Source organism: Zingiber officinale, chromosome 9A, assembly GCF_018446385.1.
Source record: "Zingiber officinale cultivar Zhangliang chromosome 9A, Zo_v1.1, whole genome shotgun sequence".
NCBI classification, from domain to species: domain Eukaryota; kingdom Viridiplantae; phylum Streptophyta; class Magnoliopsida; order Zingiberales; family Zingiberaceae; genus Zingiber; species Zingiber officinale.
Genome location: NC_056002.1, coordinates 99,097,550 through 99,169,179, shown reverse-complemented (window position 1 = coordinate 99,169,179; position 71,630 = coordinate 99,097,550). Strand labels below are relative to the sequence as shown.

General features: G+C 38.0%; 5 protein-coding genes and 1 non-coding gene across 8 annotated transcripts; 4 read left to right on the top strand and 2 right to left on the bottom strand.

Moving 5' to 3' along the window:
* Nucleotides 1-32,045: 32,045 nt before the first annotated feature.
* On the bottom strand, nt 32,046-37,276 carry LOC122021099 (developmentally-regulated G-protein 3-like). The gene is made up of 10 exons (XM_042579181.1): nt 37,139-37,276; nt 36,710-36,763; nt 35,368-35,541; nt 34,753-34,824; nt 34,172-34,231; nt 33,895-34,004; nt 32,922-33,221; nt 32,586-32,777; nt 32,437-32,488; nt 32,046-32,355 (listed from the first exon to the last, which is right to left on the bottom strand). The coding sequence occupies exons 1-10, from the start codon at nt 37,178-37,180 to the stop codon at nt 32,305-32,307; spliced, it is 1,107 nt and encodes a 368-aa protein (XP_042435115.1). The 5' UTR covers nt 37,181-37,276; the 3' UTR covers nt 32,046-32,304.
* Nucleotides 37,277-37,347: 71 nt separating this feature from the next.
* On the top strand, nt 37,348-37,419 carry TRNAW-CCA. The gene has a single exon. It is a non-coding gene; the product is annotated as a tRNA-Trp (tRNA).
* Nucleotides 37,420-37,777: 358 nt separating this feature from the next.
* LOC122018906 (putative MYST-like histone acetyltransferase 1) lies at nt 37,778-45,434 on the top strand. Of its 3 annotated transcripts, none has more exons than XR_006121946.1 (10): nt 37,778-38,131; nt 39,391-39,479; nt 39,812-39,871; nt 40,427-40,639; nt 42,159-42,227; nt 42,646-42,807; nt 43,837-43,930; nt 44,608-44,750; nt 44,946-45,196; nt 45,292-45,434. XR_006121946.1 is itself a non-coding variant. In XM_042576371.1 (10 exons), the coding sequence occupies exons 1-10, from the start codon at nt 37,858-37,860 to the stop codon at nt 45,297-45,299; spliced, it is 1,311 nt and encodes a 436-aa protein (XP_042432305.1). In that variant the 5' UTR covers nt 37,778-37,857; the 3' UTR covers nt 45,300-45,434. The 3 variants fall into 3 exon arrangements, 2 of the variants coding, with proteins under 2 accessions (XP_042432305.1, XP_042432307.1); XM_042576371.1 differs by having other exon boundaries at nt 44,998-45,196; XM_042576373.1 differs by having other exon boundaries at nt 44,946-45,434.
* A 5,170-nt stretch (nt 45,435-50,604) lies between these two features.
* Nucleotides 50,605-54,041, top strand: LOC122021226 (putative pumilio homolog 8, chloroplastic). Its single transcript, XM_042579318.1, has 5 exons — nt 50,605-51,690; nt 51,794-51,956; nt 53,033-53,196; nt 53,328-53,586; nt 53,667-54,041. The coding sequence occupies exons 1-5, from the start codon at nt 50,696-50,698 to the stop codon at nt 53,778-53,780; spliced, it is 1,695 nt and encodes a 564-aa protein (XP_042435252.1). The 5' UTR covers nt 50,605-50,695; the 3' UTR covers nt 53,781-54,041.
* Nucleotides 54,042-54,673: 632 nt separating this feature from the next.
* On the top strand, nt 54,674-55,069 carry LOC122019373 (arabinogalactan protein 1-like). Its single transcript, XM_042576848.1, has one exon. It carries the CDS (start codon nt 54,674-54,676, stop codon nt 55,067-55,069), a length of 396 nt encoding a protein of 131 aa, XP_042432782.1.
* Nucleotides 55,070-56,065: 996 nt separating this feature from the next.
* LOC122021182 (SEC12-like protein 2) lies at nt 56,066-61,341 on the bottom strand. Its single transcript, XM_042579260.1, has 10 exons — nt 60,964-61,341; nt 60,780-60,874; nt 59,892-60,042; nt 58,082-58,173; nt 57,887-57,986; nt 57,730-57,805; nt 57,521-57,641; nt 57,050-57,166; nt 56,451-56,518; nt 56,066-56,380 (listed from the first exon to the last, which is right to left on the bottom strand). Exons 1-10 carry the CDS (start codon nt 61,276-61,278, stop codon nt 56,301-56,303), a joined length of 1,215 nt encoding a protein of 404 aa, XP_042435194.1. The 5' UTR covers nt 61,279-61,341; the 3' UTR covers nt 56,066-56,300.
* Nucleotides 61,342-71,630: the final 10,289 nt, after the last annotated feature.

Here is a 71,630-nt window from a genome sequence, read left to right as displayed (position 1 = left end):
AACCCTTTGCTATAATCAAAACATAGGTTCGATCGTCTGGTACTCCTTGCACCAACAATTATGTGTTCATCTATCTATCTTGATTATAACCATGCCCGTAAATGTCAATTTGACGTTTGGTACATCAACCGATTTTGCCTAAAACTAGCTGATGTACCAAATGATCTCAGATTGGCATGAAACTAGTTCCTATGTGTTCTTCTACCTCTTCTGATTATATCCATGCCCTCAACGTCAATTTGACTCAATATATTAAGAGTAATAATTTGTTGAACATGAATATGTTTAAAAATTATAATTCATGTTCAAAAAATTATTGCTCTCAATATATTATGTCAAATTGATGTTTGAGGGCATGGATATAATCAAGAGAGGTAGATGAACATATAAAAACTTATTTCATGTCAATCCTCGGATTTACATGAAATAAGTTTTACATGTTCGTCTACCTGTCCTGATCATATTCATGCCCTCAAACTTTAATTTGACCCAATATATTGAGAGCAATAATTTGTTGAACACAAATATATTTAAAAAATTTAATTCATGTTCAAAAAATCATTGTTATCAATATATTAGATCAAATTAAAATTTGAGGGCATGGATATAATCAGGAGAACTAGCTGAATATATAGGATCTAGTTTCATGTCAATCCGAGGTCGTTTAATCCATTAGTCGATTTTGAACACAAATTAAAGTTTCAAAATATTTTTAATTTAAAAAAATTATTACTCTCAATATATTGGGTTAAATTAATATTTGAGGGCATGAATATAATCAGGAGAACTAGTTGAACATATAGAATTTAGTTTTATATCAATTCGGGGGCATTTGGTCCATCATCCAGTTTTGCCCAATATCGACTGATGGATCAAATGACCTCGAATTGACATGAAACATGTTTTTCTCCTGATTATATTAATGCCTTCAAATATCAATTTAACCCAATATATTATGAGCAAGAATGATATGGGTTAGGTTTCGTAAGTTCCCGATAAGAAGGGAAAAGGATATAACCAAACGAAGAAGGTAAGCTAATATCAGCCAGGATATACCTCTAAAGGAGGTAGGTTGGTATCGACCGAAATATGCCTCCAAGAAGGAAGACCCATATTAATTGGCATATACCTCAAAGGAGGTAGGCTAATATCGGCCGGGATATACCTCCAAAGGAGGTAGGTTGGTATCGACCGAAATATGCCTCCAAGGAGGAAGACCCATATTAATTGCCATATACCTCAAAGGAGGTAGGCTAATATCGGCCGGGATATACCTCCAAAGGAGGTAGGTTGGCATCAACCGAAATATGCCTCCAAGGAGGAAGACTCATATTAATTGGCATATACCTCAAAGGAGGTAGGCTAATATCGGCCGGGATATACCTCCAAAGGAGGTAGGTTGGTATCGACCGAAATATGCCTCCAAGGAGGAAGACCCATATTAATTGGCATATACCTCAAAGGAGGTAGACTAATATCGGCTGAGATATACCTCCAAAGGAGGTAGGTTGGTATCGACCGAAATATGCCTCCAAGGAGGAAGACCCATATTATTTGGCATATACCTCAAAGGAGGTAGGTTAATATCGGCCGGGATATACCTCCAAAGGAGGTAGGTTGGCATCGACCGAAATATGCTTCCAAAAAGGAAGACCCATATCAATTGGCATATACCTCAAAGGAGGTAGGCTAATATCGGTCGGGATATACCTCCAAAGGAGGTAGGTTTGTATCGACCGAAATATGCTTCCAAGGAGGAAGTGTTGGTTGCTACTCGGAAAGCCTAGAGGTTCCACTGTACAAAAATTTTGTACAAAGGTCTGAACATTTTCCTAGCTACCATGTGTTCTTTTAAATTAAATTTTGGATCGCCTGCGGAACTTAACACGTTTGATCCAAAACTTAATCTATTTGTTCTTTTAGGTTTTGACTTGGATCTCCTGCGGAACTTAACACGTTCGACCCAAGTCATCTTAAGTTATTAATTCCATTAAATATTAATTTCCATAATCGGTTCCCAGTACTGACGTGGCGAGGCACATGGCCTTCTTGGATATGGGAGCAACCACCACCGACTAGACAAAACCTTTTATAAAAAGCTAATATTTAATTTCCTAAAATAACTTTAGGTTAACCGAAAAGAACAATTAAATCACAAGGAAAAGAAAAGCAAAAGAACACTATATCGAAAACAAATTCGAAACTCTAGAATCGTATGCCTCTTGTATTTAGTATTATTTCCAAAAATAACTAGTATGATGCGGAAAGAAAAATTACTAGTTATACCTTTTAGAAAAACCTCTTGATCTTCTACCGTATTCCTCTTCTAACCTCGGACGTTGTGTGGGCAACGATCTTCCGAGATGAGAACCACCAAGCACCTTCTTCTTCCTTGCAAGTTTCGGCCATCAAAACTTCTTCTAGGATGAAGATGTTCGGCCACCACCACCATGCTCCAAGGGATGCTAGAAACAAAGCTTTCTTTCTCTCCTTCTTCTTCTTCTCTAAACTTGATCCGGCCACCATATGAGTCTCCACAAGAAGGATGAGGTTCGGCCATCAAAGAGAAGAAAGGAGGAGAGGATGGCCGGCCACACCAAGGAAGAAAAAGAGAGAGGAAAAATAATAGAGTTGTTAGTCATGAAGGCACCTCTACCCTCTCTTTTATAATCCTTGGCCTTGGCAAATAAGGAAATTTAAATAAAAATTTCCTTAATTCTTTTGCCATTGATAAGGAAAATTTATTTAATTAAAAATAATTTTTTTCTCATCAACAATGGCGACCACTTTAAACCAAGCAAAGGAAATTTAATTCAATCAAGAATTAAAACTTTCCTAATTTGTTTCTGGAAATTTTATAAAAAATTTCTCTAATAATTTTCCCTTCATGATGGTCAATAAAAAGGAAATTTTATAAATTAAAATATTTCTTTTAAACATGTGGATAAAAAGAAAGTTATCTTTAAAAAATTAAAATCTCTTCCAATCTACAAATAAGGAAAGATATCTAATCTTTTCTTAATCGTTGTAGAAGCTTTATAAAAGAGATATTTAATTTTTAAACTCTCTTTTAAATCATGAACATGATTAAAAGGAAAGTTTTTACCAAAATTAAAATCAACCTTTTAATCTACAAATAAGAAAAAAAGATTTAACTCTTCTCTTAATCTTTTGTAGAATCTTATAAAAGGAAAGATTTAAATTTTTAAACTCTCTTTTAAATCATGTTATCCACATGAGAAAATTTTAAAAAATAAAATTCCTTTTTATTTTAATAGGGCCGGCCACCTAAGCTTGAGTTCAAGCTATGGTCGGCCACATGAATTCACCCATGAACCAAAACATGGCCGACCCTAGCTTGGTCTCCAAGCTAGCTTGGCCGGCCCCCTATAGGATGGGTAAGAAGGTGGGTATAGGTGGGTAAAGTACTCTATAATTAAGAGACTACGATAGGGACCGAGAGGAGGAATTGGTTTTGGTCTCCCGATAAAATTAAGTATCCCGTGTTCGCCCCGAACACACAACTTAATTTTATCAATAATAATTCATTCCACTAGAGAATTATTATTGAACTACCGCACCAATCCCAAATTACATTTTTTGGGCTCCTTCTTATTATGAGTGTGTTAGTCTCCCTGTGTTTAAGATAACAAATGTCCACTAATTAAGTAAGTTACTGACAACTCACTTAATTAATATCTAGTTCCAAGAGTAGTACCACTCAACTTCATCGTCATGTCGGACTAAGTCCACCTGCAGGGTTTAACATGACAATCCTTTTGAGCTCCTCTTGGGGACATTCTCAACCTAGTATCTCTAGGACACAGTTTCCTTCTATAATCAACAACACACACTATAAGTGATATCATTTCCCAACTTATCGGGCTTATTGATTCATCGAACTAAATCTCACCCATTGACAATTTAAAGAAATAAATATCAAATATATGTGCTTGTTATTATATTAGGATTAAGAGCACACACTTCCATAATAACTGAGGTATTTGTTTCTTTATAAAGTCAGTATAAAAGAAACGACCTCTAATGGTCCTACTCAATACACTCTAAGTGTACTAGTGTAATTATATAGTTAAGATAAACTAATACCTAATTACACTACGACCTTCAAATGGTTTGTTCCTTTCCATCTTGGTCGTGAGCTACTGTTTATAATTTATAAGGTACTGATAACATGATCCTCTGTGTGTGACACCACACACCATGTTATCTACAATATAAATTAATTGAACAACTACATTTATCACAAATGTAGACATTTGACCAATGTGATTCTTATTTCTATATAAATGTTTATACCAAAAGCTAGGCTTTTAGTATATACTCTAACAGGAAGACCCATATCAATTGGCATATACCTCAAAGGAAGTAGGCTAATATCGGTCGGGATATACCTCAAAAGGAGGTAGGTTTGTATCGACCGAAATATGTTTCCAAGAAGGAAGGCCAATATCGGCCGGGATATGTCTTTAAGGAGGCAGGCCAATATCGATCGAAACATGCCTTTAAGAAGGAAAGCCCAGACCGGTCGGTTGACCAACACCTTGGAAAGATACTTAATAAAATATAGCCTAGTGCTAGTTAGGATAAGTATCATAGAAGGGTGTCGATAGAAGCCTCATGAGGAATGATAATCATTAACTAAACCTAGTCATGATTAACTTTGACTGATACAAGGAACATTGGTACATTGAGCTATCCATGATATAATAGAAGTAGGAGGGGCGGGAAGAAACGATAGAAACACTTTGAAGGGACTCATGAGGTAGGATAGAGGTAAATATTTCAAATAAGATAATTAATGAAGAGATCTGCAATATGTGACTCTATGATAGGTATTATATATTTTGACGGGAAATATGTTTTTAGATGGTTTTGCAGGTGCTAAACGACAAAGAAGGTACATCTGGGGTACAAGAAAGATTCCTTAAAAGTCATTCACCACAAGTACGCAGCTTACGTCATCTCATAACAAACTCTAACAAACCGGGGTCCACTTCATGACTACGGAGGTTATATGAAGTGGTATAAAAAGGGGAATCCTCTCCGTTAGCTAGAGAGGTACACATCATTGCGCACATTCATAATCCTAATTTCTCAACTACTGTTCATCTTCTTTCTCCTTCTTCCACATCAAGAGAGATCACTGACTTGAGCGTCGGAGGGCCTAGCCAGGGATTCCCACCCCGGTCTTAGGTCACTGACGGTAGTGTTGGTTGGTCTCTTGTGCGCAGGAAGTCTTGGTAACTCCGAATCTGGGTGTTCTTCGATCGGATCTCCTCATCGCCATTGGTATCTTACATCGAGAGGACACTTTGGTGGCTTCATCTTCTTGGATCCGTTTTGGGTTTCTCAGATCGGCGTTCTCTAGGCTTTCTTCTCCATCAACAGTGGGTTTCTTCTTCCGGATCTCCGTCTTGTCCAGCTTCTCAGACAGGATCAAATTTGGTGTCGTCTGTGGGAATTTCACCTGAATTTGAGACAACAAGATGGAAGAGGCCGAAAAATCAAACCTACTCACCATTAGTTGAGAGGATCTGGATTTCCTCATCAATTCTCATGTACAAAAAGCCTTACAACAACAACAACAACAACTTCAAGCTCACACTGGAGCTACTCTACCAACAGCTCATAATCCGACGATCTCAACTACTGAGCATCGAAAAGGAAAGGAACTGGAGGAGGAGGAACAAGCGTATTTTCCCCCAGCTGTTGTTTCTCCCACAAGACGTCCACGAGCCTTTCTTCGCACTCCCATGGAGCAGGGGGGTAGGAGGCCTGTGTTTCAGGAATCCTCTAGCGAAACACCAGACAGAGAAAAGCGTAAGATCAAAATGATAACTAGTGATAGCTCACCAGAGAAAGTCATCTTTCCATTCTCTCAGAGTGTACTGGATGATCCGCTTCCTAAGTGGTATCAAAATCTTCAGATCAGTGAGTACACTGGAACGACAGACCCAGAAGATCATTTATTGAAATTTGATAATGTAGCATTATTACAACAATTCTCGGATGGGGTGAAATGTCGGATGTTCCTTACTACCCTCGGAGGAGCTGCACAACGCTGGTTCAAAAGATTGCCAGAGAAGTCAATTCGAAAATTCAAAGACTTCAAGAAAGTTTTTCTACACCATTTCTCCAGCAATAAGAGTATCATAAGACTCCTTGGAGTCTATTTTCAATTAAACAAGCATCCAAAGAATCCATCCGAGCCTACATCAAAAGGTTCAATCAGGTAGCTATCGATGTACCTAATGCTACCACTGAAATTCTAGTAAGCGCTTTCTCTCAGGGTTTAAATGATAATGATTTCTTTAAAGACTTAGTGAGAAATCCTCCTGTTAATTTTGATTCCTTGATTGAGCGTGCCACTGAATTCATTAATGTGGAAGAAGCTCAAGCCGCCCGTAGAAAGGAGGGTGTTACCTCTTCTCCTATCCAGGTTAAGGAGAAAGCTCTGGCCCCTGTTCCTCCACCAAGAGGGCCTAGAGCAACTCATACACCTCACCGACAACCAGAATATCGTCCACAAGCCGTACAACACGTGGAGATACAGCCAGAGGCACCAAGGAGATGGTGCACTTATCATAAAACTAGCAGTCATCATACTGAAGATTGTTTTGTTTTAAGAAATAAACGAGCTAATAGGGAGCGTTATCAGAGGCAAAATTATTATCGACAACAGTACCCTAGGCAGCAAAGCCCGCTCAAACTGGAATATCGCCCGGTTGAGCCTCGTCAGGACACATTGCCGACCCCGACCGGTACAAGCCAAGTATCGGAAAAAGCTCCTTTTGAAGCCATGACGACTCGACAGGAAGAAAACAAGAGTAATGCTGCTCGGGGCAATATCAATATGATTACGGGCGGACCCACAGATGGGGATTCTAATAGGGCCAGGAAAGCACATGCCTGAAGATTGGAAATTCATGTCGTGGGATGCAGCATGGAGCGAGCGGCCGGTCCTGAGATAAGTTTTGGGCCTAGAGATCTCGAGGGGGTAGAGATACCCCATGATGATGCCCTAATCATTAAAGCAGTAATAGCCAACTATGCTATTTCTCGTACCTTCATAGACACGGGCAGTTCTGTTAATATTATATTCAAGAAGGCTTTCGATCAATTACAGATTGACCCGAGTGAACTTCAACAGATAGTCACTCCTCTATATGGATTCACAGGCAATGAAGTGCAACCGCTGGGACAAATAAAGTTGGCCATATCTCTGGGAGAGGAGCCTCTAATGAGAACAAGAAGATCCTATTTCATGGTGGTAGACGCCCCATCCTCTTATAATGTGATACTGGGTCGACCTGCCTTAAACGAGTTTAGGGCGGTCGTTTCTACTTTTTGTCAGAAAATTAAATTTCCTGTGGATGACCAAGTCGGGGAGGTGCGAGGTGATCAGAAGACAGCCCGAAAATGTTATGTAGAAATAGTTCGGGCTGAAGCTAACACTGCCCGGAAGATTCAAAGAATGGAAGTTAATGCCATTCAGGAGAAGCAACCTGTTCTGGTTTGTGAAGAAAAGGAAGAAGTTCAAATCTAGACCGGTTGGCCTGAAGCTACTACGTATATTGCGGCTGATCTTGATTCCACTCTGAAAGCCGAACTGGTACAGTGCCTGAAGAAGAATAATGATGTGTTTTCCTGGACGCCCAAAGAAGTCTTGGGCGTTTCTCCTGTAGTCATGGAGCATGCCTTACATGTCTTCCCAGATGCCCGCCCGGTCATGCAAAGAAAGAGGAATTTTAGCGCAGAACAGAACCAAATCATCAAGGAAGAAATAACTAAACTTATAGAGGCTGGTTACATTAGGGAGGTACAATTCCCTAGCTGGTTAGCTAATGTGGTGTTAGTCTCTAAGCCGGGAAACAAATGGCGAGTGTGTATTGATTTCCGGGATCTCAACAAGGCTTGCCCAAAATATTATTATCCATTACCCAGGATCGATCAATTGGTAGACTCCACTGCTGGATGCGAGTACATCTCTATGCTAGACGCTTATCAAGGCTATCATCAAGTTCCCTTAGCTAAAGAAGATCAAGAAAAAGTCAGTTTTATAACATCTGAAGGTACTTATTGTTATAATGTTATGCCCTTTAGACTAAAAAATGCAGGAGCAACTTATCAAAGGCTTATGAATAAGGTCTTCCAGAAGTAGATTGGTAGAAATATGGAAGTATATGTTGATGATATCTTAATTAAGTCTCTTCAAGCTGCTGATCTGTGCAGGGACGTAGAGGAGACCTGCAAGACATTGAGACAATATGGGCTCAAGTTAAATCCGAGCAAATGTTTATTCGGCGCGAAAGGGGGAAAATTCCTGGGATATATGGTGTCCGAACGGGGAATAGAAGTCAACCCGAGCAAAGTCAAGGCACTTCAGAACATGGAGTCACCGCGCAACATGAGAGAAGCTCAAAGACTGACTGGCCGGATTACAGCCTTGTCTAGGTTCATTTCTAGGTCTGCTGATCGTAGTTTCCATTTCTTTAAAATACTCAGAAAGGCCAATAAATTTCAGTGGAATGAGGAATGTGATAAGGCTTTCCAAGAATTAAAAGATTATTTGTCTACTCTCCCTGTATTAGCTAAGCCTATAGTAGGAGAGACTCTTTGGGTTTATTTGTCAGCTAATGAAAACGCTGTAGGCTCTGTATTAGTCAGACAAGAAGGAAAGGAACAACAACCTGTATATTTTTCTAGCCATTTATTAAAAGGAGTTGAGTGTAGATATACTACACTAGAGAAATTGGCCTATGCACTAGTCTTGACCGCTCGGAGGTTGCGCCCATATTTCTTAGCACATGAAATTATTGTATTAACCAACAGTACTCTCGGACGGGTGTTACTCAACCCAGAGGCATCAGGTCGGCTGATCAAATGGACAACTGAGCTTGGAGAATATGACATTCAATATCAACCTCACTCGGCCATCAAAGCACAAGCTCTAGCAGACTTCATTATAGAAGTTCAAAGCCCCGAGGAAGAAAATATTTGGAAAGTTTATGTAGATGGCTCCTCAACTAGACAAGGCAGCGGAATTGGTGTTCTTCTTATATCTCCAAGGGAAGACAGACTTCAACTCTCTATTAGATTAAATTATAGAGCTACTAACAATGAAGCAGAGTATGAAGCCTTGATAGCAGGATTGCAGGCTGCTCGACATATAGGGGCAGCTCGAGTCCTCATCTATTCTGATTCTCAATTGGCAGCCCAACAACTATCAGGTACTTTTGAAATTAATAATGACAGACTCAGGTTATATACTGAGGCGTTTGATAAGTTGAAGTCTCAGTTTCAAGAAGTAAATATACAAAAGGTTCCTCGATTTGAGAATCAGGTAGCAGATGAATTGGCTAAGTTGGCCTCTGCTATAGTACCATGGAGTCTAGATCGGCCCGTAGAACAAACTCTGTTAATATCCTGTATCGAAAGACAAGCTGAAGCAGAAATTCAAGGTGACTGGAGGGCTCAAATTATATTGTATTTACAGCAAGGTATTCTTCCAAGTAATACAGAACAGGCAAGAGTATTTAAGAAGAGAGCTGCTCAGTATACTATGGTAGGAAAGCAGTTATATAAAAGAGCTTTTTCTAGACCTTTGCTCAAGTGTATTGGTACAGAAGATATACAATTTATTTTACAGGAAGTTCATCAAGGTTCATGTGGTAGTCATATAAGAGGGAGATCCTTGGCCCGTAAAATCTTATTAGCAGGATATTTCTGGCCTACTCTACACGAAGACGCCAACAAATTGGTAAGAACTTGTATGTCTTGCCAGAAACATCAAAATATTTGGCATCATCCCACACAGTTTTTGAAAACCTCTATAGTCTCATGTCCCTTTGATCAATGGGGCATGGACATAGTAGGCCCATTTCCTATGGCGACTGCACAAAGAAGGTTTTTATTGGAGGCAGTAGATTATTTTTCCAAATGGGTAGAAGCAGAACCACTTGCCCGGATTACTAAAGATGCAGTTATTAAATTTCTGTGGAAAAATATCATAAGCAGATTTGACATTCCTCATAAATTAGTCTCTGATAATGGAAGGCAATTTCAAGGGGATAGAATTCTAGCTTGGTGCAAAAGTTATGGTATTACTCAAGCCTTTACCTTTGTGGCTTATCCGCAAAGTAATGGTCAAGCGGAAGTAACCAATAGAGAAATTATAAAAGGTTTAAAAATCAAACTGGATTATGTCGGAGGTAGTTGGGTAGATGAATTACCTAGCGTTCTTTGGGCATATCGTACTACACCTCGAGAAGCTATAGGAATCACACCCTTTCAATTAGTCTATGGGGGAGAGGCAATAGTTCCCATTGAGGTGGGGATAGAATCTGATAGAAGACAATTATATGATGCAGACAATGAGGGTCGGTGACTCATGGAGCTGGATTTGATAGAGGAAATTAGAGATAAAGCTGCTGCTCGTCTAGTATCATACCGGCAACGAATGAGACAAAATTACAACAAAAGGGTCATCCCCAGATTTTTCTAAGTAGAAGATTTAGTATGGAAGCGTGTTAAACCTGTCGGAGATGTCAGTAAGTTGGCACCGCAATGGGGAGGACCCTACAAAGTGGTGGAAAAGCTTGCATCAGGTTCCTATTATCTCCAAGATGCTGAAGGAAGAATGCTGGAACGTCCCTGGAGTGCAAATCATTTACAACCTTACCGGATTTAACAAAGATCATGCTACTTATGTCAGAAGGAACAAACCATGATTATCTGAAGTAAGTTTCCAATGAAAAGAAGACAAGTATTCTTACAGTTCATGTACTCCCTTTCTTTCAATAAATGCAACGCAAGGCAAATACCGTCACGAAAATAAATGTGGCTCATACAGATTGACAAGTATCGACAAAACTTTTATAATCTATGTTCGAGCAATCAACAGTGGGGAATCTTAAAGACCTATTCGGCCCACCTCCTTTTTTTTTAGAAATCCAGAAATTTTAATCATCATAAGGTCAGTGCAATCATAATTTTTGAACATGGTCGATCGGGAAATCTCATGAAGTAACTCGGACGGGTCTTCAAGGGAGAAACCAGAGACTTTAAACCTTCACAGAACATGGTCGATCGGGAAATCTTATGAAGTAACTCGGACGAGCCTTCATGGGAGGAACCGGAGACTTTAAACCTTCACAGACATAGTCGATCGGGAAATCTCATGAAGTAACTCGGACGGGTCTTCATGGGAGGAACCGGAGACTTTAAATCATCATAGAACATGGTCGATCAGGAAATCTCATGAAGTAACTCGGACGGGTCTTCATGGGAGGAACCGGAGACTTTAAACCATCACAGAACATAGTCGATCGGGAAATCTCATGAAGTAACTCGGACGGGATTTCATGGGAGGAACCGGAGACTTTAAACCATCACAGAACATAGTCGATCGGGAAATCTCATGAAGTAACTCGAACGGGCCTTCATGGGGGGAACCGGAGACTTTAAACCATCACAGAACATAGTCGATCGGGAAATCTCATGAAGTAACTCGGACGGGTCTTCATGGGAGGAACCGGAGACTTTAAACCATCATAGAACATAGTCGATCGGGAAATCTCATGAAGTAACTCGGACGGGTCTTCATGGGGGGGAACTGGAGACTTTAAACCATCACAGAACATGGTCGATCGGGGAATCTCATGAAGTAACTCGGACGGGTCTTCATGGGAGGAACCGGAGACTTTAAACCATCATAGAACATGGTCGATCGGGAAATCTCATGAAGTAACTCGGACGGGTCTTCATGGGAGGAACCGGAGACTTTAAACCATCATAGAACATGGTCGATCGGGAAATCTCATGAAGTAACTCGGACGGGTCTTCATGGGAGGAACCAGAGACTTTAAACCATCATAGAACAAAGTCAATCGGGAAATCCCATGAAGTAACTTGGACGGGTATTCATGGGAGGAACCGGAAACTTCAGAGCCAAATCAACCGGGATTACTTTGGCATGGTAAATACAAAGTTATATGGATTTATGCACGAAATCGGTTGACATTTTACACTGGATCAGAAACCAGGATTCAAGGGGAATTCTATACATATGGCACATTTTCTATCTGGAGGTCCATTCATATGAAAATCTTTATTTAAAAATCGCCCGGAGTATTATACTCAGCTCGGAACTCAGGAGTTTTATACAGTTCCTTATCTAAAATTACTCGGGATTATTCATTCTTTTGAAATATGGAGCACACTAGATATTATCTGCAGAAGGATTCATCAAGACAAGGTTTAACTTCAAAAGATGAGCAAGAAATTCTCGAATAAAATTTATACCTAATGCTCGGAAGCATTTCAAAAGAGGCATTCTCAAATCAGCACAATAAAAAAATAGGTAAGTATCAAAAATTTCCTATACATCGCAATCACTTAATTACCAAGTTTTGGTTACACTTCTTTTCATTATCAGTTTTTCCATTACAAGTCTTTTATGGACAATCTATTTAGATACATAGACATGATTAATTAAAAGGACCTTTTAAATCTGCGGGCAGTTCCTCGTTAAGCCTGTGACGACTTATGAAAGAAGGGGGAGGTTCCTTGGGTAGATAACCACCCTCTTTTAACTGTCGAAGAACTCCTGATACAGAATGATTTAAAGCACCCACTATCCTACGGACAAATTCTTAGGCAAACGCCGAAGACTTCCAATAAGCCAGACGTCACTCTTCCCATCGACTCTTCTCTTGCTCCTTATAGCTTTGAAAATCAGCTTGCAGTTTTGTGTTTTGATCTTTTAAAACATCATTTTATGTTTTAAGCTGCTCCAATTCCTTCTGAAGCAGTGACAACTCAACATCTTGAGCTTTCCTTTGCTCTTGTTCCTGTAGGATAGTGAAATCATGAGAGGCTAGGTCTTGAGCTTGGTCAGAAAGACAGACATTATAAAGCTTCTCTACTTTCTCTAAAATAAGACTTTTATGAGAAGTATCTAAGAGAGCTTTCTCCTTTAAAGCAATCTCCAGTCGAAGACCAGAATGTAGTCGATCCACCTGTAATTCCAAAGTTCTTCTTGCAAGCTCTTTATCTTTCAATAATTGCTGGGACACCTCCAATTCTTGTTTCAAGGTCCCCAATTGTTGATTTTGTAAAGCCACTTTCTCTTGCAATTGAGTCAGGTCGCTATTAGAAGAAGGTAAAGTAGCCTTCAATGTCTCCAGTTGAGCTTTTAATTTGTGGTTCTCCTGGTCCTTAGCCATAAGTAGCTGGTCGATATATAGACTTGAGGCAAGGAGCTAAACAAAAGGATGATATAGTTAAAGATGAGGATACAAAGTTGACAACATATAACTAGAAATACTTACAGCTACTGCCTGACGACTATGGCGATCGGCCCGATGTGGAAGACTAAGGCCTCTTAGCTGTTCTTGGCCTTGTAGCCAAGATTCGGCCAATAGGCCTTGTAGTTGTAAAGAATCATAGCTACGTGGATCAGAGGGTTATCCCAGTTGAGAGGGCAAACCCATAGCCTATTTAAATAAAGGGCGGGGAATGGATGAAGAAGGAGGTAAAGAAGAAGAAGATGCAATGGAAGGAAAAGAAATAGTAGAAACATGAGAAGCAGAGGAAGAATTAGATGGAATAAAGGGTGGCAATGCTGGAAAGGCTGATTCAGTTATGGAAACACTAATAGCTGAACGACTGGCACTTGGAGAAGATCTCCGGCAAGGTGTCCGTTTTGCCCGGGGCCTAGAAGCCAAAGGAGGCAAGGCCAATGCGAGAGGTGCAGAAGACACAGAAGAGATAATGGCCATCTCAGAAGCAGAAGCAGAATGAGCTGAAATAATAGAAGAAGAGGGGATAAGTAGACCGGGTCTCATCATCCTAAGAGAAGGATTAGAGATAATATGGGTAGGAGTTATTGGTGCTTTACCTCTCTCGAGAGAAATGGGCGCCGGGACAAGAGGAGCTTGCACAAAAGTACCAAAGAAATCGCTAAAGGGAGAATCCTCAGTAAGCTTTGGCTTTTTAACTAAGGCAACAAAAGGCTCTTCTTCTTCCTCTTCCATGGCTGCGACAGCCTCTGCTCGTTGTTCCTCTTCAGATAGCAAACCCAAGGTGGAGAAATTAGGATTAGCCCGGCGGGCGCGCAACCATTCTTCTCCAAGATTATTGACAAAGGACTTTGTCATAGCAGGATTCTTGTACATAATGGCTGGAAGAAGAACATCAGCTGAAATACAAGAATTAAACACTGTTATAAAAAAGATGTATTAATCAGTAAATACGGACCGAAATGTTTATACATACCAAAAGATCCATCCAAAGGGGTGTCAATATTACTTATCCCGAAAGGAAACATTAAACCCTCCACAATTAGATGCGGCAAGCTGAATTTCGCTCCTCTCGGTTTAGGTAGGGCAGAAGCAACAAAGGGATCATTAAGAAGATCATGGGTGCTAGGAAGTGGAGGTAAATCATGTATCCATTGGATGGGAAACGGAGGAGGAGAAGGGAGACGTATATAGAAAAATTTGTGATATCATTCCCCCTGAGGAGGAATTTGGTTGAACAGAATAGCTTAGGACGAGATTGGAATTTGAAAACACCAACATCTCCTCGACGAGGAATGAAGAAGTGATGAAAAAGACGAGGAGACAAAGGAAAATCTAACAGTTTGGATACTCCAATAAAACCCATAAAAATAGAAAAGGATTGAGGGACAAACTGATTGAGTGGAATATTAAAATAGAGGCTAACATTACAGGAAAAAGGGTGAAGAGGAAATCGAAAACCTTGTAGGACTTGATCTCGGAAGATAGATATACACCCTAAAGGAGGAAGATGCGGACCCTCATGAGAAGTGGGACGGATTATATAAGAAGGAAAACCATAGGTCGCCTGTAAGTCCACTTCTTCTATATCTATAAGGCTGGAAACACACGAGAGAAACCATGCAGGAGGGGAAGTTGCCATAGAGAGACAATAGAAGGAAGAGGAATCAAGGAAGATGAAGAGAGATGTGGGAAAGCGGAAGAAAACTTCGTAAAACCCTTGCTTTTCTTTCGGCTCCGTGCTAAAACCCCCCAAACAGAGATACCAGAAGAAAACAAGAAAAGAAAAGGTACTCGGAAGGCTAATCGTCATAAACAGGTAATAACATTAAAAGATAAAATCAAGAAAGAACGGTGAAGTTAAGTAATCTTCCTTGAAAAATGCATAAAATTTTCCTAGATACAATTCTTAAGGAAGTTTGATGGATATAAAGAAAAATTGGGTAGATAATTATAAGTTCAGATTATTTGGCAGGAGTTGGGTACAAGGTATTAGTTAATGGACAAGACTTGGTTAAATATTATCGAACGAGGCTTATAAATATAAATCGGGCGGTCATAATAGATCGGCCGAAATAAATATCATCCAAATGTGTCGACCCAAGGATTATCGCGATAGGTCAAGTAGCATACACTATGATAAAACCATACGAAAATCTATTAATACATGAGATAACATACGTAGATATAAGTGTAAGTCGATCAAGTAAAATAAATCGACCGATATTGAGAATATCATAATAAAACTGCTCCAGATCGGACGAGACATAAGGGGTCTTTGAAATATCGGACAGTACTTATCAACCTTGATATATACCGTCCGGTCGTGAGGAAACAATCTAAAACATAATAATCTGCTGGGTGAGGTTGTATGATGACCAGCCAAGCAACATTTGACATATTTAAACAAAACAGATGATTGTCGTAAGAAAGAGTGAAATTTACAATGAAAAAGGGATAATCAGAGTTATATAAGTTTGCCAGATTGTCATCATAAAGTTTTGATCCTCCTTTTACAAGAATTTGAATTTAAATCATACCAAGGATAGCTGAGGGTATAGATCAGGGGGCTTATTCTCAATAAGTCTGCGACGATTTAGGAAATTAGGAGGAGGGTCGCGAGATAAGTAGTTCTCCTCTCGTAATTGTTGAATCGCCCCTTTAGCTCCCGCAGTAAAGGCTGATAAGATGGACTTCACGATCGACCTATTGAATTCAGGAGATTCAATCATGGCGATGGCCCGTTCCTTGTAACGAGTATCTTCGTTCGCCTTGTAGACCACCAAAGCTGTTTGGGAAGTCTTCAGTTCATTCTCTTTGACAGAAACCTCGGTTTTAACTGAATTAAGGGAGGTGTTCAAGGAAGTTATTTCATCTTCCTTTAGCTGCAGGGCTTTGAGTTTTTCAGCCAATTCTGCTTCATAATTAGCCTTTAGTTCACCAATTTTGGAAGTCAATTCTTGGTTGAGGTCCGTAGCCGATTTGAATTGTGCTTGAAGACTCTCAATTTGGGCTTCAAGTTGCTTCTTGGTAGCATCGAAAAGCGCGACAGAAGATAACTCAGCAATATGTTGTCTTAACTTGTCATTCTCGGACCTTAGTTTCTTATTCTCGTTGTATAAATTGTGCATTAGTCAAGATAAGCCCATGTTTTCCATCCATCGCTAGAAATATAATAAAAGGTCAGGAGATAACCACTAAGAAGTAGAGAGTAGACGTTAGTAAACATACCTGATTCTCCTTATGGGAGAAACGGTCAATTGCTTCAGAAGTATTGAGTTCTTCAAAAATGGGACGAACTTCATCCCAATCACCAGCGAAGGAACCTCCTAGCAATATGGGGAGGACAGGGATAGTAGAAGAACCAGCAGAAAAAGAGGAAGTAGGGACAGAGGGAGGAGCAAAGACTAAATAAGAAGAAGGTGAGGAGGGTAAAGATCCAGAAGTTGGAATAGATAGGGGAAAAGTGAAAGAGACATCACCAGAAGCACTGGTATTAGAGAAGGGTGAGGCAGGAAAACTAATAGAAGGGTATAGTTCGGCCAACGTAGGTTCCTCAGAAGGAGGGTCAGCAGGAACAAAACCTTCTAAAACCTGTTCATTAGCCGGAAGGACAAGCCTCCTTTTTGATGGAGGAATTCTGGTAAGTTTACGCCCTGGGCGTTTGCCGGTAACAAGTTCAGGTATTGATTTATTGGGGCTACCAGAAGATGTGAGTTCAATGATGGGAAGAGGAGCAGATGAGGAAGCAGCAGCAGCTATTGGTGAAGTAACAATGGGTAGAGAAATAGCAAGGATCTCTGTAGAAGGACCTTCAGGAGCCTCAAAAGCTTCAAGAACCCCCAAAGAGCTGGGTGCCTCAGCTAAAGGAGTCGGCTCTTCGATTGAAGGGGGAGGAATAATAGCAGCCAGAAGTTCAGCTTCTTTGGCACGAATTGCATCCTCTTCCAGACGTAGTTCTTCGTCAATCAAAGCGTCATAAAAGCTCTCCACTACATAGAAAAGAAAAATAGTTTAGTTAGTTAAAAGTAAGAAGAAAGAAACAAGGTGTTACCTAAAGGAACTTGAGTATCAGGTTTGACGGGGGCTTAAGCCAAAAAGGTATAGAAGATCAACTCTCAGTCACTTGGGAATAGAAAGTCGGTGGCTTAATAACTTCTCACAATAAACAGGAAAAGAGGGATGAAGATGAAACTCCTTAACGTCGGGCAAGGGGGGCAAGAAAGATTTCCAGGCATGAGACCAAGGAATGGGTCCTGGAAACTTTAGAAAGAAAAAACGGGATTTCCAGGCTTTGAGAGACGAGGGCATGTCCTAAAAAAGAACCATTTTAGTCCGTGAGTGAAATAAGAAAACACCAGGTTCCGAACACTTGGTAAGAGAACATGAAGAAATTTTGAGGAGTAGGAGGAATATCTCGCAAACGAAACAACATGTAAGTACCACATAGATAACGAAATGCGTTGGGAGCAAATTGTTGCAAAAGAATATCAAAATACTGGCTTATTTCAATCAAGAAAGGAGGAATGAGAAACCTTAAATCTCCTATCAACTGATCCTTGAAAAAGGTTACGCAATTAGCAGGGGGACGGTGAGGACGATCATTCGATTTTGGGATTATGATGTCATACTCCCGGGGAATTTCATACTGACGACGGATGGTTAGCCTAGCATTTTTATCAAAAGAAGAAGACATGTGGACGTACCAAGGAGCAATTGCTTCCTCAGCCATGGACAAGAGTACAGGCTAGCAAAACAACAGAATACTTACTGAAAACAAGAAAGAAGATCGTCGAGAAACGGTGAGCACGGAGTTTGGTCGAAGACTGCAGCAAGAAAAGAACGCTAAGGAAGAGAAAAGAAGGGACAAAGTTGAAAAGGAGACGAAGGGTTTAGAGTTTGAAAAATACACAACCGTCGTCAGATCAAAACACTTTTATCTCAGTAGACGCTGAGGATCATAGGAAAAAGGCAAAGGCTTACATGACGTGGCTGCAAGAGAAAGTATGTATCATATCATCATAAAGAAACATTTATACTGGATGCGACAGATCGGATCACGCTGGGGTTGGTAACACCTCGGGGTACATTTCTAACATTCTCTCACCCAAAGAAGAGCCAATCACCAGCTAGGAAGTTTCTAAAGGAGACGTAATTAATTGGACATAATAAAGTGAAAAGGATTGAATTTTGACTAAACCTAGGCTAAGGACAAAAACATTTAAGGATAGAGATTTAGGCGAATAACAGATTTTAAATTGATATCCTTATAAAATGCAGACTAGCACTGATCAAAATAATTTTATACTAGCTGGCATAACTTTGTGTTGGGTTTTTCGGGCCGCGAAAATCGCTTTTTCGCGTCGCGGAAACCCCGAAAGCCCCTAGCCAAAGGATCCGTGCAAAGAAAAATTTGAAAACATATGAATACGAGTTTCTACCTAGATCTACACTTAGATCTACAAAGGAAAAAGGTTATACCTTTGAAGCGAAGCCCATCGCGTTCCCGCTCGTCCAAATGGTGCCGGATCTCGAGAGTATCAAAATAGATACTCCTCTAGAAGTATCCACACGGACACGTAAGTGGAGAAAAATCACACAAAAGGGTGTGCTAGCACCTTGTGTGGTTCGGCCAAGAAGGAGGAGAGGGACAAAGGAGAAGAGCACTTGAGGAAGAAGAAGATGGAGTTACCAAATTGCTTGAATGAAAATGAATCTCATTCAATCCCATAAGTGGCCGGCCACATTTCCAAGATGTAACCCCCATTCTCATTAAATGTAGCTATTAAAGAGAATGGCATTGTAACTCCCATGAGGTGGCACACTTTGATGATGTGGCACATCATCATTAGTCCTTCTAATGCCAAATCACTAATGATATGGCAAATAGTCAAGTCAAACTTGACCAAATCTCTCCCATGGTTGATCTAATCCAACCATTTGATTCAAGCCAACTTAATATAATGGATCTAATCCATTTAATTAAATTGATTCAATGAGTCATAATCTAAATTAGACTCATTAAATACATGAATCAACTTGAGTCTAACTCAATAAGCCCAATTAGGATTACTCTTAATCCAATTTGATTCATCAAATGAATCTAATCCTCTTGGTTCATCATATGAATCTAATCTCCATCTAATTGTCCTTAGTGTGTGACCCTATAGGTTCGTGTAACGTTGGCAATGCCCCTAAACTCATTTAGGAGCATAAGTAATGAGCGGTATCTAGCAACACATCATTACTACCCAATGTTACAAGAATGTTGAGATCCAACATCACCTTGTGACTACTAATTGTGACTCCTCACAATATATGACAAGTGTCCTTCTATCCTAGACATCTAGATTGATTAATGTGAGGCATAGACCGTGTCATCCTCTAATCAATCTAAATCTTGAACTCCAAGTAGACTCACTAAATCAAATGAGCTCAATATCTCATATTGACTCATTTGGGCATGGTCATGCACTTCGTGGTCTCACTCTATCAAGAATACCGATGTCTCTCCCGTCATATAGGAGGGATAGATCCCATCTACATCATTCACATCCCTCCGCATAATTTGTTACATACCCAGTAATCGCCTTTATAGTCCACCCAGTTATGGGTGACGTTTGACGAAACTAAAGTACATAACTCCTTATGTAGGGAACCATGGTGACTTCAGGTCTAAGGACTAGTAGTCATACTAATAGCCACATGAGAAAGTATATGACACTCATATAACGATCCATGATACTTTCTCATAGCGGGTCATTCAGTATACATTCTCTAATGCATACCCATGTGTCAACTTGATATCTCTATATCCATGACTTGTAAGATCAAGTCATCGAATTGACCTACATGTTAGTCTTATTGCATTAACATTGTCCCTGAATGTTAATACTCGACTAGGAATGATTAAGAGTGTTGTTCCCTATATCATCTCACTATCGATTCAACCAATCGATTGATATAGGTAAGAACCTTCTACTCAAGGACGTTATTATACTTAGTTTATTTGGCACCAATACAAGTAAGTATAATAACCAAAAACCAAATGCCTTTATTTATATAGAATATGATACAACAAGTCCAAAAATACAATCATCAAATGATTGGCTCTAGGGCTTTAGCTAACAATCTCCCACTAGCACTAGTGTCAATCAGTGTAGGCTCTAAGCCCCAATGACCTAGTGTGACCATCATGCTTCCTCTGTGCCAAAGACTTGGTCAAGGGATCTGCGATGTTAGCCTCTGTAGGTACTCTGCAAATCTTTACATCTCCTCTCTCGATGATCTCTCGAATGAGATGGAAGCGTCATAGTATGTGTTTGGTCCGCTGGTGTGAGCGAGGTTCCTTCGCCTGTGCTATAGTTCCATTGTTGTCACAATAGAGCTCAATAGGGTCAGCAATGCTAGGAACCACCCCAAGTTCAGTGATGAACTTGCGAATCCAAACTGCCTCCTTTACTGCCTCTGATGCAGCAATGTACTCGGCCTCTATTGTAGAATCAGCTACTGTGTCATGCTTCGAACTCTTCCAGCTGACAACACCACCATTAATGCAAAATACGAACCCTGACTGCGATCGATAATCATCTTGATCGGTCTGGAAGCTGGCATTACTATAACCCTTTACAGCTAGCTCATCATTGCCTCCATATATCAAGAAATATTCTTTAGTCCTTCTTAAGTATTTAAGAATATTCTTGACTGCTATCCAGTGACTTTCACCTGGATCTGACTGGTATCTGCTCGTCATGCTCAAAGCATACGAGACATCAGGTCGAGTACATAGCATGGCGTACATGATAGATCCTATGGATGAAGCATAAATGATCTGATCCATGCGATCTCTCTCCTCTCTAGAAGAGGGACATTGAGTCTTCGAAAGACTCACGCCATGTGACATCGGCAGAAATTCCTTCTTGGAGTTCTGCATGGCAAACCGAAGGAGTACCTTGTCAATGTATGTACTCTGACTTAGGTCAAGCAATCTCTTAGATCTATCTCTATAGATCTGTATCCCTAGAATGCGGGATGCTTCACCTAAGTCCTTCATTGAGAAACAAGTCCCTAGCCAAGTCTTGATAGACTGTAGCAAAGGGATGTCCTTCTCAATGAGAAGTATGTCATCCACATACAATATGAGGAAGACAACTATGTCCCCTACAACCTTCTTGTAGACACAAGGTTCATCTTCGTTCTTGATGAAACCAACTATTTGATTGCATCATCGAATCGAAGATTCCAGCTCCAAGAAGCTTGCTTTAGTCCATAAATGGACCTATGCAGCTTGCATACTCTGCTAGTATGCTGTGGATCTACAAAACCCTCAGGTTGTGTCATGTACACATCCTCGAGTAGGTTTCCATTCAGAAACGCGGTTTTAACATCCATCTGTCAGATCTCATAATCGTGGTAAGCTGCAATAGCAAGCATGATCCGAATGGACTTAAACATCGCTACTGGAGAAAAGATTTCATCATAGTCAATACCATGAATCTGCTTGAAACCTTTAGCTACCAAGCGACCCTTATAGATAAGTCCATCCATGTCAGTCTTTCTCTTAAAGACCCACTTACACCCTATGGGTTTTACCCCTTCAGGTGGATCAACCAAAGTCCATACTTGGTTGGTGTACATGGATTCCATCTCGGATCTCATGGCCTCTAGCCATTTCTCGGAATCTGGCCTCATCACAACTTCCTGATAGGTGGTAGGCTTATCCTCTATGAGCACAACGTCATCATGGTCAGACAAGAGAAATGAGTATCTCTCAGGCTGACGACGTACCCTATCAGACCTGCGAAGAGGTATGTCTACTTGAACTGGTTGTTGTTCCTCAACTCCTTGTGGAAAAACATCATCTACAACACTTTGTGGTTCCAGTTCAACTTCCATCGAGGCATCAGTGCTATTGTTCGCATCTTGAACTTCTTCAAGATCGAACGTGCTCCCACTAGTCTTTCTAGAAACAAAGTCCCTTTCTAGAAAGACCCCAGTCTTTGCCACAACTACCTTGTGCTAACTGGGAATGTAGAAGTAATATCCCTTAATTTCCTTGGGATATCTAATAAAGTAGCACTTGTCAGATTTGGGTCCTAGTTTGTCTGAGACTTGACGTCTAACGTAAGCCTCACAACCCCAAATCCTCATGAAAGACACCTGGGCATCTCTCCCAGTCCATATCCTATATGGTGTCTTTATCACGGCCTTGGATGGAACTCGGTTGAGTATAAAAGCTGTCGTGTCTAGAGCATAACCCCAAAGGTATGTTGGAAGATCTGTGTGACTCATCATAGATCGTAGCATATCTAATAAGGTATGATTCCTCCTTTCGGATACACCATTCCACTGTGGTGTTACAGGAGGAGTGAGTTGGGATAGGATCCCACACTCAGTTAGATAGTCACGAAACTCATGGTTAAGGTATTCTCCACCTCGATCTGATCGAAGTATCTTAAAACTCTTGCCAAGCTGGTTCTGTACTTCATTCTTGAATTCTTTGAACTTTTCAAAGGATTCAGACTTATGTGTCATCAAGTACACATAACCATATCTACTGAAGTCATTAGTAAATGTGATGAAGTATCTATAACCGCCTCTAGCAGCGACATTGAAAGGGCCACATACATCACTATGTATGAGTCCTAACAAATCAGTCGCTCTTTCACTGTGCCCACTAAAGGGAGTCTTGGTCATCTTGCCTAGTAGGCATGACTCGCACGTCTCATAAGATTCAAAATCAAATGAGTCCAGCAAACCATTCTTATGGAGCTGGGATAAGCGCTTGTCATTAATATGACCTAAGCGACAGTGCCAGAGATAGGTTTGGTTCAAGTCATTTGACTTGAACCTCTTGATATTTATGTTATAGATAGGGCTTTCAAGGTCTAGAATATAGAGTCCGTTTATCAGAGGTGCATTACAATAGAAAATATCATTTAAATAGACGGAATAACATTTGTTCTTTATTGTAAACAAGAAACCTTTCTTGTCCAAACAAGAAACTGATATAATGTTCTTAGTTAATGCAGGCACATAACAACAATCGACTAACTCTAGTACAAGCCCAGAGGGCAGAGATAGAAAGTAAGTCCCTACGGCAACAGCAGCAACCCGTGCTCCATTGCCTACTTATAAGTCCACCTCGCCCTTTGTCAATGCCCTGCTATTTCTCAGCGCCTGCACATCAGTACAAATGTGAGAAGCACATCCAGTATCTAATACCCATGATGTAGAAATAGATAGATTGACTTCTATAACATATATACCTGAAGTGGAAGTCTCACTTCGCTTCTTCTTAAGATCCTCCAAGTATACCTTGCAGTTCCTCTTCTAGTGCCCGGTCTGACCGCAGTGGAAGCAGGTAGCATCCTTGGCGACCCCTCCTTTAGGCTTCAGTGCCTTGCCTTTGCCCTTGGCTTGGGAGTTTCCCTTGCCTTTGGGCTTGCCCTTGCCCTTATGTTTCTGAAGCATCAGAACAATGTTGGGCTTAGCCTTCTTAAGGTTTAGCTCAGCAGTTCTTAACATGCTAAGCAGCTCGGGCAGTGGCTTATCAATTTCGTTCATATTGTAGTTTAGAACGAATTGACTGTAGCTATCCGGCAAGGATTGCAAGATCAGGTCAGTGGCCAGCTCTTAGCCAAGTGGGAACCCCAACCTTTGTAGGTTCTCTATGTACCCAATCATTTTGAGTATATATGAGCCTACAGGAGCCCCGTCTGACATCTTGCACTGAAATAGTGCCCTTGAGATCTCAAATCTCTCATACATCGCTTGTCCTTGATACAGTTGACGAAGATGTTCAACCATATCGTAAGCGTCCATTAACTCGTGTTGCTTCTGAAGCTCAGAGTTCATGGTCGCGAGCATTAGACAGGACACATCTAATGCGTCATCTTGATGCTTCTTGTAAGCATCTTTGTCAGCTCACGGGGCATTGGCAGGAGGAGCCTCCGGAATGGGCTGCTCCAGAACGTACAGTTTACGTTCTTGGGTGAGAACTATTCTCAAGTTCCTGTACTAGTCCAGGAAGTTTGCTCCGTTGAGCTTGTCCTTCTCGAGGACAGATCGCAGGGAGAAGGTGTTCGTATTCGACGTCATGGTAATCTACAACAAAAAATAAATGCAGAAATAAATATCATATTCTTAATCATTTAATTAGGCCTTTAACTAAATGATGCTCCCACTGAATTCTATAATTCATGTGGGACAAGATCCACATCATACTAACCCTTGAGTTAGCTTTGGCTAATACGCCCAAGACTTAGTATGATCGGTAGGTAACGATTATCAATTACATCTCTATGCGACTCTTGTTTATAGGATCAAGATCCGCATTGATATTAAAACTCGAGTTAGCTTTGGCTAATACACCCGAGAATTAATATAAACGTGATTTTGTCCTACCTTTCCAACCGTTGGAAGAATGCCTATAGTTGTACTCGATCCAACCGAGTTAACTAGTTACTCAATCTAATTGAGTTGTACTCACCCATGCGTTGATAGGCGGGACCAAGATTGTCCCTCTGTACCCTACCAAGATAGTATGTGTTGCTCTGCTTTAGCAGATTCAACAACAGCATGCGATCGAGGTAGTGGTAGGTATCATGGCACGGTAGGCATTAGAGTTGACGTGATTTAGATCTAATATAAACGTCGATGTTGTATCATATACACGATATAGATCTAATCTAATCGATAGGGTGCATCTTGTACACTATGTAGATCTAATCTAATCGTAAGGGTGCATCTTGTACATGATTTAGATCTAATCTTAATCGTTAAACACTAATTAATTACTTAATTAAACATGCATCACATACACAAGTAATTAACTGAATTTTGTGATTATGTCATGGCCCTACTATGATCTTCTCAAGCCAATGAGAAGATCGTATGGTCAACCAAAGGTCAACAGCTTCTCAAGCGCCTTCCTTTTGACCACCTTGTGTTGCTCGCGCCTTCCTCGTAACTCCGTCTTGAGTGGACCTTCCACCGCTTCAAATTTTGTACATTACATTTTTGAAACTCGAGTTACATTCGAGTCTAAACTAATTTGCAACAAGAATAAAAGAGAAAGGCACAACGAGCAGATCGCGAAAAATAAAAATACAACACGCACATCACATCACTGCACGCAGGCCGTATTATGAATTACAACACAAATTATCCAATCGAATTGGGTCTTTGGGTCATGACTATCACAAAAATAATATATAATTCTAAATTATATATTTCTATAATTTTCTGTAATTTTTCTATAATTTTTATAATTTTTACGAGTACAATTTTCCGACGGTTTCATTTAGCGGTTTTCGGGCGCAATCGCGGAACGAATCCCTTTGCGGGGCCAGGGGCAGCGCCCCTACCCGCGATCTAACCATCGCGAGGGTTCCTTTGCAATCTAACAGTGCCTTAGCCCGCTGTCCCAAAATGTTTTGGGGCGAAACTTAGCCGTTTTGGGAAAAACTTCTCGGTAGTCGAAGCCTACAAGTGCCGAAACACTTGTGCTTCGCTTCTACGAGAAAAATACCCTTAAAAACTATAAAAATCATAAATTTACAGAATATTACAGAACTGAAAAGTTTTCATAAAACACAAAATAAACTCGTATTCGTCTTCGCACGTGGCTCTCATACCACTGTTGGGTTTTTCGGGCCGCGAAAATCGCTTTTTCGCGTCGCGGAAACCCCGAAAGCCCCTAGCCAACGGATCCGTGCAAAGAAAAATTTGAAAACATATGAATACGAGTTTCTACCTAAATCTACACTTAGATCTACAAAGGAAAAAGGTTATACCTTTGAAGCGAAACCCTTCGCGTTCCCGCTCGTCCAAATGGTGTCGGATCTCGAGAGTATCAAAATAGATACTCCTCTAGAAGTATCCACACGGACACGTAGGTGGAGAAAAACCACACAAAAGGGTGTGCTAGCACCTTGTGTGATTCGGCCAAGAAGGAGGAGAGGGAGAAAGGAGAAGAGCACTTGAGGAAGAAGAAGATGGAGTTACCAAATTGCTTGAATGAAAATGAATCACATTCAATCCCATAAGTGGCCGGCCACATTTCCAAGATGTAACCCCCATTCTCATTAAATGTAGTTATTAAAGAGAATGGCATTGTAACTCCCATGAGGTGGCACACTTTGATGATGTGGCACATCATCATTAGTCCTTCTAATGCCAAATCACTAATGATGTGGCAAATAGTCAAGTCAAACTTGACTCTTCCTCTTCTCCTCAAGTCAAGTCAAACTTGACCAAATCTCTCCCATGGTTGATCTAATCCAACCATTTGATTCAAGCCAACTTAATATAATGGATCTAATCCATTTAATTAAATTGATTCAATGAGTCATAATCTAAATTAGACTCATTAAAAACATGAATCAACTTGAGTCTAACTTAATAAGCCCAATTAGGATTATTCTTAATCCAATTTGATTCATCAAATGAATCTAATCCTCTTGGTTCATCATATGAACCTAATCTCCATCTAATTGTCCTTAGTGTGTGACCCTATAGGTTCTTGTAACGTTGGCAATGCCCCTAAACCCATTTAGGAGCATAAGTAATGAGTGGTATCTAGCAACACATCATTACTACCCAATGTTACAAGAATGTTGAGATCCAACATCACCTTGTGACTACTAATTGTGACTCCTCACAATATATGACAAGTGTCCTTCTATCCTAGACATCTAGATTGATTAATGTGAGGCATAGACCGTGTCATCCTCTAATCAATCTAAATCTTGAACTCCAAGTAGACTCACTAAATCAAATGAGCTCAATATCTCATATTGACTCATTTGGGCATGGTCATGCACTTCGTGGTCTCACTCTATCAAGAATACCGATGTCTCTCCCGTCATATAGGAGGGATAGATCCCATCTACATCATTCACATCCCTCCGCATAATTTGTTACATACCCAGTAATCGCCTTTATAGTCCACCCAGTTACGGGTGACATTTGACGAAACTAAAGTACATAACTCCTTATGTAGGGAAGCATGGTGACTTCAGGTCTAAGGACTAGTAGTCATACTAATAGCCACATGAGAAAGTATATGACACTCATATAATGATCCATGATATTTTCTCATGGCGGGTCATTCAGTATACATTCTCTAATGCATACCCATATGTCAACTTGATATCTCTATATCCATGACTTGTAAGATCAAGTCATCGAGTTGACCTACATGCTAGTCTTATTGCATTAACATTGTCCCTGAATGTTAATACTCGACTAGGAATGATTAAGAGTAGTGTTCCCTATATCATCTCACTATCGATTCAACCAATCGATTGATATAGGTAAGAACCTTCTACTCAAGGACGTTATTATACTTAATTTATTTGGCACCAATACAAGTAAGTATAATAACCAAAAACCAAATGTCTTTATTTATATAGAATATGATACAACAAGTCCAAAAATACAATCATCAAATGATTGGTTCTAGGGCTCTAGCTAACACTTTGGTTATGCTAGACAAGTATAATATTAGTTTAAATAGCATTGTTTATGATCGACGAGACAATACTAGTCAGTATAATGTTAGTTACAATAGATAAATATAACACTGACTAAGACAGTTTTGTTTATGATAGATAAAGCTAATATTGGTTGATATAACATTTAGCTATAATATAGAAGTATTCCCACGGTTAAGATAGCCTCGGCCATGATAAATGGCACATAAGATATACGAAGGGGTAATGGGCACAACATCACATTTATTCTTATAAATCAAAAGGATTCAATAGAATCACTTAATTCAATACAAAAGGTTGTTTTTACATTTAGAATCTCGTCAAATATATAACATTACATTTCCCCTCAGAACAGTAAACCTCAGACAGATAACAAAAATTACAAACATAAACTCTTGAGACGCTTAGAAAATTTCAGTTCCACTGGATTCAAACTTACCATGGAGCAGAGATGGAAACATTTTACCTCGTCCATGCTTGTCAAGGCACATAAGTGGCAATATTTTACCCTGGACAAAGAAAACAATGAAGCAGAAACAATGAAGCAGAAAGACTCAAGGGCAAGGGGAAGGGGATGGATCTATTCAGACCATGATGGAAAAGTAAATGAAAAAGTCACTTCCCCCCTCAAGCCCTGGAGTTCTGCAACTAGAGCCACCCGGCTTAGCCCGTCAACAATATGTGTTGTGCCCTTCTCGCAACATCCATGGGCTATTGGGTTGCCCCTCCATGAGTAGTGAAAATCTCTATGAAGTTTCTTGAGTCCTTCAGAGCATTGGCACCTTTGGATGAAAATTCTAGACTTTGAAAAACTTCATCTCTTAAGACAGTTCCTTGAACCCTAGAGTTAGCGGAAGCAAGAACATGAATAAACTCATATATAGATCTCGCCTTGTCCAACAAAAGTCGCTCCCAAAGAGGGGGAGTCGAAGTCATACTCTTAGCCAGGAAAAAGAGCAGTGAAAGTTAATAAGGAAGGAAAAGAACTAAGATAGAAGGTGAACGAAGAGAAGGTTGTAGCCCTATTTAAAGGATCAAAAGACTCAAGGAATCACTGTACTGAGGTTCACGGGATCACTATACTCAGTTTCATCATATAGTTGTACACAAAATCTGTGAGGTCATTTCAATATCTGGGATATATCGGTCGGGATATACCTCAAAGGAGGAAGGCTAATATCGGCCGGGATATACCTCCAAAGGAGGTAGGTTGGCATCGACCGAAATATGCTTCCAAAAAGGAAGACTCATATCAATTGGCATATACCTCAAAGGAGGTAGGCTAATATCGGTCGGGATATACCTCCAAAGGAGGTAGGTTTGTATCGACCGAAATATGCTTCCAAGGAGGAAGACCCATATCAATTGGCATATACCTCAAAGGAAGTAGGCTAATATCGGTCGGGATATATCTCAAAAGGAGGTAGGTTTGTATCGACCGAAATATGCTTCCAAGAAGGAAGGCCAATATCGGCCGGGATATGTCTTTAAGGAGGCAGGCCAATATCGATCTAAACATGCCTTTAAGAAGGAAAGCCCAGACCGGTCGATTAACCAACACCTTGGAAAGATATTTGATAAAATATAGCCTAGTGCTAGTTAGGATAAGTATCATAGAAGGGCGTCGATAGAAGCCTCATGAGGAATGATAATCATTAACTAAACCTAGTCATAATTAACTTTGACTGATACAAGGAACATTGGTACATTGAGCTATCATGATATAATAGAAGTAGGAGGGGCGGGAAGAAACGATAGAAACACTTTGAAGGGACTCATGAGGTAGGATAGAGGTAAATATTTCAAATAAGATAATTAATGAAGAGATCTGCAATATGTGACTCTATGATAGGTATTATATATTTTGGCGGGAAATATGTTTTTAGATGATTTTGCAGGTGCTAAACGACAAAGAAGGTACATCTGGGGTACAAGAAAGATTCCTTAAAAGTCATTCACCACAAGTACGCAGCTTACGTCATCTCATAACAAACTCTAACAAACCGGGGTCCACTTCATGACTACGGAGGTTATATGAAGTGGTATAAAAAGGGGAATCCTCTCCGTTAGCTAGAGAGGTACACATCATTGCGCACATTCATAATCCTAATTTCTCAACTACTGTTCATCTTCTTTCTCCTTCTTCTACATCAAGAGAGATCACTGACTTGAGCGTCGGAGGGTCTAGCCAGGGATTCCCACCCCGGTCTTAGGTCACTGACGGTAGTGTTGGTTGGTCTCTTGTGCGCAGGAAGTCTTGGTAACTCTGAATCTGGGTGTTCTTCGATCGGATCTCCTCATCGCCATTGGTATCTTACATCGAGAGGACACTTTGGTGGCTTCATCTTCTTGGATCCGCTTTGGGTTTCTCGGATCGGCGTTCTCTAGGCTTTCTTCTCCATCAACAGTGGGTTTCTTCTTCCGGATCTCCGTCTTGTCCAGCTTCTCAGACAGGATCAAAGAATTTTTTGAAATAAAAAATAGTTAAAAAATTTTAATTCATGTTCAAAATCGGCTAATGGATCCAATGACCTCGGATTGACATGAAACTAGATCTTATATATTCGGCTAGTTCTCCTGATTATTTTCGTGCCCTTAAATTTCAATTTGATCCAATATATTGAGAACAATGATTTGTTGAACACAAATATATTTGAAAAAATCAATTCATGTTAAAAAAATATTGTTCTCAATATATTATGTCAAATTGAAGTTTGAGGGCATAGATATAATCAGAAGAGGTAGACGAACATATAAGAACATGTTTCATGTCAATCCGAGGTCATTTGGTTCATCAATCAATTTTCGACAAAATCGACTGATGGATCAAATGACCTCGGATTGACATAAAACTATATTCTATGTGTTTGACTAGTTCTCCTGAAGATATCTATACTCTCAAATATCAATTTAACCCAATATATTAACAACAATAATTTTTTGAAATAAAAATAGTTAAAAAATTTAATTCATGTTCAAAATTAGCTGATGGATCAAACGACCTCAGATTGACATGAAACTAGATCCTATATATTCAGCTAGTTCTCTTGATATCTATGCATTCAAATTTCAATTTCATCCAATATATTGAGAATAATGATTTATTGAACACGAATTTGTTTAAAAAATTTAATTCATGTTCAAAAAAATATTATTCTCAATATATTGAGTCAAATTGAAGTTTGAGAGCATGAATATAATCAGGAGAGGTAGATGAACATATAAAAATGTGTTTCAAATCAATCCGAGGTCATTTGGTCTATCAGTCGGTTTTGGACAAAATCGGTTGATGTACTAAATGTCAAATTGACACTTGATGGCATGAATATAATCAAAAGAGATAGACGAACATATAGGAACTAGTTTCATATCAATCCGAGATCGTTTAATCTATCAATCGATTTAATCTAATTTTGATTTTGATTTTAAAAAAATAAAAAACTTAAAAAATAAATCAGTTCAACTGATTTCAAAACTCATTCGACCGATTTGATTAAAAATTCATTATTTAAATACATAATTAAATCGATTCAACTACTCTATATTACCAGGTGATTGATAAGAGTAAAATTAGAAATACTATCATAGAAATTAACAATTAGCTTTTACATATTATAGAAACTAGTGTTTATATGTTATTTTCTATACAATCAATCTTGATAAAATAATGTTCATCTATAATGTAATATATATAATAAAATCCTCATCCATTGTTTTGCTCATTAAATATTATTTTAATTAAAATATCTTTAGAGAAATAAAATTAAAATATATAAAATTATTTTTCTAAAAATTAACGATTAATTTTTACACGTTATAGAAGTTATCAATGTAAAAATTATAAGCTAATTTCCATGATTAAATAATATAAAAATATTTTAAACAGTCTCTTAATGTAAAATGGTGAGCCCATCGATGGACACCATTGTTTCGCTTTTTTATTTGAATCAATAAAAAATGTCTCCACTTAAAAGTGAGATAGGGTAAAAGAAATTAAAATGAGTTATATATTAATTCAAACATAATGGTAAAGTGAGATAGGGCGAAGAAAATCAGAGCGTTATGGTACTTAGAAGTCACTTGATTAAAAAAAAGGCATCGAGAGGACGCTCTTCTGATTTTTATTCTCATATACAATTTACACAAATCACAAAGTTTAAAATATTGACGAAACTTGAAATGTAAATAAGAAACAACAGAAATTACCACAGGTGTAGTAGTCGTGTTGATAATTTAAATGGTAAAACAGTTAATTAAAGCTTGATAATACTCTTCCATACATGAAATTCTAATCCGTATGTCAAAAACAAAAATAAAAAATAAAAACACTGCCAAAAGTAGTTCTCCGAAACCATGCTTGATCCTAGTCAATGGAGAGACTCACAAAAATAATACAACTCTAACTCAAGTTCTAGTCCAGCTTCTGCCTTTTTTTAATCTACCATCGATGATCGGTTTAACTGCGACAGAAATGCTTCGCTTGTCTACACTTTCTTGATGATCTGAACCACATCCTCGTCCTCAAGTTCATGTTCCTGTATCGTTAACATAACAGAGCTTCACAACCGAGTCTTCCCATCCCAGGTCAAGTAAACTTAAGTAAAATAGATCATTACCTTGCCCACTCTTTGCGGCTTATGCTTCACACTCGAGCCCCAAACCAGTGCGCTGCATATTTTGATCATTATGAGTAAATGAACGAGGTCATCTTGGAAGCACGAAGAGCAGAAACGCAGTGGCACAATGTTAAGGCAAGATGACTTACTATTTAAATTGTTTCAGCATGTCTTTATGAATCCGATTACAAAAATCTTCTATGGTTCTCCTCTTGGAAGACAGAATCACAGGGTCCTCATAATCCGGGTTCAAGCCCTTTGGTTTTGTGTAGATCCGAACAAGATCAAGATACTCCCATATCTTTTCTAGAAGGCCGTCGAGGTTCCATTCTAGGTGAGCACTGTCTCGCAATTACCAAATACGATCAGTCACTTTGCGAAAATGTTTTGATAAGAGTCCTTTTGAAAAGGACCAGCTGTGTTGAGGATTCGAGATGAAAACTAAATTACGAGGACTAAGAACAAAATGAAAGATAAGTCAATACCTGACCGGACAGTAGTGTGGAAGCTTGTCTAGGATTTCTAATTCTTCCAATGTTATCTGGTCTATCTTGTTCACTACATAGATGCATGGAATGTAAACTCTGCTTCCTTCAATTACATCAATGAGATCATCTGCCGTTGCATCGTATCTCAGGGAAACATCAGCATTATGTATCCTGTACTCGCTGCATATCGCCTTAACTGTTTCAAGGTCCAACTGTGTATTTGTAACTGTGGAGGTAAAGTTGATGCCACCTTTGTCTTTCTTTCGGAATGTTAGATTTGGGGGTTCCTTATTCAACCTGTCATTTGATGAAAGAATTACAGTTTGCCTTTGCAACCAAAATTAAATTCTGGCAACAGAATCAGTTTGGTCATTGATTGTCTCTGAATGAAAAAATCCACACAAAACTGCAAAGTGATGCATATTGAATAGCAAACTCTCTGGTCATTGATTTGTATTAGGGCTTTCAACGTATGTACTGAAATATTCCACCTTGAACTTATGGAAAAGAAAAACGCAGTTGAATAGAGATATTGTGCCAAGTGGCAGATAAGGCACACAAAAGGGGCAAAATTCAGTGTGTTCAAGGGTACAGGAAATATCTCCACCAGTCTTGCATTTAAGTTGGGCACCAAAATGTAGCACATACTACCACAAATTCAATTCATAAATAATTCTGAGAACTTGCAATTGGCAGAACTGCTATCGTCCATCAGAATTTTCTATTTGAAATTTTGAAGAAAAAAACAAGAAATAAAGCTACAGAAGATAACCTCTAAAGACTAATCCTTGAGGACCCGACCTACATGATCACTAGAAGCCCATTAACCAAAAAAGGCCACCAATAGAGAGTGTAAACCACATAAAGGTGAGAGCTGCTTACCTCACAACTAATTGATATCATCTCTTACCTCATACACTTAACACAATATAGAACCTGTAAGGATAGATAAACTCATCTCCTACTTTACCTTATGCCAAATCCCTCAAGTTCCTTTTCGATAAGCCGCTTATGAGTTATTGGTTTGATAGCATCAAGAACAATCAAGATACAATTGCATGTCCTAGCTGTACTGATAACCTGAAAAGAGAAATATTTGTGCCAGAATTAAAGGATTCAGCATACCATAAGGATGCTACTTATGGTAACCATGCAAAACTATGGATTCTACTTTCGAGAGTTCATTTTCTTCATACTATCAAATTCTTTCATAAAAGACAACCATGCAAGGTAAACCTACTTCTTACCTGCCTTCCTCTACCCTTTCCATCCTTTGCACCCTCAATGATCCCTGGTAGATCCAGTAACTGGAGGAAGCAAAGATGCTAGAATGAGATATTTTATAAAGACAAAGAAAGTGAGATTCATTGACTAGAAAATCAACAGATCCTAGATATTGTGCTGTGTAATTGATAGCAAAAGAAAGTGAGATTCATTGATGGCAAAAGTATCATGTTTGACAAGTGAAATATTTACATCCACAGGTGCTACTTCCCCCTCATAGCCTAGGTATTATGCTGTGTAATTGTTCGTTTAATTAAGCTTTAATGAATTGAGATGGTATCGACAAAAAGGCAAGTGCATTGGGTGCTACTTCCACCTCATTATCTTCTTCAACAAAAAAATATGCAATCTCAGGCTTCAAAATGAACCCAACTTTTAAAGTGGTCAGCACATACAAACACGAAAATGGCCAGGCAAAATTAGTGACATTAATGAAGCGATAGAGGAACTAAGTTATATTATAAGTCCAATAAAAATGAGAGATAACTGCATCAAAAAAATATTTCTTGACATGCTCGTACAGTATAAGATCATAATGAGCTACCTGAAGTTTAGCACCTCTGTACATGATGACACCAGGAATACAGGTCAAAGTTGTAAACTCATATGAAGCAACCTGTTGCAACACAACCATTTGGAATTGTCAAAAGATATGTTTTTATGGACTAGAAAAATAAAGAACCAATAGATATTGTTCCCCAAGAAAAAAAGAAATTAAATAAACTAAGTTAGCACATAGAAAGCATGTTCCTCTTCAGAATACACAATACAGAATCAGTTCAAATAAATAGCAAGAGGAAGTTTTCAGCAAACTATTCGGAATTGGCTACATGGATGTATCCAACATATCATCATTGACTGAATCAACCAAATAGGCTGGAATAAAATATTGGATCACGTATAGAAACAGAGAAAGATGAAATCATATAGAAACGAGAGATATTTCAGCTCATCATTGTGGCAGTACTGATAGCACAACTAATGACCAACTAATCAAATATTTGCAACATAAACAAGAGTAAGGACATAGAATCATATTGATTTATGAGATGAACTAAAAGAGCAGGAAACTGATATAAACAACAATGATACGAGCAGTCATTCCAGTTGTAATAAGAGAAACAGGTGTAAACACATACGATGAATAAAAGTGGTGTACCTCTGAGAAAGTTCCGGTTAATTTATTTAATAGTGTTGATTTTCCAACAGAGGGAAATCCCACTAGACCAACCCGTGCATCTCCACTTTTAGTAACATCAAAGCCTTCACCAGCACCACCAGCACCTTTGGAAGAAGGAGCCAAAAGCTCCCGCCGTAGTTTTGCAAGTTTTGCCTTCACATAAAATGACAATAAACACAATGCATACAAGATAATAAAAGACAAGACAAAGACAAAGGAAATAGTCACATGAGCCAAAAGAGAATGAAAGTCATGGAGAACTTCAACTTAATAAATGCTAGACAGGCAAATGGCACATCTATTACTTGTTTCCTTCGACCTTCAAATAACAAAAGGCATGGAGTAATGCAATAATGGCTCCCATTGAATGAACAGGAATGGTTGTTTCTCTTATGCAAGCATATATGTCTAGATGCAATACCTTAACTTCAACCAATAGAACACTAAGCTTACCAAAACTTAGATAAGCGCCAACTCCATACTATAAAGCTGTGCAGTATCTTGCTCTAAAGTTAGAAGCACTGGAAATATTCACCACCACAACCAACACATCATGCTAGCCATAATCATCTGGAGTTAGCAGATGGATCTTATCAGTGAAGCTAAAAAGGATCGAATATGGCTTAATAGATATGAGGTATTGGGCAATAGATCCTCTTCTCTTCAAGGAAAACAGTTCTTCTACATCAAAAGATAACTAACAATAAAGATAGTTTCGTAAACAAATCCAAAAGGCAGATTACTTATACAGATAACTATTATATCAGAAGGAACTCATTGTTGGAAGAGTTCCTTGGTCTTGCACAGAGTCAGTGTCTTAGTAAGTCAATCTAATGGTACATATCCAAGACAGAATTAATGAAATGGCCTGTTAGGCTCGTATTCTAGAAGATGCACGCACAATTGAGCAAACCTGAGTATACACACACACATATACATATATGTATATTGTAAATAAGTATCCACCATGCTTGCATAAGGAAGAAAGCTTAACCCAGCATTGGATCACAAGAAGAAGAAAAAAACAGAATCAACATCTCATCAGCTAGAATTATGATTGTGACTGGGGGAATGTGAGTATCATTGTGCCAACCTGCTTACCATAAGAAAACAATCATTTTGGATTAACAACATCAACACCACCAATCATGCATCAATAACCAAGAAAAACACTTGAGGAGATCTTACAAATTCATTTGAGGAAATAGAAAACTCCGTATGAACAAAATACAAATATAATCCTACTCCCAAACAATTAGGACCAACAGATACATGTTATGAATAATCAACTTCAAGAAGACAGGAAGATAAGGGGAATAACCTTCAGCAGGCCAAGATGGTGAGCTGTTGCTTTATTCTTCTGCGTCCTTGCCATCTACCAGACAGAATACAATTAACACCATTAGAATCTTAACGGTAGTCAAGGCTACTGAAACGATTCAAAGTTACAAAGCACAACTGACACTGAAGCCATCCACTTCAGTCAAGGCTAGAAGCCACAAGTACAACACGGGAACCTAACTAATCCTTGAATCAGTACAAAAATACCGCCCCACTTCTAAATAGACATCAATAAAACCATAAATGCAGTCAAGTTCGTAGTCTTAAGAAAAATAGCCGCATACACTCACAGATATCTAAAATTCCGGTAACGACTTAAAACCATAAATGCAGTCAAGAAGTATCCCTAGGATTGATTCGCAGAGGGGCGAGGAAGCTAGGTTTATTGGAGAGGATGAGATTGGGCTACCTCGTCTTCGATGTCCTTGATCTTTTGCATGACGGTGGCCATTGTTCCTCTCTGATCCGGCGAACGCGACTGTCTTCACCTATCTCACGCCGTCCAGCCTCGAGGTTTCTTACTCTGCGGTGAAGCCGAGGACAAAAGGGATGGAAGAGAATTTATACTATGGGATTAATAATATTATTATATTATAAAACCGAGAATTGATATCGTTGGGATCCGTGGCGCAATGGTAGCGCGTCTGACTCCAGATCAGAAGGTTGCGTGTTCGATTCACGTCGGGTTCAAATCCCTATTTTCTCGGATTCAATTTTTCGACTCTTTAATCTAATTTTGTTTTTTTTCCTTTTTATTTATGCGAAATCACAGAACAATAACTGCAGTTATTTTGTCATATAAATATAATCATTTGCAAAATCTTTTCCATTTAAAAATTCAACTTGTTACATTATTTTCAATTAAAATTTATGTCACTCTTTTTTTTTAATTTTTCCCTATCTTTTTTCATTCCAAACCTCTCTCTATTCAAAATCATATATTTCTTTTGAAGAAAGTTAATATAATTGTGCTGTTTTAAAGATTTTTTTTCTCCAAAATCTTATATTCGATTATGATTTTAAATGGGTTCATTGACGGCCTATTAAAATTGGCCATTCTTGGCCCAAAAGTGCCGCTCCAGTGAAGACCAGAACCGGAAAGACGGCCGCCCCGACTTGGGCGCGCCCATGGGCTCGATGAAAGAATCGAAGGCGGAGAACGGGGCGGCGGCGCCATCCCCGGCGACGAACGGCGGCGCTGATCCTCCCACGTCCGAAGGGGAAAAGAACACGCCCAAGAGGGGGAGATCGGTGGTGTCCGGGGGGACGCCGCTTGAGGTTGGCACGCGGGTGATGTGCCGGTGGAGGGATCAGAAGCCCCATCCCGTCAAGGTCATCGAGCGTCGAAAGATCCTGTCCGGCGGTCCCAATGACTACGAGTACTATGTTCACTACACCGAGTGTAAGTTCGTCGCTTCCGGCTTTAGATCTGTGTGCTCATCTTGGCTGTTAGGCAGGATTTAGGGTTAGAGCTAATATTAGTGGTTTGTGCCCTGGCCGAGTGCCTTGGTAATTTTGAGATTGATAGGACCCTGCGCCATATCTTCGTGTGAAATCAGAGAAAAGGGGAAACGGTATTTCGAGCGGATCAACCTCTGACAATTAAAGTAATTTGATTAATTAATTTTATGTCTTGCCTCCAAAGGTTGCATAATATTTCTATATATAAATATATGAGTGCCTTATCAACATACGAATATTGATAATAATAAATCAATTAACTCACTCTAGAGGACATATTTTGAAATAGAAAACTTATGATTTCTAATAATAATAAATCTAGCAACTTATTATCAAGGATAATATTTTGAAGAGGTGATTTGAATATGCATATTTGAGGATCGTATCAAATGTTTAGTTTCCCATAAATCCTTAGGAAGTGGGAAAGTGGCAAAGCACGTTTCATTGCTTAGACATATTTGTGAATTGTGGGCATTAATGCTTAAACTTATGTTGTTTCGACTCTAATATGCAATGGTGGCTTTTTGAATGCAAACATTTACATATCCAGGCTTTTTTTTGTTACTTCATTCAGTTTGAGAGCAATTTTACTCTGTTTTATTTGGCATTTTCCAGTACTTATGAGAAATGTTCCGTTTTCTGAAGTTAGACAATATAAAACATTAGTAAATAAGAACCATGCTGTTATAGAATGAATAATGGCCATTTTTTGGTAGAAAACAGATATTATAAGCTTAATTTGTTTTTACCTATTGATATGAATTTTTTGTTCAATTGTATGGCAGTATTTCACGGACTTAGATTGATTGATAATGTATATGATGGTTGAATATTTAAAGTTGAGTTGGGAGTCACTTGAAGAGTTTTGGTGACTAATAGTTTGTTTAATTGGGTGGATCTAACAAATCGTTGGTTTTAAAAAAATTTATCTTTCATTATGATTTTATGATAAATATTATCAGAGATAAATTTACTTGGTAGGTTGTTGTAAAAGTAGATTATGTTTTTCTGTATATAATTTTCGTTTCTACTTGAATCTCATGTCAACAAGTGATTATAACATTTTATCTACAAGCATCATCTGTGATAAATCCTCAGTTGTCATTCTCTTAGTTACAATAAATAATTAACTTGCTGATCACCTTTCCTACTCTCTTTTTATGTAAATAATAATGTTCTTTGAGGCATTTCTTTTGCTAGTCAATAGGAGACTTGATGAATGGGTTAAACTTGAGCAACTTGATCTTGACACTGTGGAGACTGATGTTGATGAGAAAGTGGAAGACAAGGTACATCTCATAGTTTCCATTGTGGATAAGTATACACTGTAAATATTTATTTCCTTGAATTTAAGATACTTATTTGGAGGATGGTTGTTTATTAAATAAATGTAATATTGAATTTTGTGGATATATACTGTTATTCTAGCATTCATAACTAACTGTACTTCATGAAATATTTATTCTCACAGCCTGTAGCTGAGCAAGTAATGCCTGCAGTAATAGTTTACTTATGCACTGTTCCAGTATCTGGTTTGTTAGGTTGCTCTAGCACACCCTTTTGCTGGAAGTGCTTTTACTCGAAATTGTTTTCACAAATTTTTCTACACAATCCTTTTCAGGCAATAAATTTGAAAATGACTCGACATCAGAAAAGAAAGATTGATGAAACACATGTTGAGGTACTCTCACTGAATTCCTTTTAGTTAACTTCTGGTTAAAATTGTGCTTTTTTATTTTTGAAATCTACACTGAGATATAGGGAATTTGGAAATGAATGTATGTGACCATTTTGTTGTACATTCTTGCTGTTTTTCTTTTTCCATTTTGTCGGTGTGGACAATCACAGACTGGAACTATGGGTATCTGAAGGTCAATGCAGTATTTTTAATGGTGCCTTGATCCACACTTTTGCTACTATTGATACTTAACATTACAATGTCTACTCCCAAGAATTGCTATATAGCTATATAACAGTCAATTTCATTTCCTTATTATGATTTGTTTTGTCGATAAAGTTTAAAATTTATTTATGGATTTAACTATAAAGTCACCTTTCATTTTTTTAGTATATAAGAGCTTTTTGACACAGTATGACGGACATACAAGAGATAGACAGTAACCTTTCTTATGGCAAATATGTGAAAACAGAAAAAAGTACCACTTCCTGCTAATTGGATACTTGGATGATGGATTTAATCTAAGTTTCCTTCACTTTTCTCATCTCATTTACTCAGCATGGTCATGAGGAACTTGATGCTGCTAGCTTACGAGAGCATGAAGAGTTTACTAAAGTCAAAAACATTGCAAAAATAGAACTTGGCAGATATGAGATTGATACATGGTACTTTTCTCCTTTTCCACCGGAGTATAGTGACTCTTCAAAACTGTTTTTCTGTGAGTTTTGCCTCAATTTCATGAAACGCAAAGAGCAGCTTCAAAGGCATATGGTGAGCTTCGTCTGACTTCATGATTGTTGGTTATGCTAGTAAACTTAGTTATGTGAACATTGGTAACCTATGATCTACTAAAGTTCATGTTTGCCCAACTGACAATTTTTTTATTGGATATATTACAAATTAATAATTGTTGATTTTTTTTCATTACTATGTGTTGTTTGGATACCTAGCTGGAAGGAACTGCTTTGTCTATGTGTTCTATGATTTGTTGTATTTCTCACCATTAAACTAGTTGACAAATTTTTGGACTGTGCTTATGCAAATATGATAACTGACAAATTTATTGATCATAAATAATGTTAATATGTTCTACTATGCTCTCAGAATGTGTGGTATAGGTATGTTTTTTGGCCTACAACATCTGTATTTCATTAGTTCTTCAACTTGAGTAGGTTATTCTATGTTTTCAACCTATGTTTGTTTGTCTTTACTAGGATTCAAAAGTAGTTTAACGTGCTGAATGAGTTCTGGTATCAAACTATCCTAAAACTAAAAAACTTTTCTGAAATCTGCTTGAGTTCTCTTTGCAAAGCAGTCTCTTGTGCATGTGAGGCTCATCTAACAGATATGAAGTAAAGAAGGGGAAAAACACAGTAGCAATGTATTTGCACATAATTCATGTGATCATGGCAGGTCCTATATGACTTACTTTGTCTTGGTTGATAACAGAATTAGTTAATTAGTCATTTAGGTAAATTTCACATTGATCCATGTTCTTGTCTCTCTTGATACAGTTAACAAATTACATAGACATAGGTAAAATTAGGTCAATAAGAAGACTAGTAAAGAATTGTTGACTAATTGATGTTCTTGTTTATTTATTATTATTGATGCTTGAGCTTTCTTGAAGATCCCTAAATGAAGTTTGTTTCCTATGTTGGTGTTTGGTGTCATTCTATGATGGCTCGAAGTTTCATGAAAAAAAAGAGATGAAATTAGTTTCTTGTGCTAAGGGGGTGATGGTTCCACGGACCAGAAGTTTCATGTAAACTGTTTTAAACTTGACAAGGGCAGAATGTTTGTAAGGTAATGGATTGCTCTTTGTTATATGGATTGTTATGATACTCTTTTGACATTAGTGCTGCATAGATCACTATAAGTAATGTGTGAATCTTTCAGCAGGCATACCAAAAATTAAAGTGGGCTTACTTAAAAAATGAAAAGACTTTGAACTTCCATTCACATTTTTCTAGCTATTATGAGGAAGGTTGTAATATATTGACTGTCATAAAATAATTTCCATGTTTAAGCTGTTGCTAGAGAATCCCTTTTTTGCCTGATGAATTGAGAATGAATGCTCAATTGATTATGTGTGCTTTCAGTGTAGCTACCAATGTGAGTGGTGGGATAAACTAAAACTTATGTTAGTATGCAGCTATGGCTAGTTTTTTGGCTTGCTAATCCATTTGTGGCTGCTTCATTGCTAGTGTTATGTTCAGTATGAAATTTTCTTTTACTTGTTTTAATATATTGTTGCTTGTTTTTGCATGTGCTCTCTCATACTTCATAGAGAAAATGTGACCTTAAGCATCCTCCTGGTGATGAGATATACAGAAGTGGCACCCTTTCTATGTTTGAGGTTAGCTTCATATTCTCGTTGAGTTTATTCCTGTGGACTAGCATAAAATACACATTGTCACTCTCTTATGAGAAACTTTTGAGTGGGTGACTTGCTTGTTAAAGCTAAGCACTTTTGAGTTGCTGGATCAGTTGAGATCTATGGGTGCATGTGTCTGTATAGATCCTGTCCATGGATTTATGGAATGTGCACAAGCTTTGTTTGTATTTGTTACTTCATGGGCCTTCCTTTTTTGTTTATGCCATCACCACTGTCTTTGGCACCGTCATCTAATTTAATGCTCCGAGCACAACCAACTTTGTCATAGAATCCAATTGAATCATTTTCAGAAATTTGACCTGTGTTCACTTTTCTTTATCGATGTTGATTAGGGTGTTGTGAATTATATTTCATTTCTCTAATAGAAACTTTCCCTCAGGTTGATGGCAAGAAGAACAAAGTTTATGGGCAGAATCTTTGCTATTTGGCTAAATTGTTTCTTGACCACAAGACCCTTTACTATGATGTTGACTTATTTCTATTCTATATTCTTTGTGAATGTGATGATCGAGGTTGCCACATGGTTGGTTATTTCTCAAAGGTAAACCTTGATGGGTTTTTCTGTGCCCTTCTTATAATGATGAAATCTCACTTTTTTGACATTTAATGAGCTGCCTTGTGTCATTCAACTTTTACTAATTCATCATATTTTATGATTTTACTTTTCTAACTGATGCACTCCTAGTATAACTTAATTCTTGATTATTATCAAAATTAACAACACCGTGTGATAGAATAGGACATCTTCCAACTCAGTTTTATGTTGCTTTCTGTGTGTTTCCTTTTCTTATTTTATTGCTAATATTATGCATCAGGGGGATTTAATTTTTAATGAAAATCGATTTCTTCTCTTTGTTTATTTTTTTTCATTATCAAATCAACTTTGCTTTTATCTTTTATTTTTTCTGTTTAAAACAATGGACAATGTGGCTACTTCTGTGTAATTTATGCTGGCCTAAATAAGTTATTCCCCCTTGCCAGTTTTTTTAGCTGGAGTCCTGTTCCACATGTCTGAATGAAGATTGAAATCATCAGAGAACAATGTGTATCTCAAGTTGTCTTTCTGACTAGTTAGTTAGTATGAATATTTATTTATAATTGTCTTTGAAAATGATGTTATGCCTAGGAACCAATTAATTTATTCTTACTGTAGATTGATTAGCTAATGTTCTTAAAGTATGTCTCATCAGTTAGTACTCGTTGAGTGATCATTTTAATATTAAGTTGGATAACTTCACAAATAGAAGAATTTCAACTTTTGGTGCAGATAATCTTATCATAAGAAAAGAAGGGGTTGGTTTTCATGAGACACCCTTCCAATGTAACGTTGAGGACATGAGAATCATTTCTCTCCCTTGAGAGGGTTGGTGCCATTGGCTCTCCCTCTGCAATTAGTATGCGTAGTGGATAATTTTTGTTTAGTCCTTAAGAATTTTTGTTAGTTATTTTGCAATGCAAAATCATGTAAACAATATAGTATCTTCATTTTTTTCTTCTTTCTTACTTCCATGAAGTTATTCTTCTTTTACAAATTCATTGTTGTCTATGTTTTCTTTACATCATTATGCAGGAAAAACATTCAGAGGAATCATACAATTTAGCTTGTATTCTCACTCTTCCTCCTTATCAGAGGAAAGGCTATGGGAAATTCCTAATTGCTTTCTGTAAGCTTCTTACAATATCATTAGGCACTTTCCTAATGTCAGCCGAACATTTGTGTGAATCCCCAGAGTAATACTGTTTTAAACTAGTCGCCTTTTGTACATATTTCTAGTGGTTCTGCTGAGTAGAAGTACAATCTTATCATATTTATGACTTTTTCAGTATACTCCATTACACTACTCTGGTCGTCAAGCATTTTTAAGATCCAATGGAAGTTTTGCTATGATAGTTTTTTGGAAGTTTGCATGGATGTGCCTTCAAAGATTCCATTTATTAAGGTGGCATGCTAGTGTCTCTTGAACGACTGTTCATGATGTTGATAGTTTTATTGATTCAAGTTAATCAAATCTTGACCTCTGCACTGGAAACACAAATACAAAACCTGATGCAGGAAAGCATCAAGCGGGAAGCCCAAAATATTTGGAAAGAATGGCTCATTTTTGGTGTTGCACATTTCATATAGGACAGGAATAATTATACTCATTTTGTTGGTCATTTTTTGATTTTTCTGTAGGTTAAACTCCAAATGATATACATTTTTTTTAATCAAAATTTGTTGGCAGTAGGTAACCTACCACCAAGGCAGTTATTTATTGTTAATGCTGTGTGTTTTAGTTATTTTTATATTTTACCATATCAATCATGATTGTTTTAATAAAAAATTATTGAACTTGACCAGCCTATGAACTTTCAAAAAAGGAGGGTAAAGTTGGGACCCCAGAGAGACCCTTATCTGATCTTGGCCTCTTAAGTTATAGAGGGTACTGGACTAGGGTTCTTCTGGACATATTGAAAAAGCACAAGGGCAATATCTCCATTAAGGTAATTGTCGCTGCACAACTGCTCCCCGTCTATGTTATTATTTTTGATCTTTTATTCTCATTATTGGATATATATCGGAAGGATCTTCAAGCATAGCCAGTACACTGCTATTGTTTGAAGTTTGCTATCTAATTAACATTTTCCCCCAAAGAACAACATGATTTTTTTTTTCCTGATTCATTGCTCTTGTGACAGTTCTGTGATGTCGGAAATGTTTATCAAATGCTCAAGTTTGTTCCATCAACAGGAACTCAGCGACATGACTGCCATAAAACCCGACGACATCCTAAGCACTTTACAGACTCTCGACTTGATACAATACAGGAAGGGACAGCATGTTATATGTGCTGACCCGAAGGTCTTGGATCGCCACCTGAAGGCCGCTGGACGAGGAGGCTTGGAGGTGGATGTTATTAAACTGATTTGGACTCCTTACAAAGAACAAGGTTAGTGTTCTCTTGTATGTAATATCAGCAGCTGTAGGTGTGTAGGTGTTCTTAGCACCAAAGATTGATTATGGTGTGCTGTATATCTCTCTCAGGATTTTGATGCTCTTCTACAAGAGTTTCAAGTAACAAGTCAGTTTTATTTCTTTATTTGTTTTCTGTGTTACATTGTATACTCACTTTCATCCTAAAAACGAGTCGACGAGGTAAAGAAAAAACTTCATCATGACTTTGTATACTTTCCAAGAATTCAGTGGCTAAATTTTGGCATCATAAAATGCTGAGTGAGGATGAAGTTAACATTTAGATTTATTTGCATGACGCTCATCTCTCTAAATTTTATTTTTTTAAAAAAAATATTTGTAAAATAAATCATACTAATCTTTTTTGCCTTTAAGAAATACACCAATCATATTCCGCCACGTAGCCTGCAATAGTTATTCACCACGCGTCCTAGATATCGCGACCACTCTGTAGCACTCGGATTTCTGCTAGTAACCTATCCGTTTAAGGGTACGTGGCGTCCGGCAATTCGTCAGATAGGAAGAACTAAGGGTTATATAATAGCTACCTACAGGTCTACGTCAGCAGTGCCGGTGAGCTGAGGGATGGAGTGGGAACAAAAAAATCGATCTTTGATCTGGTTACAATAATCTATTACTTTCACCCAACTTCTTTTTAAAATTATTATTCATTATTTATAGTTTTACAATTCACTTAAAATTATATCATATTAAATAAATATATTTTAAAATATTAAAATTATTATTATTTTTTTAATAATAACAGTTAACTTACACATTTTTTATTTTTTTAACTTAATCCAAATTAAATAAAAATTAAATTGTAAATAAATAAAATAATACAAAATACAAATTCAAACGGTTAAAAAAATAGATAAAAAAATCAAATTATTACCATTTAAAAAAATAAATAATATTATTATTAAAAAAATATTTTTGTTATTAATAATTTACCAGTTTTAATAAATTTTTATTTTAAAATTTATATTTTTTAATAAATAAAATTTTGAAAAAATACAATCATAGTATTGAACCCCATGCCAGTCTTTAACATGTTCAATACTATGAACATAATATTAAACATGTTAATATGAAGGAGTGTCATAACACTTTAACACTCATGGGAGTGTTATAACACCCCCATTAACGGTGCAATGGATGCTCTCAGCGAGTTCCAATCTCCAATCCTTCCTAACTTTTTTTTTTTCCAATCTTCTCCCATTCCAATTCCTTAATGTTCAGATCTGATTTCAGCTTCAAAAGAGGGGTTTTTTTACGTCCCTCAATTTTAGCGAAGCCTTGCTCTTGATCTGTATTTTAGGATTTCTTTTTCAGATCTAGCTGCTAGAAGACATGGTGACCGCCATGGATATGTGCAGTATTTCCCAGTTTGCTCTTCCTCGGATCCAAGCGCTTGAGCCTTTTATTAAAGATGCTTTCGCTTCCTCGTCTTGCTCTTAACTCTAATCTGCCTCAAAACCCAAGCTTTGATCTGTTCCTGCCTCTGGGATCTGGCGTCGAGATGCTTAAATAACAGAGGTTGAATCAGAGTAACTACTTGAGTTAGGGTTGTAAATGAACCAAATGTTCATGAACAAATTTGATATCAGCTTGATAAGAACTTGTTTATGTTCGTTTAATATACACAAAATTGATTAAACAAACAAGCTTGAACAGTTTGTTAAGCTAAACAAACAAATTTGAACACATATGTATTTAGCTCGTTAACGTTGGTGAACAATGTTCACAAATCATATTTATTAATAAAATTCTTTTAAATAATAAAATAAATAAATAAATTTAAATTATTAAGCTCAATAACCAATCAAACAACTAAAAGTTTCAAACAATCAAACATGCTTAAATTGAGAGCTCGATAAAATTTAAATGAACCAAACTCAAGTCAAACTTGAATTGAGAGCCTGATAACATCTAAATGAACTAAACTCAAGTTAAGCTTCAAATAAGCTCAAACTCATAAAAAATAAACCAAGTCAAGCTTGAACACTCATTTCAAAAGCTTAGTTCATTTTAAGCTCGGCTCGGCTCGGCTCGGCTCGGCTCGGTTATCTTATCAAACAAACTTGAACACCCCAAAGTTCAACTCAGCTCGGCTTGTTTGCAATCCTAACTTAAGCTCGATCGGTCTCAATTACCTCTCCCCCGCGCAGATCCATCAGATCCGAACTAGGTTCCAGCAGCAACAAATCAGATCGGTGTCCATCGACCTCTAGATCGAGAGGAACATGACCTTCCTCGACCCTAAGCTGCATCTCATGAAGCACACCGGGTCGCCGCCGAAGCCCACCAAGCTCTTCCACGGCGTCCGCCTGCGGCACTGGGGCAAATGGGTGGCGGAGATCCGCCTCCCCCACAACCCACAAATCCTACATCTCCGAGGAAGAGGAGTCGTCCTCTTCGTCCATACAGCAGCTGGACTCCATCGAGGCACCATGGAAGAAGAATCCAACAGCTTTGTGCCGCGGAAGTATCCTTCGTGGGAGATTGACGGGGACTCCATTCTTTCTTCAGATTAGTATCAGTTAATGGCGCAGTGGTTCCTTCACCTTCATGGCCATTACTACTCTTCAAGCTCCATCCATTCTGTGGATAGGCCAACCTCTTTGTTTGCTACTGTTTTTCATGCAAAACCATGAAAGGCCTGACTTTTTCTTTCTACTTCTCATTGTCTATAGATTTCTAGTTGAAGAATCCATGTACACTTGCTTATTTTCGTTTATACTCCCTCGAATTAATCTCTTCGCAAAATCGGTGTCTAGGGCTTGCCTTGGTGGTGTCTAAATGTATTATCAAAAGGGCTAAATTTTGAAGATATTTTGTACTTCAAAAGGGTTAAATTATGAAGAAGAATGATGAAAAATATATATATTTTGCAGAGAAAAATAATAACTTACCTAATAGCATTTGGTACGGTAAAAATTTATGATAAAACTTATTTTGCACTTTTAATAGCATAATTTCACAATAATATAAATAAATAAAATTAAAGTTCTTAGCCCAAATATCTCACATTTTCTAACACAATTTTTCAAAATTTTAAAATAACAAAATATTTTTACTTTTCTTAAGGTTTGAGTTCACCGGACTTTTCTCAAAAAAAAAAATTGAAAAAAAATATCTTTTTAAAAGAGCATATCTTGGATATACAGTTAGTTTTCCATGTCAAATTAATCTTCGTTGAATCAATGTTCAGTATAACATAAGACGATAACTCTCACTTTAGGACCATAGTAAAATCGGTGTTAGTGTATTTACATTTGTAGTCGATGTCTAATGTATTTATATTTATAGTCAGATGGGATAAAAAGGTTAAACATGAAGAAGGATAAAAAAACATAAATATTATGATAAAACTTATTTTGTATTTTTAGGAAAAAAACTATAGTATAATTTCACAATAATACTAATAGAATAACATATACAATTAAAATTCTTAATCCAAATATTTGAGATCTTGACATTTTCTAACATTATTTTTCAAAATTTTAAAATAATAAAATATTTTCATTTTTTTAAGATAGTATAAAAAAGGAGATAAAATATATGTTATTTTCTCGCTCAAAGGAATTTAAAAAAAATATATCTTTTTAAAAGAGCATACTACAAAGAATATAAAATAAATTTTATATATATATATATATATAATTTATTTTATATTCTTTGTAGAAAAAAATAATATAATTTCACAATAATACAAATTAAATAACATATACAATTAAAGTTTTTAGCTCAAATAATTAGGATCTTAACATATTCTAATAGAATTTTTTAAAATTTTAAAATAACAAAATATTCTCGGCATTAAACTCCTACAAAAGAATTTTAAAAAAATATCTAAAAATATTCTTGGCATTCTCAGTTATATAGTTGTTTTTCTATCGAATTACTATTAAAAAAATTGATAGATGAAATAATAAGGATAAAAAAAATTATGATAAAACTTATTTTGCATTCTTTGTATACAGAAAAATAATAACATAATTTTATAATAATATAATTGAATAATCAATATAATTCAAGTTACCAAATAGGTAGGATCTTAACATTTTCTAACCTAATTTTTCAAAATTTTAAAATAATAAAACATTCTCAATTTTTTTAGGATATGAGGGTTCTTTCTAATGGATTTTTTTTAAAAAAAATTATATCTCAAAATTTAACAAATTAAATAACGTATACAATTACATTTTTATCCCAAATATCTTGGATCTTGACATTTTCTAACAATTTTTTTTTATTTTAAAATAACAAAATATTCTCGGCATTAAACTCCACAAAAGAATTTTAAAAAGTATCTCCAAAATATCTTTTCAAAAGAGCTTATCTAATAGCATTTGGCTAGATTATATAGTTGGTTTCGGTGTCAAATTACTCTTAGCAAAATTGATATGTATTTAGTAAAATTGGTGTCTACTATATTTATATTTGTATTTAGATATAATTAAAAGGTTGAATTTTGAATATTTATATTTGTAGTTAGATTGGATTAAAAGATAAATGGGACAAGAAGGATAAATTGCATTAAAAATAATAACATAATTTTACAATAATATAAATTGAATAATTGATATAATTAAAATTACCAAATATGTAGGATCTCGGATGTGTGTCCTAACATTTTAAAATTTTAAAATTATAAAATATTCTCAATTTTTTAGGATCTGTGCTAGCGTTCTTTTCTCGTGCAAAAAGCTTATCTAATAGCATTTGGCTAGATTATATAGTTGGTTTGATGTTAAAATACTCTTTGCAAAATTTATATGTTGATAATTCTTATACTAGACTATAGTAAAATTAGTGTCTACTATATTTATATTTGTTAGATTAAAAGGTTAAAGATTGAATAAAATCGGTGTCTATGATATTTATAAGATCAAAATGGAATAGGATAAAAAAAAACATAAATGTTATAATAAACTTATTTTGCATTCTTTATATGGAAAAATAATAACTAATTTTACAATAATATAAATTGAATAATTGATATAATTAAAACTAACATATATGTAGGATCTTAGATATTGACTGTCTAATTTTTAAAATTTAAAAATTATAAAATATTCTGAATTTTTTAGGATCGCGTTATTTTCTCGTGCAATTTTTTTAAAAAATTATATCTCAAAAATCTTTTTTAAGGAAGCGTATCTTATCAAGTTACCGCTACCGCGGCCCATAACAGACAAATATTGAGTGCCGAGTCTGAGAAAGAAAAGAGAGCGGTGACTCACCGCTGCCACAAGCGTGCCTCGTCTGAGCGGAGCCGTCTGCGGTACTGGGCTCGCCCTCTTCGCATTCCTCTATATAAAGCCCCCTTCTATCGTCTTCTTGCTCCACACTCTTCTTCTTCGCCTCCGCGAAGTCCCGTGCCACAAATCCTGGTCGTCGAACCCTAATCCTCCTCTTATCCCGTTTCTTTCCTGATTCTGCCAGACTCTTGGAGGAGCGAGACGTGATAATGGGAAAGAGAGCGGAGGAGCTCGATATCGATAATCTATTGGATGAGATTCCCCATCTTCGTCATCGTGGTGTCCTCGATAGACCCGACGGTGCCGGTTTCATCATCGCCGATGAGCAGCCGACGTCGGTCCTCCATGGGGGTGGCGGCGGGTGTATCTGGTCTGAGGGGGTTCCGAGCTCGTTAGCGGAGCGTTCGCTTCCGTTGGAGGAGACCCTCCTGCTCCAGAACCTTCGCAATGTCCGTCTCGGCGCCGACCGAAACGGACCGATCGATCGTTCCCTGCCCCATGCCAACCATCACCGAGTCGGTTGTTTGTTTGGGTCTTCGCTCGACTCTTTTGGACGGGATTCTTTGGTAAATGCGAATGGGAACGCGTCTCTGCCTCAAATCCGGCAGCGTTATCCTGGAGTTGTAAACTTGTTTGGGAATCCCTCTTTTGGAACAAGAGAGTTGAAAATTGGTCAAGTTTCGCGACCAAATACCCCTTTCCAGGGAAACGATTCTGGCAATTTTAGTCAATCTGAGAATGGGTCTTATCCAATATCTGATATGTTATTTCACTCACAGATGATTAGAGGAGAACCTTTCTTGGTTTCTGGCGATCAGCTAGTGACAATGGCACGGAAGATCTCTAAGGGAGGCTCAATTCCTCGGCAATTGGGGGGGCTTCATTCCCCAAGGAACCAAAGGATTGTTCAGGGAACCATTACAAAGTGTCTCAGCTTTATGAGTAAAGAACAAATATATTGCCTTGCTAAAGACCAGCACGGATGCCGGTTATTGCAGCAGCAGCTTGATGAAGGAAAGGATCAGGTTGATACAATTTTCAATGGCATCATTGAACGTGCAGTCGATCTCATGGTCGATCCCTCCGCAAACTATCTCATGCAGAAACTACTCGGAAAATGCAGTGAAGAACAGAAGATGGCGATCCTGCTCATGCTTAGCAAAGATCCTGCTAATCTTATAGCAATCTCCCTCAACACTCATGGGTGAGTAGTACCTTTCTGTTTGCCTTCTCTTAGAATTCATGCTACAATCTGACTACTAGTATTGATTTATTTTTCCAATGAAACAATTGCATTTATTTCTCAGAACAAGGACAGTGCAGAAATTAATAGAGACAGTGAAAACTAAGCAACATATTTCGTTGGTTATATCAACCCTTAGACTTGGGTTTCTCGATCTCATTAAGGACTTAAATGGCAGTCATGTCCTTCAACGTTGCTTGGAGAGTTTCACAGCTGAAGACAATAAGGTAGCAAAGTTCCTAATTGAGGAAACCATTTCTGTTCTGAGTTACAAGAACATTTATGTTCTATCACATTGTTTTATTATTTTCTTTTGAAGTATTATTTCTGAATTCTTTCATTTTCTATTCTTTACTTCCATTTCTATTCTTTATTTCTGCAATGGCTAAGCTGATTGATTCGGTAAGTGTTTACCACGTACTTTAGAAAGACTAGAAAGTTATAAATGATCTCTGACTGTTTAGTTTCATATAGTTTTAGCTTCCAGTGTCACTTAGAATATAAAGTTTTGACTTGTTCTTGTTATTGACACGTTAGGACTGTGAAATAAGAAAGAAATAATAGTGTGTTAGATGGCATTACTGTGAGCCAGAAAAATATTTAGGGCATTTATAGAAATAATTCAAGCTAAATCAAAACCTAAATCGAACAACAATGGAAGATTGTACATAATCTCTTTGCCACCTTTCTCAAATTGAAGGTGCGATAGCTTAAGCTTCTAGTGAACTAAAAGAGCATGACTAATTATTGAAAAGCTTAATTGAATGACCTATCTAAACTAGGTTGCTTTGTACTAATTTCGAAATTATGAGGCATGCAAGGATCTCAGCCTTGGCATAGCAACAATTGGCAATGATTATCTATATGCAACACTGTCCCATGAGGGTCGATGATGGTTCTAAATATTATGTAAAGTAAGATGATTAAAGGATAGTTCTTTATTCATCATGTTAAAGTTTCATACATGATACACCTTCAATTAAATTTGTTATAATATGTTAGCAGGAAAATATTAGAGGCGAATTGGGAAATAGTTGGAGATGAATCACAATGAAATTGGTGCAAAATGGCATGAGAATTTAACCAATTTCTTTGCTTTTGCAACTTCGACGAATTGTTTTTGGTGATGTGCGTCTTTTGACTATTTATCTTTTAAATTTTAAATACACTTCTTCTACGCATTGAATTTGCTCTATGCCGCATCTAAATCTCTTAAGCTCTCTTCATTTGACAGAACAGTTTGCTAAATCCTTCTTTTACCCTTCCTGTCTTTTCTTATACAAAATTTAAATCTGTGTGGCAGTTCATTTTCGATGGTGCTGTAATCTACTGTGTCGACATTGCTACTCATCGACATGGATGTTGTGTATTACAAAAATGTATACGAGAGTTCACTGGCAAACATCAGGAAAAATTGGTAGCAGCGATCGCTGCTAATGGCTTTAAACTTGCTCAAGATCCCTACGGGTGTCCATTTCTTTGCTTCACTATCCCGAGATTCTCTTCTTGTTTCTGCTTCTGCTTCTGCTTCTGCTTCTGCTTCTGCTTTTAGATTCAGTTTGATGCCAAGCTTTTTCTTGACCCCTTGTATATTTCAGAAACTACGTAGTCCAGGCGATTCTTGAATTGGAGAAGCCCTTTGCAAATGCTATTCTGGCATCTCAATTTCAAGGGAAATACGTGGAACTCTCCACGCAAAAGTACAGCAGCAATGTGGTGGAGAGTTGCTTCTTGCACTTCCCCAAAGACTTTCCGGCCACCATTATAAGTGAATTCCTTGCTGTTCCTCACTTCGGCCAGTTCCTGCAGCACCCGTATGCCAACTATCCGATCCAACGAGCTCTCGAATATTCAAAGGTAGTTACTTAGAACCTTGCCAAACTAAACTAGTCTCTGCATTTCAAAGATCAGAAACACACGGTCTCTTTCTATTGCAGGGTCAGCCTCGAATGGCACTAGAGAAAGCCATTCGTCCTTTGGCAGCAACCCTGAAAACCAACCCTCACTGCAGGCAGATATTCTCCAAACTGCTATCCAAGAAGTTTGTATGATGAAAACCAACCCTTCACTTCGAGGACGGAGGAGTTTTTGTTGTACAATTAGCCACAAACTAAACGTAATTTAGTTATGGTATCTTTTCTTATTTATCTTTTTAACTTCTCCGGTTCTAGCTAGCGTTCTGTTGTCATTATGTCCCTGTCCAATTTCGCCCACCCTACAAATTTTGTTGTACAGTGCAATAGTTAGCATTAAGAACAGCTAGAAAGTTTGTTTTTTTTTTTCCCTAGTTCCAGCAGGATTTTCTGTGTGCTCTGAATACTTTCCCATCAATATATAATGATAATTGGTTCATTAATGAATGACTCCCATCAATACTATTTTAGATTACAATAAAACTGAATAAGTCCTCGTAAATATATGGGATTGTCCGGACAGGGTTTCACCCCTGCCACCAGACTCCCAGGATGAACCCATGTGCCGCCCAACTGCACCACATGTACATCTATAATTTTAACGTGTATCTAATTATTTCTTTTCGATTTTAAGTAAATAAAAAACGAAACCGATAATTTGGTTGCGTTCCTCCCCACCCCCACCGAATCCCACTAGTAACGCAACGAGCTGTTTCATCCGTCCGATCGTGATCTGACGGCCACCGTTTTCTTGTTTCTTTAAGGAAATAATTAAAACATCAATAAGAACATGAAAAACTTTTAACTGCACACGCTTTCGGTCCGACGGCTGGCGGGGACTTTGCGCTGAGCTGTAGCGGTTCGAAAAAGGAAAGAAACGGTTTCCTTTTTGTTTTTCCTTAATTTCCTTCGCTTTCCCGTGGCTATATAAATCGTCCTTCTCTCTTTCTTCCCTTCCCACTGCGAGCCCTAGTCCCGATCGCGACTCTCGCTGCCCGATCTATTTCGCCGTCGATCTCGCGGCGGTCGCCATGGCTTCCGCCTTCGCCGTCCTTCGCTTCTGCCTGATGGCGCTCCTCGCCGTGGCGTGCTCCGCCCAGGGACCCAGCCCCGCTCCTACTCGGCCTCCGGCCGCGGCACCCGCGAGGCCCCCGACCGTCGCCCCCGTCTCCCCTCCCCCGGCCCCGACTATGGCGCCAGCCTCATCTCCGCCGTCCGTGGCCCCGGCGCGATCGCCCTCCTCCGAGGCCCCGGCCGCGGTCCCAGTCTCCTCCCCTCCCGCCCCTCCTCACTCCGAAGGGCCCTCCTCTACTGCCGGCCCGCCCGCCGAGCCCCCCAGCTCACCTCCCGACAACGGCGCCGCCTCGGCTGCCGTCAGCTGGATCTCCGTGGCCGGCGCGGTGTGGATCGCCGCCGCGGCGCTCTAGAGATCTGCGTCTGCGTCCCAATTTCTACATTGATTCCTTTCCTTAATCTGGCGCTTTATAAATTTCGATCATTGTATTTGTAATTTTCTTACTTTTTTTTTTTTTGGTGCGATAGCGAACTGTTTCTTTATTTTCGGATCTCCATTTTAGTTTACCTTTTGTTATTTATTTTACGATTTCGTCCCTCGTTTTCTCTGGAGCTTCGCCTTCGAATGGTAAATTCGGTTATTTGAATCTAGATAAGGACGCGTGTCTTCGTCGTCGTCGTCGTCGTCGTGGTGAAGTACTGGAAACCAGCTGTGATACTAGACGCCGGTTCGACGTCGCCGGTTATCGACGTCATGCCGTGTCATGGGATGGCATCAAATTCGGGATCGGCTAAAATTCTTTATAATGGTATATTTTAAGAAAGAATGATATAGAATTAAAATATAACTAATAAATTAGGTCAATGACAAGACTAGAGATGGCTCCAACTTTTCAAATAAATTTCTTACTTTTATAACAAAGGACGGACTGCCTTATGATAAAAGTTATAAGAACGGACTGCCTAATAATACGAGCAGGTATCTCTTGTTCGTAAATTATAAAATAAAAGAGGGTTCATTTAGATTGATCTATTTTAAGTTTTATCATTTAAATAGATAGAATTCAACATAATCCATCAATCACAATAAATAAATTCACAGTAAATTCATAATTTATGTACCAGATGATCCCGTCTCCTTATGAATTATGATGACTGTGTGAATCCCTTGTGGGTTGGCACATACTAGTAAAATATCTTATTAGATGTACTAGGGCAATATTCTCAAAATCACTGTAGAGATGGAAATGGGAGTACCTCTCAGCTTCTTGGATATTGTTGGAAAGGGAGCACAAAATGAATTAAATAAACTTCGATGTAAATTTATTTAAAATTGATCCTGCATAATTTATTTATAACTTATTTTATCAAATAAATTGTATTATATTACTTTAATTGAACTTACCGGATTACGAGTCGAAAATTTAATATATTTATTGTTTATTTGAGAAGCTATTTTTTAAAAAGCACTTTCTATAAAAAAAATAAATGTTTTTTTTTCAAATAAATTGAACCGACCACCCGGTTCAACTAATTTATCCAAAACTTTTTAGATAGCACACTTCGTCCCCCTGCTAAGGGCATTTTAATGCTTAAACGAAGACTCAAAGTCACACCCACAGTTCCCGAGCATGGTAGAATTCTTTAAAGCATTTCTTTCAACCTCAAGTAGTAGGCGAGAATAGCCAGTATGATCACCAGTAGCAAAACCCAGGTGTTGAATCCTGTCGTCATTGTATTTGCACTTAATAGACTTCAAAATTAAATTCCGAAGAAAATAACAGAAGTGCTTACCATCCCCCTTTTGCCTTTCAATCACTGTGACTCGAGCATTTGAGTCGAAAGATGCAGAGATCAATGCCCTGCACATGAAAGAACTAGTGACTCAAGAATTTTATTTTCTTGTCGGCACGCAAAAGCCACTATTTTAGCAGAACTGCCTCTGCACTTATTGTATCATTAGGCTACTTAGAAGTATCGGTTTGACCTAAAGTTCCACTAGCATGAGGAGCAAGTTCCTCACCTTGGCAAACAGACTCACTGCAGGAGCCACATAAATACTAGGCAATAGCGACAGACCTCTATTACCCTATATCCGTTCAAATTCCCTCCATATCTTCATCCCCAGACCTAGCCAACTTGACCCACCTTCAAAAAACATAAATAAAAATCAGGTCAGACCACTCTGCTTCCTTCGCTAAGATTCTGTTCTAATGACCTAATGATAGTCCCCAAGCTTCTATTTCAATTTGGGGAAAGAGGGGCCGGATAGTGTGTATTACATGAAAGGGTGCGATGCGCAAAGATAATTCAGCTAAAACAGGGACTTGGGCAGTATTTTTGCTCTACCTTCTTACAGGCCAGAAATTTAGAACAAGGAGAGATTTAGTGACCTTGAATCTTGTGAGAAAGCCAAGGCGGTAACAGCTCCAAGGTGTGCCTTTTTAACAGTTAATTGTGCCTGCAAGTCTGAGGATCTTACGATGGTAACATCCCCATCCAGGTTCCCACTGCAAGATGAGTGAAAAGTTATTATAGCTAGGACAAAAATTGAGGACCAATTCTCATACTTATCTTAAAGAAGAAAAAAAATTGTGATTTTGATTGGGAGTCTATACCACTTTCAATATAAGATACATGGAAGGCCTCACATGTTCAGTTGACGATTATAAGTAATGAGATTAACAGATTGCCAGTAAGCATAGGCACTATTGGAAAATCTCATATAAAATGCAAAAATAATACAAGTATAAGATTCTCAATCATCATAAGATTATTCAATTATTTCAAGGCATTAACAAACAGTCAAAAGATGCTACTAGCATAATTATCCTTGCAAATGTAGGAGAGCTTTAGTCACTTACATGGCTAGGTGTTTACCATCCATTGACACATTAAATGCTGAAATAGGCTCGCGGGAAACATTCTTTGTGCCAATTCTCTTCCAGGAAAGGGAATCCCAAAAAATAATCTTTGCTTGATTACCTACAGAGAAACATCCAAGTGAGTTTAAATCTTAAAATCGTAGGAACAACAGGGACGTGAAAGCGAGAAACATAAAAAATAACAGCACCATTCATTGTGGTCACATATAAGACTTGGTTATCGGCCATAATCCGAGAAAACCTACAGAAACCAAAATTTTCACCCTGGAAACAAAGTATTTTGGAGTCATAGTTACAAGGGAAGTTGAGACTCCGCAATAAATAATCAATTAAGAGGCTTCTTACACTTTCTCTTGCCAAACTGGCGGTGACAGTTGATGATGTCAAATCCCAAACTTTGCACGGACCACTACTGCCCAGTGATACCAGAAACTTACCATTGGAACTGCAGAGTATTTTGAAAATTTTATTTAATAAAAAAGAGTAATTAGAAATCAAATGCTATTGATTTAATTAGAGTGTAACAAGCTATCCATCCACCTAAAGTCCAGATCCTTCACAGTCGTGTGAGCATCACTTTGATCAAGAATATTCTCCATACTTGGCCACTTGAAGACTCTTAGATGTCCATCCTGCAAGCGGCAAGAACACAAATTAAAGCAAGTTGTTCAGACAAAACAATATGAATAGACAGCAAGTTAATTTAAGGAATCGAGATCAAAGTGTGCTTTACTAAATAAATAGATAGGCATCAAAAAATAACACATGTTTACGTAGCAAAATTTAGAGATTGAATAGAAAACGAAAAAGTGTAATGCAGCACGAGGAACAATAATCCCACATAGAGAACTACATAAAAGGACTCTATTTAACTTGGAATAAATCTCCTATTTCTAAACAAGATGTCAACAGAAAAAGTTACAAAGTTTAACTCTCAAAAATTAAATTCCTAATTGCATTGGCTATACCAAGAAAATTGGACAATACAACAGATTATTGGCATCTTTCTTTAACCAATTTTCAAGTGTAGGGAGCAATTGCTTCACCAACTCTGATTAGCATGTTTGCTTCGTTATCATTCCTTGATCATCGATTTCAATGAGTGAGATATTATTGTATCTTCTTTCTCCTTCAAGTTCTTAGAGAACTAAACCTTGACTTCGTTAGCATCTTTCTTTTCACTAGTCTCTCCCAATAAATAAGAAAATGTTGCGATCAATGATAGGGTAAGGATGGTGTCTGCATCTCATGTATCTCTTTTTTGGCCATGAGTTTTCAGATATAATGCAGAGGATAAAACACTGACACCAATACTGAAGAAGTGTGACCCAAGAGGAATGACCTACTTATTCAAGAATGCACATTGAATTTCCAGTGGTAGACCCATAATCAAAAAAATTTTGTGAGTGATCTAGAAGAAATGAACCAAAACATAGGGAAAAATTAGGATAGTGATTGGATGCAATCTACCTAATGCTAGATGCAGAGGTGGATACAAGCATCAGAATTTGTCATATAATAAAAAATGGATGTTACTATTATCTCTCCACTTCCTCCTTCCATAGAAAAGCTCAAGAAGAAAAAGATAAGAAGCTACTATGAGAATGTAGCCAGAAATCCATAACAAGGTCATATTCAAATATAATAGATCTCACCACACAAACAATGGGTTAATTAATGTGAAGGAAATATGACCTTTAAAAGGCGTGAGAAGGCTTACCACAATAATTAAAATAACAGTAACATATGGGGCCAAATATAATGAGTTGATGTGGATATGAATACATGATATCTTATAGGCATATTGATGCATATCAAACTGAAAAATCAGGGTGTGACAGACCCAGCACAGCAAATCCTAAACATGCACCCAAAGTCACACGAGTGGATAAACAATGAAATTACTATATTATGTTAGTCCATTCCATATATAAGATGAGACAACTAGACAAGATACATTGTGAAACTTTATTCCCTTAGAACAAGGACATTTTTGCAGTGGAATCATCATGACACCTACTTTTCTTATCTCTTTTTTCCTAGTCAATTTTATATTTGTAAACTTAGTATATTTTATTGGTGTCGTCAAATGCTAACAAGTGATATGAAATCACAATCATCATCATGGCCTTTATCATTCTAATTGGAGAATGGAATCCTATCCATTTTGTTGTCTATATATAAAGATTTATGAGCAAACAGTAACTAACAAAATAAAAGTCTACAGTTAAGTGCTAAAATAAATACATTGTAGATATAACATCAAATGTGTAACGCGTTGCTACATTGTAAATAGCTAACATGATGAATTAACTAATATAAACAAATAAACATATAGAAATTTATCTACCTCGGCACCGGTAGCAAGTATAGAACCGTCAAAATTGAAGGCCAATGCTAATTGCTGTCCAACATCTTCTAGTTGCACTAATTTCTTTGCTGAAGTTTTCAAGTTTAGTTTATTGGATTCTTTTTTTTCTGGAATATCCCACTCAAACAATCTAGAAGAAAAGGTAAAATATTTATAATAATAGTTATAACTGATGAGTCAAATCATTCAGCATAAAGAAACACTTGCCAAACTTCAGGTCAAACAAAAGCAAACCAGTGTACTGGGTTCATAACCACAGGCAAATTGAAAGATCAAATTCTAAATATTGAAAACATACGTAAAGTTTGTACATATAAGCATCTCAAAGAGACAGTTTGCTAAGTAAAAATTAAACAGTTCAAAGGTATTAGAAAAAGGAAGGGAAAAAACAGTGAATATAAAATTCTAGTTCAACTTGTTAAAGTCAAATACATGACAGGTACTAAATCAAAATAATAAAAACTTCATCTCAGAGCATGTTTATTTGCAATTAATTCAAAGTGCAACACTAGAAGGAAATCCTTTTCTCAGAAATCCAAATATTCTGTTGGTAAAACATGGTGAAATTGTGATTGCTATGTGCAAATTCCTGGTCAAATTAGAGCATAATAACATGGACTAAAATACAGAATCATAATAAGTTAAAAAAAAATCAAAATATATATTCCGTAGAGAAATTTGAGCCCAGAATCCCTAGACAATTTTGCTTAATAGATTTCATACAACCATGTAAAACAAAAAAATTGTCAGAAAATTATCTGGCAATGAATTAACAAAACAAGTTTCAATTCGTTATCAGACACGGGATTACCAAGCACAGAATTGTCAGGAAAAAAATGGAGGATCTAAAGGACAGAGGCTACAAACCTGCAACTCTTCGTAAACGAGCAGACCACACCGTCTCCTCCAGGATGCACGGCCATCCTATAAGGCGCATCCATATCAGTTCCCAATCTGCATACCTACACACACCACAGAAGCGCCTCTCACATGGAAACTAGATAAATCTGCACGTAAATATGAAACCAAATGGCGCTAAAGAGGGTTTTACCGGCGTCTCTGAGAGGGATCGCGAGGCGAAGTCGAACTCGGCGACGAGGAGGGCATTGGGAACCCCGCTCCGGCTGTCTCCGCCGCCTCCTCCGAGCGCAACCAAGATCCGGTTGGGATCGTGAGTTTGCGCCAAAGAAGCCGACCCTCCTCCTCCTCCTTGACCTTCTTTCTCCTCCCCTTCTGCTGGGGCGTCTCCCTCGGCCGACGCTGCGGCGGAAGTCGAGACGCGGTCAAGGGGAACCCAAGAGGCGCAGAAGATGGGGAAGCCGTAGGTCTTTGAGCAAGGGATCTCACGCTGTCGCCCCCTCGCCATGGCTGCTGCCCTCCTCCTAGCTTTGGATCGATCTACTGCGACTCGTTTGATTTATTGGGCCAGGAATAAGAATCAATTTCCCTTAAATCTAACAGTTAGAAAATGAAAACTCTTTAAAATGATGAAATAAAAAATATATTTGCTAAAAAAAAAAACAGATTTATTTGTTGATTTAAATGGATGAATTATCCTTAAAATGAAAATCAACTCTTCTTCGTTTTTCAAACTATGTTAGGAAACACTTTATTTAATAATAAACTAATTAATAAGAAAAAAAAAAAGAAACATATCTTTTTTACTTAGTTTACAATTAGGAGATGACTAATCTAAGACGTTAAAAATTTACTATCAAATCTTCTTCTAACGGAGAAGCCTCTTACAGCAATTTAAGCACTAGATTACAAAATCAAACAGAAAGAAGATCATTTTCAAGTGTTGTACCGAACTACTGAGACCAGGACTCTATTTATAGCCTGTTGGTCGGATCTGACCATTTGCTAACGTGGCAGCTTCGGGTGCATGGGTGTAGATAAAACTTTATCCATGATGTAAAACGATGCACAACAGATAAAATTTAAGTGGTCGGGCGCCTGGAACAGCTCCGGGCGACCGGATCGTGTTGACGAGTCACCAAACAGGGCACATCGAGGACACGCCCTAGGCTGTACCTAGGGGGTCTAGGCGCCTCGATAGTCAACATCTCGTTAACTGTCCGGTTCTCCTCCATTCCGGCTCCATTCGCTTAAGTGATTTCGATCATCCGGAATAGAGCTCACCCGAATCCATTTTCCGACCTTCTCCTCGAGCAAACTTCCGCTCCGACTTCTCATAACTCGATAAACACTGCGTGCTTCCTTCTTGTCTGCCAATGTACTCTTCTACAGCACCTCGTCCCTTGGACACACTGAGTGCGTCGACCTTCTCCCGTGTCATCTCTTTCGTTAACTGTGTCTTTCGCTCGACTTCCTGTGCTCCTAAGTTCTTGTACACTTAAATACAAGACATTAAACAAACATGGGATCTAACTTAACTTAGTTGATCACACCAAAATTACCACAGGACACCTAAAATCTCCCCCTTTTTGATACAAATCAACCAAAGTTAAGTTAGGGTCAGGGGCGGATCTACCAGGGGGTAGCGTCGACGGTCACCTCCCTTTGTCGACGGAACCAAAAAAAAAAAAAAAAATTGGTTGTAAGAAACTCTTCATAGGCAGTCGCAGCCGCCGGGGAAAAAAAACGAGCGAAGAAAACGAAGAGTCGAAGACAGGTTCATTTTTTAATTTTGAACCAAATTTCTATATATAAATTAGGTTTATTTTCTATTATTCTCTCTCCTCGATTTTTTTGCTTTCCGTCGCTCACGAAACATCTTGCCCAAAGGTGAAGGTGTGAACTATAAAGCTGTGAACCACCAATTTTCTGTCGCTGTTTGCCTGTGCTGCTACCATGCCGCCCACCGCCCACCTCCTGCCGACTAGCAGCTCTTGCTGGCCAGTAAGATCTCTGGCTAAACCTCGCTGCGATGCCGCCCGACGCAACTCGCAAGGGAGCCGGTGGGCATAGTCACAGAAATTGTATGTTGTCAATCCATTTATCTCCAATCCTATTTCGCAAATCTATTTTGACTATATTCATTGTCGAAAATGTAGGACCGCGATCGTTCGATAGAGGGGGGGTGAATATCGATTCGAAAACTCGAGTGTAAAAATACGCAGCGGAAAAGTAAATGAACACAATTGTTTTTACTTCGTTCGGAGCCTGTGACGACTCCTACTCGAAGGCCCGTGGTCCTTGACCACTTTCGTTGGGCAATCACTAGCAATTCGAATATGATTACAAAAAAGAGTACAAAAAATGCTAATGAAACAAAACACAAAGCTATACCGACAGAAAAGAAAACTTAAAGAGCAAAGGCGCGTTGTCGGAGCTTTGTTGGCGTCGCTAGAGCACAGAGCAGCAAAGCAATCTGGAAATTCTGAGATGTTCTTCAAGCTCCACCTCTAGGGCTTCTTTTATATGCTGCTCCGGGCGCCTGGATCCCTTCCGGGCGCCCTGGTGCGACGTGGCAAGTCCAGTCAGGATGCTCCACGTGGCGAGGCGACGCAGAGGATAAAAGTTGCCTCCGGGCGCCCGGATCCCTTCCGGGCGCCCGGATCCCTTCCGGGCGCCTGGACCTTTGGGTGCCTGGATCACCTCCGGGCGCCCGGACCACCTTTTTCCAGAGATTCCTTCTCCTGCAAAACAAGTTTAGTCCGAGGCAAAATATACCCTGCAACACAGATTGTTAGCACAATTTATAAAGTATGAATTAACAGAAAAAGTATGACTTAGATTCCGTCTTTCCGAGACCGGAATCTAGTCACGATCTCGACTTAGATATCCGAAATGGATCTAAGCCGGATTGACGCCTAATGTTCCCTTCCCGGGAACGCGTCCTCGCAATCACTCCCCTCCAATGACTTACCTTACTTACCTGCCAGACGTCCGGTCAGCCCTTCGACCTGTCTGGACTTCTCGCCAGCTATCCGGTCAGCCCGTTGACCTAGCTGGACTTCTTGCCAAGCGTCCGGTCAGCCCGTCGACCCGCTTGGACTTCTCGCCAGCTATCCGGACTTCGTGCCAGACATCCGGTCAGCCCGTCGACCTGTCTGGACTTCTCCTGCACACTCGATCAAAGTGTCAGACAACAACAAAACTAACTTAACTTATTTGTCATTCATCAAAACCTAGGTTAGACCGTTAGTGTTACTCGCACCAACAATCTCCCCCTTTTTGATGGAATGACAACCTGGTTAAGTTAGTGAAAAGACGCAAAAATAAATAAAATAGGTACATGGTTTTTAAAGTTAATTTTAGTGTTTTCAATTTGGTTTAGCCAATTTGGTTTAGCTAACTTAACCACCTAACCCTCCCCCTTTGGCATTCAGCAAAAATAGGCAAGGGTAAACAAGCATAGTGTAGAGTTACTGTTAATTTAAGAAACAGCTAATTTTGGAAAATATTTAAGTTTGATTCAAAATTCAAAGATACTGATAAAAGTACAATTTTAAAACCAAGTTAAAAAGATAGTCAAGTTGAATTAAAAAAGTATAAGTTTAAAGTTAATCAAATTTAACTTTTCAAACGTGTAAAATTTTTCAAATCAGGTTTTTCAAATTTAGGTTTTAAGTAGCATTTACTTTTCAAAAGGTAAACTCTAATTTTCAAATTCCAATTTTCAAACACTGAGTTGAATCTAGTTTTCAAATTTGATTTTTCAAAACAAAGCAAAAAAAAATTTTAATTTTTCAAAAACCAAGTAAAGTTTTAGCCAAAATAAATTTGTTAAGGCTAATTTGATAAAAGCTAAGTTTTGGAAAGTTTAATTTTCAAGCATATGTTACAAAACTGAATAAGTTTAAGTTTGTAATGATTTTCAACTTTAAAATCAAGTTTAAAATTTTGGTGGGATTTTTAAACTTCTAATTTTTCAAACACTCAGTTAATTTTAACTTTTTGAAAACTAGTGTTCAAAAATAAGTTAGTTTTAAAATAAATGTACAAAAATATACAAAATTTTAATTAATTTCTCCCCCTGAACTTGACACTTAAAATTAAACAGCTGTCTAACCAATTAGGTACTAACTAACTATCAGAAGATAGTAGCTTTCACTTGGTTAGTCAGATTAAGTTGATTATAAGCAGTCAGTGTTTGACTTGACTGATGAACTTAATCTGATTAATGTCTAATTTGTATTTAACGTCCAGACTTATGCCGATGCACTGAAATAAGCATCTTAAGTCTAGACAGTTGGCCTATGCATCTCACCCCTTTCTATGTTTGTCAAACACAAGCAAGGTAAACCTAAGGTGTTGGTGAGATGCTCAAAAACTAGTCCTATGGGTACATGCTTTCTAAAGATTCAAAACTAGTCTAAGGCCAAAACTGTTTTTGAAAATCTAAAAATGGAAAGTTTTGAAAACAAACAAGTTTAACTTATAATTTGAAAATAATTATTTTTGAAAATGTTTTTGAAATTTGAAACTTCTAGTCTATTAAGATTGAACATGCTCAATTCATACCAGAAACAACACTAGATAGATCAATAAGTATACTACAAGTGATGTAAATGTCTGAAGTGTCACAACTAGAGCTACTGAGATGAGGAAGGGGGTGGTCCAGATCCCCAGGAACGGAGTAGTGTCATCAGCTCCGTGTGTCGAGTCTGTCCGTCAGCTCGTAACTCGGAGACCTCTCGTCGCATGTCACGCTGAAAGTCAGAGTTCTCCTGCTGGAGACTCGCCATGGCCCTCTCTAGGCCAGTCATGCGGTCGGCTAGAGTGCGTGGTGCGTGACGTGGTGCTCGAGCTGGTGGTGGAGGTGGAACAGCCTCCTCCGGAAACAGTGCAAGCATGAACTCATCTTGCTCGGCCTCCCCCTGTGCGCCTGGGTCGTGCTGGTGCTGTGCCCCCCTCAGCCAAGACATGGTACCATCGCCCTCATCTATGTGGATACCAGCCAGAGAAAAGTTCCTGGCTTTTATGACGTCAAACTCAGTCATATAGCGAATGTCTCCTCTAGTGACATCAATGTGCAATGAGGACATATATGCTGTCAGAATGTGACAGAACGGCATGTGGACTCGTCTATATGTCATGTATCCAGCTGAGTAGATAATGGTGGAGAAGATATGTAGGCTGATGTCAATATCTAACCTATGACTCAGGGCATAGAGTAAAAATGAATGGAATGGGCGCATCACAGCGATGTCCCGAGTAGTCAGTGGTAAAATGCAAAAGACTAAGACCCTATAAAGAGCGTAGTCCTGGACTCGAAGTTCTACCGACCTAAACTGGGTCACAGTGGGATCTCGCTCTCCCCCAAAAAAATACGAATAAATCGTATCGAGAGTAATATGTGAGTAGGGATCTCCGAATGGTAGATCCCTGGGAGGATAGCACAAGAAAGGGCAAGTAGATGGACGTAACTCTAAAAACTCTCGGATAGTCGTAGGGAAAAACGTGATATCAGTACCCGCTGCCCTAGTGGTATAGGTGAGATCGTCTACTTTCACTAGGTTATTGCAAAATTCAGCACACAGACTTATGTTTACAGGGCTAGTGCATTCAACAAGGTTTCGTAGGTTATAGTAGTTTATAACCTCCATAACAGGAGCACAAGAAACCAAAAAGAATGATCTATCTATGCATTTAGTCCTAATGGTCATATAAATGGTTGACTCAAATCTAAGTCTAAGTTCGTCTATGGGAAACCTTGGGTCAGTACTAGCATTGGAGGGTCCAGCACCAGTATTTGTTCGTTTCCTACTGTATAAAAAAAAGATATTCTAAAAAATTGAGAAGACAAATTCTAATAAATTTTCAGATAGGGGAAGAAGATTTACCGAGGAGCCATCGACAAATATAGATCTGACGACCCCGGTTGAATCGCAGCAGCGTCTTCACCGCAAGAAAAATTTGATTTAAAATACTCTCGCACTGAGGTTCGGAGTGAACCTTGGCAAAAGTGAAGATTTTGTGGGGCAAGGGTTGGGGGCGCCCGCTGCCCCTTATTTATAGGGAGCTTCGGGCGCCTGGAGCCATTCCGGGCGCCCGGAGTTGATTTTAGGCGGGGCGCCCAGATTCCCTCCCGGGCGCCCCGGAAGTGAATACCAGGGTCATTTTTTTTTTAACATTAAGATTTAGAGATTAGGTTTAAAATTAATTTTTAAGTTTTTTTTTAAAATTAATTTTTAAGTTTAAAATTAAAATTTTGAAATTAATTTTTAAGTTTAAAATTAAAATTTTGAAATTAATTTTTAAGTTTTAAAATTAAAATTTTGAAATTAATTTTTAAGTTTAAAATTAAAATTTTGAAATTAATTTTTAAGTTTTAAAATTAAAATTTTGAAATTAATTTTTAAGTTTTAAATTAAAATTTTTTAATTTTTAAGTTTAAAATTAAAATTTTTTAATTTTTAAGTTTAAAATTAAAATTTTGAAATTAATTTTTAAGTTTAAAATTAAAATTTTGAATTTAATTTTTAAGTTTTAAAATTAAAATTTTGAAATTAATTTTTAAGTTTAAAATTAAAATTTTGAAATTAATTTTTAAGTTTAAAATTAAAATTTTGAAATTAATTTTTAAGTTTAAAATTAAAATTTTGAAATTAATTTTTAAGTTTTAAAATTAAAATTTTGAAATTAATTTATTTTGAAATTAATTTTTAAGTTTTAAAATTAAAATTTTGAAATTAATTTTTAAGTTTAAAATTAAAATTTTGAAATTAATTTTTAAGTTTAAAATTAAAATTTTGAAATTAATTTTTAAGATTAAAATCTTGAAATTAATTTTAATTAAACAAATTTAAGCCTTATTCATCTCACCCGATCTATATTATCAATCAGGGAATCCTATGATTTTGTGAGATGAAATTGGATTTTTAATTATGGAGTTTTGGTTTAACTTGTGTTAGATTCAGATTTAGCTTTGGTCTCCACAAATAGGCAATCTTCGGATAAACTTCTAAGCTTGGTGAGTCACATGGACGTCATTAGTAGTAACCAACCTTTCGAGGTTTTCCGAATAGTCCTATCCACGGAGCTTAGTACTAAACCTTGGTCTAACTGGTTAGGATTCATTTAAGGGTCAGTTCCACTTGGCCAAATGCACCAGATCGAAATCATATCTTTCTAGACATGCGATGCCCAAGTTTCCCTAACGTACTATCATCCAAAAACTTCACCAGTACCATGATTCAAGTTAAACTTGGTCTCTTTTAACTAGTCCTAATTACCCTGTCGGGTTAGTTTGTTTGGGTTACCCTGTCGGGTAATTTAGTTTTGGAGGTGCCAGCTATTCTGGAGCCTCCCCCTGAATTATTGGCCATTAATTTAAATTTTGGTTTTAGGTTTGTGTCGATTCCTTTTATAGTTATAGTTAACTTGGTGATAATTTTGTTGATTTTTAAAGTGTTTAGATTTTGAATTTGATTTAGGTTTGTATTTTGGATTTTGGTTTGGTTTACTTGATTTTATATAATGTATTTTTTCTTTAGGTATATAATATTGATTAAGTCCTATTTGCGTGGTTAAGCACGCTTTCGGAACCCAAGCTAGATTGGTTGATTTGTATTGGGTTATTAATGATTTTAAGGTTTTATTTGAATTCGACTTATATCCTAGTCCGGTTTTATTATAGCATGCTTTTTGATTATATAGGATTAAGTCTAGATTTTTTGATCTTGTTGTGAATTTTTCTAACATCCCTTTTAAATTATTTATTTCATTTTTTAATGATAAATTTTCCTCCTCAAGTGTTATATCTTAAGTTGGATTTGAATTTTTTATTTGTTCCTTGAGGTCTTGATTTTCCTCAAGAAGTGATTTGTTTTCATTTTCTAGTTTAATCAATTTATTATTCAAACAAGAAATAATTTTAAAAAATTTACGATTTAGGTTCAAGTATACCTCTTCGAAACCTTCGGAAACGAGTACGGACTCGTGGCTCGATTCGGGTTCGGACCCGTCTTCCGATTCGTCTTCCGTTTCAGCTTCGCGGGCCATCAGCGCGAGGTGACTCTGGTGCTTCTGATCTTCTGCTTCCGATTCGCTCGAGGAGGAGTCGTCCCACGTTGCTTTGAGAGCCTTCTTTTTGGTCTGTTTCGGTTTGTCAATCTTCAGTCTTGGACACTCGTTCTTGTAGTGCCCCCTTTTGTTGCATCCGAAACAGGTCACGTTCTTCTGTTCCTTGGGAGAACTGATCTTTTGAAAGTCCTTCTTGCTGAAGTTCCTTTTTCTCCTGGTGAACATTTTTCTTACCAAGTTCACCAGTTGTTCTTCGTCTTCGGAGTCTTGGTCGGAATCTTCTTCATATTCAGGCTTGCTCTTCTTTTCTTTGGAGGAACCTGCAAATAAAGCTATACCTTTCTCGGCTCCAGCATTAGTTTGTTCATGTAATTCTAATTCACAGAAAAGCTCGTCTAATTTTAACTTAGAAAGATTTTTAGAAATTTTGTAGGCATCTACGATTGATGCCCACAAACTATTACGTGGAAAAGCATTTAATGCGTACCTTATTAAGTCTCTATTTTCCATCTGGTGGCCTATCGCATGAAGCCCGTTGAGGATGTCCTTGATCCTCGCGTGGAGCTGATTCGCCGTTTCACCTTCCTGCATTTTTATATTAAGAATTTTATTTAAAAGCATGTCTCGTTTTGTTACCTTGGCGTCGCTCGTTCCCTCGTGCAGCTCGATCAATTTGTCCCACAGCTCTTTAGCGTTTTTGTGTGGACCGACTCTGTTCAGTTCTTCTCTTGTTAATCCGCACTGTAGAGTGTTGATCGCTTTATTTTCTGTTGACGCCTTTTTCTTCAAATCTGCTGTCCAGTCTTCAAGATCCAATATATTCCCGGAGCTATCCGCTGGAATTTTATAGGGTCTCGTAACGCTCATCCACTGTTCGAAGTCTGTTTTGAGGTAAACCTCCATGCGCTTCTTCCAGTACGGAAAATCGTCCCCGTTGAAGAGTGGAGGTCGTACTGTGCTGAATCCTTCTATCTGAAACATTTTAGTCCTGCACACAGAAGAAAGAAAAGAAAAAAAATCCCAAGACTTGGTCTTGGATTAGTAGTGCGGAAGAAGAAAAATAATAGAAGTATCTAAATTGGTGTTGCACCAATTTAGATTTAATTGCAACGAAAAAATTCAAAACAGGTAATACTACCAGTTTGAAATTAAACGTAAAACTGAAAACTGAAAAAAAAAATAATTTTTCACCCCCTGTCTGATTGGTGGTTGCACCAAATCAGAGCGGTACCTGCTCTGATACCACTTGTAGGACCGTGATCGTTCGATAGAGGGGGGGTGAATATCGATTCGAAAACTCGAGTGTAAAAATACGCAGCGGAAAAGTAAATGAACACAATTGTTTTTACTTCGTTCGGAGCCTGTGACGACTCCTACTCGAAGGCCCGTAGTCCTTGACCACTTTCGTTGGGCAATCACTAACAATTCGAATATGATTACAAAAAAGAGTACAAGAAATGCTAATGAAACAAAACACAAAGCTATATCGACAGAAAAGAAAACTTAAAGAGCAAGGGCGCTTTGTCGGAGCTTTGTTGGCGTTGTCGGAGTTAATATAGATGTGATTTTGATCTATCTTTTCCAACCGTTGGAATAATGCCTATAGTTGACTCGATCCAACCGAGTAACTAGGAATACTCAATCTAATTGAGCTTGTATTCACCCATGCGTTGATAGGCGGGACCAAGATTGTCCCTCCGTACCCTACCAAGATAATATGTATTGCTTTGCTTTGGCAGATTCAACAATACATGTGATCGAGGTAGTGATAGGTATCACGGCACGGTTAGGCATTTAGAGTTGGTTCGATCGAGATCTAATCTAATCGAAAAGGATGCATCTTGTGCACGACTTAGATCTAATCTAATCGCAAGGGTGCATCATGTGCACGACTTAGATCTAATCTAATCGTAAGGCACTAATTAATTAATTACTTATTAAACATGCATCACATACACAAGCAATTAATTAACTTATTTGTGATTTAGTCATGGCCCTACTACGATCTTCTCAAGCCAATGAGAAGACCGATTGGTCAACCTAGGGTCAACAGCTTCTCCAAGCTCCTCCCTTTGACCACCTTATGTTGCTCATGCCCGCCTCGGAACTCCGTCTCGTGTGGACCCTCCACCGCTCCAATTTGTACATTACAATTTGAAACTCGAGTTACATTCGAGTCTAAATCTAATTTACAACAAGAATATAAGAGAAAGGCACGACGCGCAGGTCGCGGAAAAATAAAAACATACAACATGCGCAAACACATAACGGCACGCAGGCCGTATTATGAATTACAACACAATCCAATCATATTGGATTTTTGGGCCATGACTATCACAAAATTAATATATAATTCAAAATTATATATTTTCATAATTTTCTATAATTTTTAAAATAATTTTTACAATTTTTACGAGTAAAATTTCCCGGCGGTCCCGTTTAGCGGTTTCGGGCGCAATCGCGGAACGGATCCCCTTGCGGGGCCCAGGGGCAGCGCCCCTACCCGCGATCTAACCATCGTGAGGGTTTGTTTGCGATCCAACAGCGCCTAAACCCGCTGTCCCAAAACAATTTGGGCCGAGACATTGCTGTTTCGGAAAAATCTTCCCGGCGGGTTCGTTTTAAGCGATTTCGGGTGCGATCGCGAAGCAAATCCCCTTGCGGGGTTAGGGGCAGTACCCCTACCCACGATCTAACCATCGTGAGTTGCTCCTTTGCGATCTAATGGCACCCAAGCCCACTGTCCCAAACGGATTTGGGGCGAAACGAAGCCGGTTTTGAAAG

Bases quoted from the DNA above. Each gene is read 5' to 3' on its own strand.
- LOC122019373 (XM_042576848.1), top strand. From the start codon at position 54,674: ATGGCTTCCGCCTTCGCCGTCCTTCGCTTCTGCCTGATGGCGCTCCTC.
- LOC122018906 (XM_042576371.1), top strand. From the start codon at position 37,858: ATGGGCTCGATGAAAGAATCGAAGGCGGAGAACGGGGCGGCGGCGCCA. The intron at 42,808-43,836 runs GTAAACCTTGAT...ATCATTATGCAG, and splicing joins TGGTTGGTTATTTCTCAAAG to GAAAAACATTCAGAGGAATC. The intron at 43,931-44,607 runs GTAAGCTTCTTA...GAACTTGACCAG, and splicing joins GAAATTCCTAATTGCTTTCT to CCTATGAACTTTCAAAAAAG.
- LOC122021226 (XM_042579318.1), top strand. From the start codon at position 50,696: ATGGGAAAGAGAGCGGAGGAGCTCGATATCGATAATCTATTGGATGAG. The intron at 51,691-51,793 runs GTGAGTAGTACC...TTTATTTCTCAG, and splicing joins ATCTCCCTCAACACTCATGG to AACAAGGACAGTGCAGAAAT. The intron at 53,587-53,666 runs GTAGTTACTTAG...TTTCTATTGCAG, and splicing joins GAGCTCTCGAATATTCAAAG to GGTCAGCCTCGAATGGCACT.
- LOC122021182 (XM_042579260.1), bottom strand. From the start codon at position 61,278: ATGGCGAGGGGGCGACAGCGTGAGATCCCTTGCTCAAAGACCTACGGC. The intron at 57,806-57,886 runs GTAAGAAGCCTC...CTTTGTTTCCAG, and splicing joins CCAGTTTGGCAAGAGAAAGT to GGTGAAAATTTTGGTTTCTG. The intron at 56,381-56,450 runs GTAAGCACTTCT...CAATGACGACAG, and splicing joins TGAAAGGCAAAAGGGGGATG to GATTCAACACCTGGGTTTTG.
- LOC122021099 (XM_042579181.1), bottom strand. From the start codon at position 37,180: ATGGCCACCGTCATGCAAAAGATCAAGGACATCGAAGACGAG. The intron at 34,005-34,171 runs GTAAGAAGTAGG...TTCTCTTTTCAG, and splicing joins GAAAGGGTAGAGGAAGGCAG to GTTATCAGTACAGCTAGGAC. The intron at 33,222-33,894 runs GTAAAGTAGGAG...ATCAAATGACAG, and splicing joins CTTGAGGGATTTGGCATAAG to GTTGAATAAGGAACCCCCAA.